The sequence below is a fragment of the Phyllostomus discolor genome, chromosome 5 (genome assembly GCF_004126475.2).
Source record: "Phyllostomus discolor isolate MPI-MPIP mPhyDis1 chromosome 5, mPhyDis1.pri.v3, whole genome shotgun sequence".
Classification (NCBI taxonomy): domain Eukaryota; kingdom Metazoa; phylum Chordata; class Mammalia; order Chiroptera; family Phyllostomidae; genus Phyllostomus; species Phyllostomus discolor.
The window spans coordinates 81,982,018-82,054,106 of NC_040907.2; the positions used below are offsets into that span (position 1 = coordinate 81,982,018).

At 43.8% G+C, this 72,089-nt stretch overlaps 1 protein-coding gene across 2 annotated transcripts; it reads right to left on the reverse strand.

The window, feature by feature from the left end:
* Positions 1-13,767: 13,767 nt before the first annotated feature.
* On the reverse strand, positions 13,768-32,764 carry CD83 (CD83 molecule). Of its 2 annotated transcripts, none has more exons than XM_028512866.2 (5): positions 32,515-32,764; positions 32,309-32,424; positions 19,170-19,389; positions 16,614-16,720; positions 13,768-15,311 (listed from the first exon to the last, which is right to left on the reverse strand). In XM_028512866.2, exons 1-5 carry the CDS (start codon positions 32,549-32,551, stop codon positions 15,186-15,188), a joined length of 606 nt encoding a protein of 201 aa, XP_028368667.1. In that variant the 5' UTR covers positions 32,552-32,764; the 3' UTR covers positions 13,768-15,185. The 2 variants fall into 2 exon arrangements, with proteins under 2 accessions (XP_028368667.1, XP_028368668.1); XM_028512867.2 differs by having other exon boundaries at positions 13,768-15,308; positions 32,515-32,719.
* Positions 32,765-72,089: the final 39,325 nt, after the last annotated feature.

Here is a 72,089-nt window from a genome sequence, read left to right on the forward strand (position 1 = left end):
ACAACAGTTACATACGTTCAGTTGTAATGGATTTCAGACTTCTGTGGTTTGTGTGTACTTAAATAAAAATTATGGCCCACTCTTGGAAAGCGTAATGAAAACTTGGTCTTTTTTAAGGGCTCTGAACTGTTTAATTGGTCCAGGAACATCTGCCCCTGAACCCAGTGCCATCACCCACTAAGTCACAGAGGGGACAGAGGTAATGTGGCTATTCCCACAGCCAGAGGGTGACCTCACTCACGCCTGTCTCGGTAGGTCCTTCAGCTTTTCCCCAGCACGAATCCCTGGGCGTTTCCTTTCACTAACTCTCTCATCCAACACATGATCAATGCACATTGTCATTGTCAGCCGATTAATCAAAAAAGTCTACTAAAATGGAAAGTTCCAAAAATGAGATTTATACATGCTTCATACACACCATCAACCTTTCACTTTAACCTAAAAACAGATACATGATGATGTGCTGGTTTATCCCCGAGCCATCATGCGTGATTTCCCTCTGGCCGCAGTCAGCTGCAGAATAAAGGGAAATGTTACACAACTCTTCTGTGGCCCCAGGCCCCTTGACCAATCATGGCTTAGCCGTCGCCTGAGGAATTATTAGCTCATTCAACCCCTTAACTGGAATTGAAAATGATGTGAAATTTTTATCATTTTACAGATAAGTAAAATGCAGTCAGTCCAAGGATGTTAGCAAGCCCGGGAAAGCTGTATCTTCAGGGCCTCCTGAAAGGGATGCCAGTGATAAGTAATGACCTGCTCTCTAGAACTCTGGAAAGATTCAGAAATTAGAGACCCCAGAGTCACTGAAGGTGGGAGGGAGGCAGGAGACTGAAAGGAGGAGAATTGATTGGAAGTTATCAGGAGCTCCCGCTGCTTCATCGGCTTGTCCAGCCCGGTAGTGGGTTCCCATCTCTACCTACCAGGAGAAAAAGGAGTTTTATTTGGGGGGTAAAATGAACTTAAGAGGCTCCAGAACTGAGACCACAAGGTATGTTGTGGGGCAGGGGAGTGCCACACTGCTGACATCAGGGCAGTGAGTTGAAGTCCACATGAATGTTGAGCCCCCATTGCCGCCTGGCCTCTTTGGCTATTCAGCTTCAAGAAGGCTGGCAGCCATGCAGCCACCCTCCCAGAGGACGCTGGAGTGTGACAGAGGAAGGATGTGTGCAAAGGCCCAGGGGCTGAGACAGTGCTGCAAGTGGCCTGGGAGAGAGCAGTGAGCCTTGAGTGCAGTGACATGGATAGAGCCAAAATAGGGACCTTAGCCTCACCTTCTAGGCTAGAAGGGATTGCAGAGGGCTGTAAACAGTACAGCAGCCCTGACCGGTGTGTCTCAGTGGGTTGGACATCCTCCCATAGACAAAAAGTTTGCCAGTTCAATTCCCGGTCAAGGCACATGCAGGCCAGGTTCCCAGCTGGGGGCCTGTGAGAGGCAATCGATGGATGTTTTTCTCACACATTGATGTTTCTCCTCCCTCCTTCCTCCTCCCTTCCCCTCTCTCCAAAAAAAGATTAAATAAATCTTTTTAAAAAATAAAATAAAAAGTACGATGACATGATCACATCAGCATTCTAACAAGACAACTCTGGCAGCAGGAAGGAATCTAAATAATTAAGGAGGTAAAATCAGGAACTTTTGGTGGGTATAGGTGATAATGCCAACCCTTGAAAGAGAGCACACTGGAGAAGGAAGAGCAGGTCTGAGATGGGAAAATACCCGGAAAAGTTGAAACTGAAAACCAGAGTGAGGCAGCCTCTCACTAACCTCTTTTTTAAAATATATATGTTATTGATTATGCTATTACAGTTGTCCCTTTTCCCCCCCTTTACTCCCCTCTGCCCTGCACCCTCCCTCCCACCCAAATTTCCCCCTCTTAGTTTATGTCCATGGGTTCTACATATAAGTTCTTTGGCTTCTACATTTCTTATACTATTCTTAACCTCCCCCTGTCTATTTTGTGCCTACCAATTATGCTTTCTATTCCCTGTACCTTTTCTCCCATTCAGCCCCTTCCCCTCCCTACTGATAACCCTCCATGTGATCTCCATTTCTCTGATTCTGTTCCTAATCTAGTTGTTTGCTTAGGTTTTTTGTCGTTGTTTTCTTTTCTTTTCTTTTAGGTTCAGTTGTTGATAGTTATGAACTTTGAGTCATTTCACTGTTCATATTTTTGATCTTCTTCTTTTTCTTAGATGAGCCCCTTTAACATTTCATATAATAATAGCTTGGTGATGATGAACTCCTTTAACTTGACCTTATCTGGGAAGCACTTTATCTGCCCTTCCATTCTAAATGATCGCTTTGCTGGGTAGAGTCATCTTGGATGTAGGTCCTTGCCTATCATGATTTTGAATACTTCTTTCCAGTTCCTTCTTGCCTGCAAGATTTCTTTTGAGAAATCACCTGATAGTCTTACGGGAACTCCTTTGTGGGTAACTGTCTCCTTTCCTCTTGCTGCTTTTAAGATTCTCTCCTTATCTTCAATCTTGGGTAATGTAATTGTGATGTGCCTTGGTGTGTTCCTTTTTGGGTCCAATTTCTTTAAGATTCTCTGGGCTTTCTGGAAGTCTCTTTCCTTTGCCAGATTAGGGAAGTTCTCCTTCATTATGTTTTCAAATAAGTTTTCAATTTATTGCTCTTCCTCTTCTCTTTCTGGCATCCCTATGATTCAGAGGTTGGAATGTTTAAAGTTGTCCCAAAGGTTCTTAAGCCTCTCCTCATTTTTTTGAATTCTTTTTTCTTCATTCTGTTCTGGTTAAATGTTTATTTCTTCCTTCTGCTCCAAATAGTTGATTTCAGTCCTAGTTGCCTTCCCACCACTGTTGGTTTCCTGTACATTTTCCTTTATTTCACTTTGCATAGTCTTCACTTTTTCCTCCATTTTTTGACCATACTCAACCATTTCTGTGAGCATCCTGATTACCAGTGTTTTGAACTCTGCATCTGATAGGTTGGCTGTCTCTTCATTGTTTAGTTCTATTTTGGAGCTTTGGTTGGTTCTTTCATTTGGGCCATATCTTTTTGTCTTAACGCAGCTGTTATGTTGTGAGGGGCAGAACCTTAGGTATCTGCTGAGTTGTGGTGCTGCATGTTGGGGGATGACAATGCTGCTTGCACAGCTCTCTGCTAGCTTTCAGTCACTTCCCCTACTACCCACAAATAAATTGGGCCCTTCTGGGGCTGATTCCATGGTGAGTGCTTTTGTGTACATTCTAAGACCCTGTGAGTCTCTCCAATGAGCTCTCCTGTGAGCTGAGAGTTCCTCATACCACCTCAACCCCCAGAGGTTTTTACAGTCAGAAGTTTTGAAGCTTTATTTCCCCATGCTGGAACACTGGGTTGCACGGTCTGTCTCGCTCCCCAGTTGTTCTTCCTGGTTATCCACATGCAAATGCAGGACCTCCAGGTCTGCCAGCCGCTGCCTTGTGTCACATCCTCTCCACTGCAGCCGCCCAGCTCCATCCCTCCTACTGGTCTGAATGAATGTTTGTTCTTTAACTCCTTGGTTGTCGGACTTCCATACAGTTCAGTTTTCTGGCAGTTCTGGTTATTTTTTGTTTTTAAATTTGTTATTGCCCTTCTTTTGGTTGTGCAAGGAGGCACAGTATATCTACCTATGTCTCCATCTTGGCCAGACGTCTCACCTCTTATTTAATTTTATTTTATTTTAAAGATTTTATTTATTTATTTTCAGAGAGGGAAGAGGGAGAGAGAGAGAGAGAGAAACATCAATGTGTGGTTGCTGGGGGTCAGGACCTGCAACCCAGGCATGTACACTGGCTGGGAATTGAACCTGCGACACTTTGGTTCGCAGCCCATGCTCAATCCACTGAGCTACGCCAGCCAGGGCTCACCTCTTATTTTAAACAGCCGGACCCCAAGCTCTCTATATCACCGTTTAACCTTGCTAGTTAATAAGCCCATGAAATACTTGGGAAATTGGATGTAAAGGAATATTATAAGTGGAGCAAAGTAGTTGCTGAGATATTTTCAACCACTTGCCTATGTCTTGCCAAGAAATGTCATTTAATTTTGGGTTAGGTGGCTTTGCCAGGAAACACTCCAGTGGGTAGTGGAGCTGGATCACAGAAGTCAATTTTACAATTATAAAATTGCTATCTCTTTCGGGAGCAACAGAAGTCATCAGGCCATACCCTTACAGGGCAGCTACTGAGATGACGCCTGCACAGCCAGTTGCCGCAAGTGGCAATGTCATGTGTGTAAGAAGTGCTTCTGGGCTCACAGCTGAGCACGAGCAATGAGCTGAGCAGCTTAGGAGAGGAGGTTGAGGCTCCTCTACAAACACTGTCAGCAAGGACTGGGCATCGTCATTCACCTTGAGCATCTACCAAGACCCTCATGGTATCTTCCCAGGGACTGGACTGTTTTTGAACCACCCATAGAATAGACAGAATTGATACTATCCTCAAGAAATGACACTATTCAGCCCTGGCTGGCGTAGCTCAGTGGATTGAGCACGGGCTGGGAACCAAAGTGTCCCAGGTTCGATTCCCAGCCAGGTTACATTCCTGGGTTGCAGGCCATAACCCCCAGCAACCGCACATTGATGTTTCTCTCCCTCTCTCTCTCTCTCTCTCCCTCCCTTCCCTCTATAAAAATAAATAAATAAATAAATCTTAAAAAAAAAAAGAAATGACACTATTCAACTCAACTTTGTGCCTGTGTGACACTCAAGATGATGTTAGCTATGACCAAGAGAATGACAAAATCTGAATGCCATTCTGTCTTAAACAGTTGTCACCTAAAGAAATAGTTCAACAATTTATTTTCCAGTTTGGAGGCTGAAAATAAATGTCAGCTGGACTCGTCAGCCTTTCTCAAAGCCAGCCCGATCCCTGACTCAGGCCGTGCCTGACCGGGGGTGGGGCCAAGAGTGGGGATTCACCTGTAAGGCCTAAGGCGACACCAGAAAACGCAGGAATCTAAATAAATAATATTTTATGCAATATTTTAAAAGTAAAATTAATGTAAACATCTATCATAAACAAAGTATCAAAAGTTTATAAAGCAATGAAACACCAAAACATACTGGAATCTGAGGCAAAAAACAAACAAACAACAAAAAAAAAACCCCAGCACTTCCAGATGTCATGTCAATTGTTTATTTAAAATTTTGATATTTTTGCCCTGGCTGCATTGCTCAGTTGGTTGGAGCATTGTCCCATACACCAAAACGTCAGGGGTTCAATTACCAGTCAGAGCACATGCCTGGACTGTGGGTTCTATCCCTGGTTGGGGCGCATGTGGGAGGTAACCGATCGATATTTCTCACACTGATCTCTCTCTCCACCCCCCCCCCCACTGTGTGTGTGTCTCTCTCCATTCCTCTCTCTAAAATCAATAAAAATATCCTTGGGTGGGGATTAAAATTTTGATATTTTGCTCATTGTTGATTTTTTGCATCAAAATATATGTCATTCAACATGTTATCTCGAGTACTCACTTTTTGGACTCACCTCCTTAAAGCTCGTTGTCAAAGGTAAGTGCCTTACTTGCCTAGCTCTCCTCCCAGCCATCCAGTTATTTGGGCAAGAACCTGGCAGTCTGACACATCCTCTCACAGCTTCAGACACCACAATCCCCATCCCACCTCACACACTCACTCTTTCACACACAACACCAACGGCATGGAGAAAGTAAAGGCTACTCCTTGGAAGTGGAAGCACACCTCCCACTCATTTGTAGAGGTTATAGAGGGCATTCTTAAAACAACTTTACTCATTTATCTTTTCAAGAGTGCTGCTGTTCCCCTCTAAATACACACCTGAGATCAGCGTTTGTAACAGAACTCTACCCTCGGGCTGTGCTCACACACGGAAAAAGGAAAATCAATTTCAATCCCCAAAGGATGGAATTACTGGTGCAGAAGGTCACACTAAATGCTAGCACTGTTCGATGGGCTTGGAACAAGATCCTTGTCCGCACTGCTTCGCTGCACATCCAGCGAAGAGAGGGGGGAAGCCTGGGGACTCTCACTCTGGCCACGGAAGAGAAAGGTGTCGGCTGTACAAGCCACAGGATAAATACATTAAACAGAGAAGGGGAAGAGGCAGACACGGGCATGTGCAACGTGGATCCACAGACTTATGTTTGCACCTCACACTCTAGAGAAATTGGGAGAGACTGGCTCAACCAACTGGAAGTAGGATTGCTGTAATTCTGTCAAGGTCACTAGCCAGATCAGTCACTACTCCCCAAGGACGTGCTGCACAGATCGGCCTTACCAACTGGACGTAACTCAGCGCTCAGTCTCTCAGGATCCTGCAGGCCTGGTTGCCTTTTTGCTCACACCCTTCTCTGCCCAGCTCTCTGATGCAGACCATCTGTGGTCTACAGGGGCTATAAGGGCTGAGCCTGGAGTCTGCACCGTGGTCACAACAGCCCTGAGCCCTTCCAGATGTCAGCAGAATGGTGCTGTTTCTGTCACCTCAGAGGTTATTAAGAATATTTTATTGGAAACCACATGAATGGTAGCAAGGTCTGAGCCACAGACGGGCAGTAAACCAGAGACAGCCAGACTTCTGTGGAAGGCGGGTGGGGACTACATAGCTGTTCGCAGGAGCACACACATTTCCCCCCACAGGAGGAATAGGGTCTCGTGGAAAGAGCCGGGGCATGGAAGTCAAAGAGATTTGCAGAACTAAGACTGAATCCTGGCTCTACTCATGAGCTACAAGAGCTGGGACATTACTTAACCTCCCTGAGGCTCCGTTACCTAATCTATAAAGTAAGGACAGAGTAAGGGACGTGAAGTGCCTGGCACAAAGCCTGTGCTCCTCCTGTGTCTACTCCAGCTCACGTTCCCCACGAAGAACTGCCCGCAAGTCCTCTTTCACACCATCTCTTAACTGGTCCTTTTATGTGTCCAGAATCCCCAGGCCACTTTTGCTTCCCATTACTGTGGTCAAGGTTTGGTCCGGCCCTCTCTTTACCAAGCATTAGCACTGGGGACAATGAGATTGGACTTTCATGAGGAAAAAACAGGCAGATTAGCACATCGTGTTCCCTGCCAGCATGATGTTAGGCAGGGAGGCAGTGAGGAGAGCAGAGAACAAAGGTGCTTCGCTTCCTCCCCTCTCCTCCAGAGCTCCCTCCTCGCTAGTCCCCAGGGCCTGGGAAACCACGAAAGCGGGCCTAGACAGCGGCATCCCCATCAGCCAGTCGTGACTCTTAGCTAAACTGTGGGGAGCGTCACGAAGGAGATGCAGACCCTGGGCGCTTGGCCTCACAGCCTCTAGGAAAGGCGGGATGAGGTGTCCGAGGGGAGGGCATGTGAACATCACCCACGGGTGATATAGGAGTTCTGGTATACCTGAGCAGAAAATATAGAAATGTTTTCTTTTATTTTTTCAAAAAATTCATGACTCACTTGCTAGCATTAAGAAAGATGATTTAAAATTACGAATGTTCTCCCAAATTTAAAATATATGGCTGCCAACCTCAATATGCCTCAGGGGAGAGATTATTGAGAGACTTTAAATCTAATGGGTAAGGGCCTTCCGGGATTATGAGTCTCAAAGATTCCAACCTGTGAGGCCCTGTGTGGGCAGGGCCAGGCACAGGGACAGCTGAAGTGTGGTAAAGAGAAAATTATTCATGAGACTTGTTAAAGACTAGACGGTAAGGTACATTTATTCAACGAGGGCCACTGCAAAGGGGTTTGCGGTGGGTGAGAGACTGGGCTTGACTCGGACTCCAACAAGGGCAGCGGGGTTACGTGCCTGACCCATGAACAATGCAGGGGTTAGGGGTGCCGAGTCCTATGCAGTCGAAAATCCACATATGGCTTTTGAATCCCCCAAACTTAACTCCTAATAGCCTACTGTTGACCAGAAACCTTACTGATAATATAATTGATGAACACACATTTTGTATGTTATATGTACTATCCACCATATGCTTACAATAAAGTAAGCCCCAGAAATAAAAGTGTTACTAACAAAATCACAGGAAGGAGGGGAAAGGTATTATTTGAGAAAATGCAAGTATAAGTGGACCGATGCAGGCCAACTACAGAGCAGGAGCAGGTGCGGCTCAGTGGATGGCAGTCACTAACAGAGATACCAGGAGTGAGAGGGATTCTTCTAGACAGACTCCACAGAATTCTTGCTGAAGGCAGGCCAGGGTGATAATATATAAAAGGTGGTCAGATACCAAGGGTGGGGAATTCTCCCTAAACTGACTCAGAAGAATTCTTGCTCAAGAGAAAGCCCAAGGTGGGGCCCAGTCCAGCAGAGGGCTCTGAGGATCCCAGTTAAAGCTTGGTCACAGAGTCTTTGGCAAGTGCCTGGGCCCTACTGTGTGTCTTGACTGATGGTAGAGGAACAAGATGTTTCCAAATGCAGCACTGTGGTGGTGGAATATGCCTTGATTCCAAGAACTGAAAGAAATGTTAAGAAGTTCGTCTTTTATTTAGGAAGCTTTTATAGGTAAGAGAGGCCCTTCCAACTTCTCAGGGCCCAGCAGCTTCTACAGAAATAGCAACAAATTTCAAGTACAGCCTCAGGAGACCTAAGCAGTGGGCATGCATGATGCAGTTGCTGAATCAGTCCACCAGGTGGCAGAGTGACAGCAGTACAGCCTTCCTAAGGGGAAAGCAGGAAGGTTGGTTGGCCTGGGGCAATCCGTGGTGAGTCACTCAGGACCCACAAGGCATCCGGCCTGCGTTTGGGAACCAGCCATATTTGGTAGTGGAACTCAACATTAAAGACACTTTTATTTTTATCAAGGCTTTTATTTATGCTCTTAGTTATATAGAGCCTGGGGAAAGAAGATGCTAAACCCAGAACTCCTTTGAAAAGATGGGGAGCCATTTGGCTAAGATTGCTTCTATTTAGGTAGAGTTACCATTTAACTGAGATTCAGAAATCACTGTCATAGAAGGTAAAGTCGCTGACTTCTTCTTTGGCCCAGTCTGATAAGAGCAACTCTACCTCCTTCCTTTGCACTGCTTGGTCCCCCAGCCTGTGGGAAAGGATTCCCGTGACAGCTGGACCTGCCTCCGGTGGCCCCCCTACTCCAGTTCCCTGGATGAGGGCCCAGCGTCAGAAAGCACAGGAGGAGGAGCAGCAGCGCCATTGCCTGTGGCAGGTCCACTCCCTAGACAAGACGGAAAGGAGAATCTTGAGAACAGGACAAACCTGAGGCAAAGTAGAAAAGAAAGCAACTTCTCAAACCACAGCTCAGTGGTAGACTCAGTTATATAGGATCAAGGTGTGAGCAGGGTTGCACTCCCTTCAAAGACTCTTTTGTTGCCCTTCCTAGTTTCCAGTCATCCCTTGGCTTGTAGACGCAGGACCCCAATGTCTGCCTCCATCTTCATGTGGCCTTCTCTTCTCTGTGTGTCTGTGTGCAAATTCCTCCTTTCTTCTCAAGGAGCCAGCCATTGGATTTAGGACCCACTCTAACTCACTATGACCCCATCTTAACTTGATTGCATCTCCAGAGAACCTATTTGTAACTAAGATCACAGGCACTGGGTGTTCAGATTTCAATGTGTCTTTTTGGAGGACACAATTCAATTCAAACCATCTTTCCTCACATGCAGGGCAGACATTAATGACCAATCGTGGGATTTTTCTATGAAGCGGACCAGACATCAGGACCCTTCCCCTCACAGCTGTCCTGGTCATGCTTCCGAGCTGTCCTGGCTATGCTTCCAAGCACACAGAGCCAGCACCTCAGGTGAGACCTGTTTGCCCTCACAAGTCCCACTAAAGGAATGAGTCTGTAATGATGGATCTGGCCCGTGGTGACGCGCTGATGGGAAAGATAGTGCCAGCACCCTTCCAGCCTGGTGCAGGTGGTCTTCTATTCCCTTTATGCTTAAGAGGGGTCCTGCTGGGGAGTTGTCCTGGACAACTCTATCACCAGACCGTCTCCCCTTGGCCCAGCAGGAACATGATCACAGCCTTGGATCACAGGGAAAAAGGTCCCGCTGCTTTTTCTGAGTGCACAATCCACAGGCATTGCAGCATGGCCTGGTTCCAACTTCAGCCATGCATACATTTCTCCTCCCTCCACCCCCTGCAAACTGGAAATAGTGATACACAGACATCTCACAGAGCTGTGGGGCAATTTAATTAATGTTTATAAAGCACTCTGAGGTCTTTGGACGAAAACTGCTGTGTAAGTGCAAAATTATTATTAGTTCCCAGCCTCCTGTCCCTTGGCTTCCGACATGGCTTTTGTTGTTCCTGAATGGGAGCCGCTTAGGGGCTGTCCAGCTGGCTCTTGTGGGGACCTAGGCATGTACATGCACATTGGCAGATTTCTTTCCCTTTGAAAAAAGCATTCCAACTCGGCGGGATGTCTTGAAGCATTTCAATGTCTGAATTTCTCTCCACTTGTCTACTAAGTACTGTAATCTATAAGAATAGATTGTAAACAGGCTACTTTGGAAAAAGAGTTGGGGGGGTGGAAATGGCCAATTTGAAGAAATGGCCCCTTATAATAAAGAATAATATAATATCTCCTCCTCATGGAGAATCTAAATGAACCACTAAGTGAGGTCTGTCTCCCTTGCCCTGAGGGATTCTGTACGTGTTATGCATCGAAAGGAGAATAGATTTGCTTTCAGTGCCCAAATTTCGCCACCCCCCTTCATCCTAACTTCTCAGGAGCCATGGAAACAAACACACCCCACCTAGATGGTGTTTTCCTGATAGTTCTTGGTTACCTGTGTGCTTGCCTGGGAATCCACGTGGAGAATGGAATGAAGTGAAAAGAGAAAAGATACATCTGCAGGTGAGATGGCTTCTCTTTGAAGGAGAGGATGGGGCACATGCCTAACTTCTGTCGCTGGGGCAACTAACGTTAGATGGCACCATTTTTCTTTCCTCTACAACAGATTCATACCCATCTCACGTTACCCACACACAACCCATTAGGCCCCCTTGAAAGTATCTTTTGATTTATCTTAATGTTTTGTTAGCAGGGTCTGTTTGTCAGCCAACTGCTGGAAGATTTCATTTTTAAAAATCGCTAAGGAGCAATTATGTAGCATGTAATCATTTGAACAAAAGTACATAGGCACAGAACCAACAAAAGAAGCAAATGTTAGCTATATGACTGTAAACACAGAAAAACAAACCTAAAGAGCTAGGGTGATGCACTCCATGTTTCCCAAATCAACCAATCAGTGATCGGGTATCAAATCGCAGAGCGGAACCCAGTAGTATTCTGCTGGGACAGGACAGTTGAGGCAGGAGTGGAAACAGATGGTGAAACCGGCTCTCACCCGGGGCCACCTGTGACTGAGGAGCCGGTGTCTTCTCTGTGGCTCTGACACCGGGGACTTCTGCCGTGTCGGATGATTAAGTCCTGCCTGTTATGTAGAGGTCAAGGCAGAAGGAATAGTTTTTCTTTCCATTCTGTTATTTTTAAAAAAGGAAAGAAAACCTAAGTAAAAAAATAAGATATATGCACAGCAGCTCAGATCATAAGGAAACCGAGGACGAAGGATTGGAAAGACATTGTGCGGGGGCCAGGTCGTTTCCAGTCTCCCCTTCTCCGCTGTCGATGTGCTGCCCCAGGCGTCCATCTGCCTCCTAGACGGTCCCCTGCTTCCCATTTCCTGTGGCCTTTTCGTTTCATCTTGCACTTTGTTTTTCTGGTTATTGTCCTAGAAATGAATCTAATTATATGGCTCCTTAACCCAGAACCCTTCAACACTGCCCCACTGTGCAAATTCTCTAAAACTTGTCTGTCTTCCCTTATTGCCTCCTTCCTACTTGGCCTGGACTGTGGGTGCCCTGTGTCTACAAAATTCTCATGTAATTCTCTGTTCACACATGCTTGCTACCTTTTTGCCTCAGAGGCGGCCCCAGCCATTCCCACGGCCCTTTCCCGTTACTACCATTCAAAATCCTGCTGATCTTTCAAGTCCAAGTTCAAATGGATCCAGGGATCCAGTTCTTTAAAGGCTTCTAAGTGCCCCCATGTGAATTTGGACCCACAGTGGCTTTTTGTGTGTTTGTTCCATTTTTGTGTACTTCCCTAATGCTAAGTAAAACAAGTAGCTGGACAGATGGCTCTGGTCCTCTTTGTCTTTCCACTAGATTGTCAGCTCCTTGACAGGAATGATGGTGTGTGTGTGTGTGTGTGTGTGTGTGTGTGTGTGTTTTGAGTGCTACGTAAAGTGCCTGCAACAGTATTCCCTTCTGAGTATATGTTCAGCAAATATATTTATGTTTCATTTTACCCACTCAACACATGTGCTCCAAAAAGGCAGGTGGTAGAATTTCAAAGGTGAAAATTCGAGAACAAACATATCTAGTCTCAAGAAGACAATAAATAGTAACAATAGACTCTGACCAAAGAACTGATTGATTGTATCTTACCAACCACTTAGAGAAAACCTGGCTCTGCAAATGAACAGTGACAAAATTATGAGGAATAACTGTTGTTGAACTAAGCAAACAGATTCCATCCTAAGATTTGTGGGCCTTGGGCTATTTTTACATGGGAAAGATGGAGAACTGAACAATAGTGAGGTAATGCAGCCAAATAAAGTTGCTGATGAGGAAGGAGCTGGGGAGTCAGACAGAATTACCCTGAGGTTCCCAGCTCGGCTGTGCCGGGGGTCACACATGAGCCTCATGCGCTTCTCTGCATCCACAGGCTGCTGTCACATCTCATCTGCGAACCAGCACATAGTCAGGCCCTGCTAGGTTCCGTGAGTGCAGCTCAGTGTTTTCTACGGTGGACCCAGTTCAGGGTTACTATGAAAAGAAACCACAGGCCTTCTTTTGGAAGAATGTGCAGCTGACGTTCATGTATTTATGTCTTAAAACATGACAAGGTTAAGTTATTATAACTGTAGTTCTAAGGACAAAGATTTCTCTGCCAGTGGAGACAAAAAATTAAATATGGTTTCATTTACCTTCCTATGAAATACCTCATAGGCCTTAATTGAAGTGGAAAACATTCTCTCCTTGATAAAGCTGGCCTTCCTCATCTCTCCCCCTCTCTCTCTCACGTACACATGCAAGCACACAGATATTTTTATACCAAATATTAGGAATAAAATGTTGAGTCCACCCAATCTCAAACTCCCAGCAAGTTTTCAGCCTCAGTCAGTCTGAACGGTTGAAGGGCTTCCCTCTCCCTAGTTTTTCAGGTGCATGATTCTAATGGCTGCGAAGCATTTAGATGAGTCCTCTGAAGGCAGTATGGCACCCTCTGCAAGCCTTCCAGCACTTTTGGTGAACAGAGTCCAATGAAAGGGAGTCTGTAACTTTTACAAACATTCTATGGACATTCATCTTTCTAAAGAGCCATTTTCCAAAGTGGACTCACCTATGATGCTTTTATAACTACTATAATCACTCACACTAGTTGTTCTGACCATTTGGGGGTAGTGGACCTGTCTGAGACTCTTGAGTGAAACCCCTTGAATCCCAGGTACAGAGCCCTGGACTTGCATGTCCTTCTGAAGTAGACACCCTCCTTCTCTCCATTCTTCCTACCTGCATCATGCACATGGTCAAGTTGATCATGTACTACCTGGGGGCAATGCAACGCCAGGCTGGATTTGGGGCACCTCTGGGAGGAAGAGGGTGCCATGTAACAGCAGTCTGCCTGGCATGACTGTCCTCCCCCTCAGAGGAAGGACTCAGCCAACCTTTCATTTCTAGAATTCCACCTGGGGTTTGGGTTCTCTAACCAGTTTACAGACTTCCTATCACACATGCCAAAGCCTTAGAAATAGTTTTAAATATAAAAAGAAAAATGTTCCCTAGTCACATGGATATACTTAATAACACGAAAGCTGAGACACAGAGGCAAAAACCCTAAATCAACTCGGCACCCCTTTTACTCTCTAACAGTGTGGGCAATGCACACACTACTAAAGGGACATAATCTCTTTGGAAAACACGGAGGGAAGGGGCCAAATCTGATAAGAAAAACACAGCTGCCAAAATAGCAATGTAACTTCAGTGAATTCCCTTCTCCCCAGTTACAGTGGCTCGTGGAGTGCTTTTGGCTGGTGCTTCGGAAACGGGCCACTGGACCAGCCCTTCAGGTCCCCAAAGGAAAGTCTCCTTTGCAGATTTTTTTGTTTGGAACGATGCAAAACATAAAAAGTGACACTCATTCTCCCCTGCCCAGAACAGTACTGCAATAGTAAGGATAATGACTCAACAAAGCTTCCAATTTGTATAGTGCTTTATACTTTTTCAGGGCATCTTCACACACATTATTTCAGTCAACTCATACAACGGCCTTCTGGCTTACAACCGAGAGAGCAGAAACCACAGGACCTGGCCCACGGTCATACAGGCAGTGGGGCCGCTGGGGCTCGCGCCCCACGGCATGGCTGCCCCTGACTTCCCCGGGTCAGGAAGCAGATCCCGTCCCACGGTCACCCTCCCTGGTGCCTCTCACTCGCCAGGATTGTGCTTCTCATCAGTCAGTAACAGTATCTGACTGCGGATACAGTTTCCAAAGGAGAAAAAACACAAGTCCTTCTTTGAAAAGCATATATGGAGATATAAAAATAAAAGTAGCATTCTTCTTTATTGCTTCTTTGTAGATGCCTTTCCCAGATGAAAAGGCCCTGTTGAGGAACAGGTCACTGACCTGTTATTGCTTCGCACACATAATACTCCTTAGTAATAGCAGAGCCTTCACAGCAGAAAATTATTTGCCAAATATTTCCCACTGTCTCCCAGCGTGGCCTGTCCATTTCTCCCAGACATAAAGCATCTGGGCTAGTCCAAGAAAACACAGAAAATTCAAAGAGATGTTTCCCAGATGTGCAGCTGTCCTGAGGAGTCTGTCACAGGGCCAGCTCTGGAGATTCGTACTTCCCAAGACCCTTTTCCAACTGCATCTCACCATAGCTTTCATATGACTGAAAAAAATGTCAAAGAAGTTGACCAGACAGCTGAGCAGAACGCTGAGCAGGTGGCAGTGAAGGAGCAGCACTGGAGAGCACCCCGCAGCACAGCCCCATGCTGTGCGGCCACGTGATGGTTTTCGACACCCTGGTCACAAAGAGTACAGTGGGATCCCCTTCAGATGTTTCAGTCAGGTGGGGGACTTCACAGGAAGGCTGCCGTCTTCGGTAAGGGCACACGCTTCCTGTGTCCTGTGTGACGTGAAGGCACACCACTGAGCCTTCGACTGTAGGGGAAACGACCTGCAGAAATCCTGCTCACACCAGCTCTGTCTTGGGAAGAGTCACCAGCTCCACAGGCTTGCTTGAGGAGACGACTGGGAGAAAAACTCGTTCCATGCCAGGTTTAGAAAACTCTGGAAAAACAGTCTGTCGTGCAAACTTCTGAAAAATAAGAGAGATAAATGAGAACTGAACAACTGGAAAAAGGCATCAGTTGTCACCTCAATTTAAACTCCATTCTGGGAGCCCCACTATGGCCTCTAATGGCCACCTCACTCACTCCACAGTGGACTTGGACTATTTCACTGCTACCTGTAAACTCTGGCCAGGACACTCACCGATCACGGATGGGGGTCATTTGAAGCCCCAGCTGTTAATCATCTGCATGGAAAAATCAGTGCCCATAGAAATAGGCATTTGCAGCAAGAAACTAAAGTCTTTTACTCTTTAAATTTGCTGTCTAGTAAGTCTAATTATCTTATGTGCAAATAACTCTAAGGACCAAATTACAAGCTCCTTGAGAGGAAGAACTATATCCTACACCTCTTTATATCCCCTGTAGTGCTTAGTTTAGTGCCTTGTACACAGTAGGTGCTCAAGGAGTCTTTTAATTAACTAATGGCTATAATAGCAACCAGAGTGATGAGCACATGGCCAGGGAGGCAGATAATAAGTGAATAAAGGGACTCAACCAGGGATAAAAAAAAGAAAGAAGCCCTGGCACAGCTCTGGGGTGAGATCTGTCCCCATCCGTAAGCAGCCAGCCCTTCCTGCTGGTATCGAGACATATGGGAAAGATCTCTTCCCGGTGGTTCAGGCCCAGAGCTGACCCTGCGCCCCTACAACTCCGGCAACACAGGTGAGCAGCTAGGCGGACAGGGGCTCGGGGTCTTTAAGCTGGAGGCTGCTGCCAATAGCTCAAAGCCATGTCGATGACGCCTACACACTGGCCAGCCACCCTCTAGCACAGGATGCTCTCTGTGCTCCCCACTGCTCTGGCTTCTCGGGGTTACTTCTCAAGAAGTGGGTGGAAGTAACAAAATACAAGGAGAGAACCCGAAAGAGGAGGCAGCTCGAGGGCAGGTGAAGGACACTGATCTGGCACTGCTGCTCACTTGCCCACAAGAACCCTGACTCTGTCCCGAGGGCGGGCGGGTGGTGTTTCATTCTCTGCCACTGTAACGACCAGGCCCTCTGGTGCCTTGGCGGGATCCTTTGGCGTTTCTCAAACTGCCGTCACGTATCTGACTTCGTGAGCCATCTCCGCGCTCTGTGCAGAGCCACGGGACAAGAAACGAGCAGGGCACTTCCTGTTAAGAGTCTCACAGTCTGGGGCCTCAATAAGCCCAGGGCACAGAGACGCTCTCTCCCTGTTGTTAAATGATTCACACTATCTACAAAACATTCGAATTGGTTCCCCACGTGATCTTGTAACAATAACCAGTCTTTTAAGAAAATACTTACACAAGTGAAAACGATGAGTGTTATGTAAAAAACCACCAAAGCCAACAGCAGTACAATCTCAGCTCTGTACTTCTGAAAAGTCTCTTCTTTGCGCTCCTTATGGCATCCTTAAAAGAAATAAGTGAAACATGAAGCTATTTAACAGGACTTTTCTGTTCTACCAGACTAAAAAGCAAAGATCCTTTGTTCCTGCTTTTTAAGTCCCTGTTGGCCATCCCTGCCCTCACATCTGTGCCATCGGAAGAACAGCAGCAACAGCAGCAGTGACAGTGGTGGCAGAAGCCAGCGCACACTCCCACCCTGCCTCCAGCTGTGTGCAAGGGGACCAGCGTACAGCATCTCACTGAGCTCCCTGAGGAGGTCTGAGGTTCCCCATTTCACAGAGGAAGGAGCTGAGGCTCAGACAGACTGAGGGATGAAGGCAGGTGGGAGGAACAGGAATCTGGCCCAGACTTGTCCTGCTGCCCATCTGCTTCCATTTCAAACGTGCAGTGTTTCCTGGCTTTTATTTTGACTAAATGGCAGAGAAACCACCGTTTGCTGATCTGAACATAATCTAAATTCACTGGCCTTGTGCAGACTGCCAGGTGTCCTGACATTGGGAGGAGTTCGGGGCTGGGAAACGAGGCAGGGGAGCCACCCAGCTATCACTTTTGCAGGATCATTACAGCTCCTCCACCAAGGCCGATGGCAAGGGCGGCCTACGGAGCAGCTGCCCAAGGGGCCGTTACAGGCTGTGGTGGCAGCGCTCCCGCTCCCGGAGGGCGGGTGAGGCGTTCAGCCCAGGAGGGGACGTGGTAGAGACCGGTCTCCCCACTCAGGCACGACACCTGGTGGATGGGCTGTTTGGAGACGCAAGGTTGCCTGGGGAGCCGACCTAAAGGCCAGGCAGGAGCAAGCGGAGTGCAGATGGTCAGGGTTCTACCCAGGGACCACGGATGGGCCTCAAGAAAACTGTCGGCCCCTGAGACTGGATTTAAAACTTAGTGCAATAGTCTAGGGATGGATACTCACAGGAATCTGAGACTTCAAGGTTGAGAGCCATTGTCCTAATGGTTCCTGACGTTTACTGAGCACTCAGTCTACCCCAGGCACTGTAGTGCAAAGTCTCATTTAACCTTTGTTCCGAGCCTATGCTGTAGAAGTTATCATCCCCATTTTAGAGATGAGCGAACTGAGGCTTAGAATTGAACAGAGATTTGCCCGAGATCACATGCTAAAGAACAACACAGCTAATATCTGTGGTCTACGAGACTCTAGAGTCTGGCCACTGAGCTGGGCAACTTGCAGGCCTTTGAAGAGGAAAGGAAAGGAAATCAGGTTTCTCTTTTATCTCTGCTCTTCCTGCCAAGTCGCTCTCATTTCTCATTCATGTAATAATATTCGTGGTAGCCCACTGTGCACCAGGACATGGCAGAAGACAAAGCAGAGAATGCAGCGTGACCTGACACGGTCAGGTTCTACAGAGGCAAACAAAACTGAGTAAAGGGCTGAGAAGCATTATGGGGGTGGGGGGGTGCATGTGCATGTGTGTGCAACAGTGAACCAAATCCAAACTCTGACCAATGAACAGTGATCGTATCCTTGGGAGCATCAGAGTATGATCTTAAATCGGACTCCCTTCAAGTACCCAACAGGAAAAACAGCTATTCTAAAACATCAGGGGCCTCAGCTAGTGCAGCTCAGCTGTTTGAGCATCATCTTGTCACCCTGCAAACTGAAAGGTTACTGGTTCGATTCATGTTAGGGGCACATGCCTAGGTTGCAGGTTCAGTCCCAGACTGGGGCATGTACAGAAGGCAAATGATCAATGTTTCTCTCCCTTTCTTTCTCCCTCCCTTCCCTCTCTCTAAAAAAAAACCCAAAAAACTAAATAAAATAAAAAAATTTAAAAATCTGGGGCTTTATGATAACATGTTTATCATTTCAAGCCTTAGCCACTAATAAGAATTGGGCAAAACTTGAATGCAAGGCATTTTTAAGCTACATAAAGAAGTTATGAAAAAAATCCAAAGAGACAACCCTTGCCTTGACAATCAATCCCTGGAGCTAAATGGTATGCTGTCACCGAACATCCTTTTGCTGTACTCTTTCTTTGGCCTGAGCTGAGGTACTGGGCAAGTCCACCACCATCAAGTGGGAGCAAAGTGCTGTTCTCATGTTATCAAGGTGGAAATATGAAGCAGCTACCTTAGGCCAGGTTATAAGGCCCCAAAGGAAAAGATTATTAGTTACCTAGTGTAGGGGACCACACAATTTCCCCATCTTCCAAAAATTAGACTTACACACTTTCTTTTTGCTCCAAAGGACTCTTCTTACAGTACTAAACAACAGCCAGGTGAATGGTCTGACCGCATCTGTCACCTACCCCAGTTAGGCTGGGTAGATGTGTGCTTATTTAAAGCAAAAAATGTCAGGACATTCCTGCAGTAGAATTTAGCTGTGAGCCACAGACATGATCCAAAGCTTCCAACTTAGGCTCTGACCGAGGGGCAATTTTAGGACGTACGGAAAGTGCACACGCATTCTGCAAGAAGCAAGCAAAGGTCACCTCACCTGTCACTCTCAAGGTCACTGTGCCACTTTGGTTTCTCTGCCCTCCTGGCCCCTCCAGAGTGCATCTGTATGTCCCCGAGCTGCAGCTGGTGGCATTTCGGATCTTCAGGGAATACGGCCCTTGGCTGGGGGCCTCAAGGGGGCCCTTCTGCTCCGTCTGGTGATAGGTCTGCAGGTCTTCCTGGGGCACCTCTATCATTTCTTCCCCACCTTCTGTAAGCTGTTAAAAAGAAGAATTCTATTGAATTGTGCTCCACTGACAGGCCTGCAAGCACTGAGCCGCCACGCCAAGGTGCCACCTCGTATTTTCACAAAACCCATCCCCACCTTGTTTTTCAAAACAAGATGTCGTGTGGATGTGTGACCTTGGAGGGAGGAGGAGAGAATCTCTGGCAATTCTTTAAGGCTCTATCTGTTTTGGGATTAGATCGGGACTGCATTTTATGATCCTTCCTTTCCCATCCCCTACCCAACACAAAAGAGGGTGTTGCCGCTGACGCCAGCGATGTCTTGGAGGTGATCTGATGAAGCCAGTGAGTCACTCTGAATCAAATGTTGTTGCTGGCTGTTCTGTATTGAATGTTCTCTCGTTTTCTTCAGCTACCAACTCACTCATTGACTGCTTCTTATTTCCGTATCCTAGCCTTTTATTTGGAAACATTTCTAAATCTGTTAAGATCATTGCCAGATAACTCAACGGAAAGCAGAGACACGGAAGGGCAGTGCCTCCCATGAGAAGCCACCTCGTCCCCCACAGGGTGTGTAGCTGTGTGGTCTTCCGTGATGTTGCAGGAGGAACCACACTTACTCCTCTCCTAAATTAGGAACACGGGACAGCAGTGCCATGCAGGGACTTGGTGCCAGATTGTTTGGTGGCCATACCCAGGGCAGTTACAGCTTAAATCACTAGGCCCAGAACAGACCAGCTTGACTGGGGTAGATGCCAAATTTAGCCAAACTAATCTGACTGGTTTTTTTTTCCCCGAACTATCTTTGCAATTAATTGCTGGGGTCTTTTCATCATCTTCCACTTCAAAGATTAGGCACATACTGCACTCACCATCAACTCTCTTTCCCCCCACATATGTCTTTAATTTGCTTAATTAATTTGCCCATCCATCTTCCAATGAAATGTTGTAAAGCTTCTAAAGTGGATTTAAACAAACAGTAAAGTCAATCACTGTTTTGGTGCTCATGGGCAGCCCCTAGCCCATGAGCAGCAGCAGGGAATCTGGGGTCCAGTGGCAGTTCTTCCCTGTAACAGCACCAGAGAGCCACCTTAGGGTAAGACAGCATGAGCAGGCTTCACTGCCACAGTCTGTGCCAGCACCTGCCAACATCTCATCTCCTATTCTGGGGGCACTTGCAATTCCTCTCCTTCTCAAAAGAGGATCAGGGAAATAAATCACGAGGGGTCAAGGAAACACCCAGTGAGGCAGCAAGAGCTCAGGAGAGAAAATCACAAACACACACACACACACACACCCTCAGTGGTTGGCTTCTGTCTAATTTATTAAGTAAGGGAACGCTAGGAGGTCACCAGAAAGCTCAGATTCCAGCTTCCACAGCCTTCAGGTACAGTTAGCATTCCTGTGGAGTGGGCTACAGAGACATCTGGTGGCAGATTTATCGCTCCTGCAAGGAGCCCTGCTCCATTCACTCCTAGCAAGGAGCTGCTAAGACTAATGACTTTTCTCAGGTTGAGTCTATGAACATAAATCCCATTTCTTGACAGTTCTCCTTGTGTTGGAAGGTTCCTTCCTAAATAATCGAGGATTTACAGACTGAGGCCTTTAGGTGTTCAAAATTAAAGGGGAAAAGAAGGAGGTGTGGCAAAGGGACCTTAGAAAAAATTAAGGCATCCAACAGATTCTAGAACACATACAATATAGCTCAATTTTTCGCTTTTCAAGACTAATTAAACCACAAACTAAAGCCTCATCGTGTGCTCACACCTGTCCCCACCTCGCTGCCTGCAGAGGTGCTTCCTCCTACCAGAGCTTCAGATGGGCCAGGTGCCCGGGACCATCCAGGGCCACCTGTTCCGAGACTCCCCACTCCCCACTTGCAGTTTGAACTAATCAACTCAGCCTAGTCTCTCCAATCTCCATGGTGATGTCTCTTCAAACTTAAACCTCCAGATGCATTCAACTCAGATCTCTTTCTAACAGACCTCACTGGAACTCTGTTTTGCTAGAAATCTCTGCATCTGAAGAGATGGAAACTCGCTGCAACAATCGCTTTGTGTTGACCTGCCTCTGGTTTTCTCCTGGGGGCCTCCTCTCCCATCCAGTGCCTCCCTCCCTCAGCTCAGAAAGACCCATCTGAAAGTCAAGATCAAACCTTCCAACCCCTCTAGAGCTGGTGGAAACACAAACTGCTGCGGTTATTTACATTAAGAGGACCATATTATTATGCTGGCTGCTGGGAGCCTCCCAAGTATGCCCAACTGATCATGGAACTGGCTGGCAATGGCCTTCTGCCTATATGCAGAAAAGGATTCATTTTGAACACCAGCAGTAACGACAAAAAAACTGGTCAGATTTCCATGAGCCTCCAGCAAAACTTCCAGCAGGCCTCTAAGTTATTTTGAAATAGTAAAACAAAGGCAGGGTGAGGTGATGAGAACAGAAAGAAGCCAGGGAAAGACAGAACACAAGACCCCAAGGCAACCTGCAGAATTTTGATGTCCTGAGCCACTCCAGCCATCAGGGGGATCACGGCAAAGTATCTCACTCTCATGGGGCCATCTTCCAATGGTCCCTTCCAGGGTCTTCCTGAAGGACCCAGACAACAAGACAAACTACAGGCTTCCCCTAGAACTCCGGCCACAGTAACAAACAACTCTCTTTGCCTGATAACTCACTCCAGCAAAAGGAACCTGTACATCCACACAATGTGCCTGGAAATATTTCATAACCCTCCCTCTAGCTTCAAGCTGTGAGGACAGACAATGCCTATTCTCTGTCTCTTTGTTAAGATCAACTTTTGTAGCTAAAAAAGGGGCCAAGTACTAAACCTGACAAGCTCAGGGGAGGCCTGCACGGCGGCCTCACAAACTCAAAAGCAACCACACAGGATGGTCTGAACAAAAAAATTCCTAACGAAAAGCCAGCAAAAAGCGGGTCATGGTGGGTAGTCACATCCTAGGCCGGTAGCTTCCTTGACAAAGGTCAGTCTTTACCTAAGTGAGCCCATCTAGTATTGCCTTTTTTGCATCTAAGATAACAGGCCTTTGAAATGTCAGAGCAATCTTCTTTGTCAGACCCTCAGGGCACAACCCATTGCACCAGAGCTGGAGACAACAGAATCCTTCATTCCTTGTTATCTGGTTCCCTTCATACCATCTCAATGTGCTGTAAGTGTTCCTTGTTAACTCTCCTGTGCCCAGCAATGTAAACGAAGTCTGTATTTTCGACCCCTGACTGGCGTAGCTCAGTGGACTGAGCCCGGGCTACAAGCCAAAGAAGTATGTATTTTCCCATATTGTCTTTTTATCCAATCCCAGATATTCCCCCACTTTGCTGTCTCTCACCCCCCTAATATACCACCAATGGATTTCATATAACCCTTCTTACTTTGATTATAATATATAAAATAAGCTGCAAAACTGCCATTCTCCAGAGCACTTTCTCGACCCGTTGAGATCTTACTCCCTAGCAATTGTCAGTTTGGCTCAAATAACCTCATAAAAATTCTCTACAGCTTTGGACATTTCTTGCATCACCACCTTCTCATGTGACCACCTGGGGAATCTGGGATCTGCCTAGTCACAAAAATAGTGGTAGTTTTTATGTTAATGGCTCATGCTGAAAACGAGAGTGGGCACTAGCAGCACCACGAGGCTGCGTGGAAAAGTTCCCCATGGCGGTGGCAGCAGTGTCTGAGAACCGAAGGGGAAGTTCAGGAGGAGGAAGGCAGAGTAACAGTAAATGGGCCATCCTCAATTTTGCTCTGTTTTTATGAGTTCTTATAAACATTTGAGCTGGCTCAAAATTAACTGGCAATAACAGCTCTTTAACATTCAAAATCTAAAAGCATTTCACTGCCTCTCTGCAAAAGCATTATAGGAAATAGTAATTTATAACAAAGGAACCCTCGGATCCATTCACAGCCCAGTATAATTGACAGGAATGGTTCGTGCATACTTCATAGCGCCGATGTTGTCGTGTGCTAAACCACAACATGATTTGGGCAAATTAACTCCTCAAAACACTCATCCCAATTATGTCTTAAAAATCCACACTCCCTGCATTAACTCTCATGCTGACCATTCTACTTTTTTGATTGGACTGGAAAAAAAATAACATATAGGACATCTCATTTTCAGAAAACCTATGGACTTCTGGCTCATCTCAAGGCAATGAGTTTGACTGGATAATTTAAATACTATATTCTTTCTCCAAAATTGCAGTTTGACCTTAAGGAAATCACAGCCCTAAATAAAATAAATTCTCTTTAATTTTCTGAATGCTAAACCAATGAAATGCAAGCACTAAGTTTAAAGGCACATGGATTAAGATTTTTTTAAATGATGGACAAATTTGAACTAGAATAAAAGAAATCAAATAAATAGTTAAATATGGCTGAAAATGAATGAATATTTTAGTCAAAACTCTACTGTATAAAGTGTTTTTCTAAGTTTACATCATTTTATCCAACTACATGCTAATCTCCTGTAATACTATATTTGACTATAAGAAGGCTACACTTCCAGTTCTATGACAAAGAAAGAATTTTGATCATAAACCTGAAATCTAGATCAATTACAATATAAATGAGATCTGTTAAGAAAGTGATAGGAAACTAACTACTAGAAAAGATTTTTTTGAGGGGCAATGTGTGTATACATACATATGCACATAAATATTTAATTCAAAAATTTGATTAAACATTTTTAAAGATATATGCTTGTAGTATTTAAAGGTGATATTGAGTTCTGATACATTCCAATAACATTGAACAGCTTTTTTTTATTGCATTTCTCAACCACTAACATTCACGTACCTTGGTTTCTAACTCAATTAAAGTGCCAATATAATCACCATCCATCATAAAAATAGCTCTTTATAACGTGCAAAACAGTTTGGCTTGGAGGCTGATGTCCTAATGAGGGTAGAATGTATGCACGTTAACATCATTTTTTTCTAAGTCTAGTTTTATTGGAGAAATGATTTTCCACTTTGAAATTTACTGGATCCAACAGACAGGGTTGGATTTATGGCTGTTCACAAAGCCATGAACGTGGCAGAGGCAACATCATTATGAACACAGACGCTGGACCTGGAACCAAACCCCCACCCCAGCGTGGCGAGTTCTGCTCTCGCCAACTGACCACCAACTGACCGAACAGCACTCGGGACTCGTCTGCTCCACAGAGATGGGGGTTCGGTGGTAAGTCTGTCTCACCTCGTTGGGGTCAAGATACCTGTGCTGATGGAGGTGGACATGTAGCATGGTGTCAGTCACACAGAAAGTCCTAAAAATGTTACTACTCCCTTTTCTTTTCATAGCCGAGGTTTCACTCAGCATTTGAAACATGTCCCAGCACATAGGAAATACTCAAAAGGTATTTGCTAAATAAATGAGTGAAGTTTCAGTACAATGAGAAAGTTATCAATACAAATGCACTGGCCTTGGAATCAGAAGGCCTGACGTCATGCCCCAGCTTTTCCGGTCAACTTTGGTAAATCCCTTTTCCTCTGAGTCTCATTTCCTCATCTGAAACTACCTTCCTTATCTCATGCGGTTATTTTAAGAATTAAGCTGGAAAGCACATAAAAGTGCTTTATAATTGATAATGTTGGTAATAGGAATTATCTCGGGTAGCTCTCCACTCCATCCACTTCATTCACTGACTCCTTATTGTTGATACTTCCAGTCTCCTCTCTGGCAAAGTTTCCTGAAAGGCTCAATCTCTGCTCTAGGAAGAAATTACTTTCCTACTCACAATGTTTCTAAAATATGCAAAACCCTCTGAATTTTCTAAAGCACCATCATAATGTGTCAAAAACCCTTTGAAGGTAACGTCAGACCACTCATTGTTCATGCCAACCATCCTTCTTCCATCTTGTGGGTCCTGTTGGGCCTGGGAGGCGCACCCTTGCAAACCCAGGTCATGCCCTTCACAGGGCACTACGTCTGGCTCTAGAGGAGGCACACCTCCCTCAAGCCTGACACCTGTGACCAGATAAACTGGTTGTGAAGGACACATGACCCAATGAAAGCCACTTAAGTATAATGAGACATTCACTGAAATATTAAAAGAAAAGCAAAATCTTTTGCTTTGCACTTGATCCTGGGAAGATATACAAGTGTCTGAGGTTATCAGCTCCTGTCTAACTGCCATGTGGAGGCTGAGAATAAAGCCAACATGAAGGAAGGAAGAGTGGAGAGTCTGAAAGACATAAAGCCCCTGAGGACACTCACAAACCTCTGAATGGGGCTGTGTTTGTTTCCTAGAGTTGCCATCACCAAGCACCACACACTGAGTAGGTTAAAACACCAGAAGTTGATTCTTTTGCAGTTTTGGAGGCCAAAAGTCAAAAATCAAGGTGTTGGCAGGGCCCTGCTGTGTCTGACGGCTCTCAGTGAGAATCTGTGGCGTGCCTTGCTCCTGGCTTCTGGTTTGCTGGAAATTCTGGGCATTCCTCGGTTTGTGGACAAATCACTCCAGTCTCTGCCTTCGTCTTGCATGGTGTTCTCCCTGTGTGTCTGTGTCTCTGTCTCTGTTTGCTCTTCTTTTAAGGGCACCAGTCACTGGACTAGGACCCAGCCTAATCGAGTATGACCTCACTTTAACTTGATTACATCTGGAAAAAACCCTACTTCCAAATAAGGTCCCATTCACACACACCAGGGATTAGGACTGAGACATATCTTTTTGTGGGACACCATTCAGTCCACAATACCACCTATAACTGAAACGTAAACCAAAACTTTGATTTTTAAATTTATTTCAATTCTAGAAACCAATATATTCCCTTTTCTTTAAGCTAGTTTTGATCGAATTGTAATCTTTCACAAATGAAAGCATCCTAACTGATAGGGATACCTTGCACCATGGCATAAATAAATGTGGCACATGGGGGCTATCCCACAGGGCTCCAGCCTCCAGGCCCATCCTGCTTTTTGCCTTGGACTCGCATGTCTCCCACTCCTCAAGGAATGGGACACCAGGGCCTGGTTTGATTTGGGACCTCTGCTCTCCAGAACTGTCCCAGTGAGTCTGGTCCAAGGTAAATATAAATTATTTATGACAACTAGCATCCTTATTTTCCCATAAATTTTCCCAGCTGGACCCATAATCCCAGACAACCACCAGCTCTTCTGGAATCGATCCTCTCCTGCAGAACTGGTACAAGAACGAGAGTAGGCTAGCTGATGCCCAGAAAACTACAAGTAATACTAACAAGCCTTATGCTCTTATGCCTGTATCAGCACCACGTGACACACAGGAATTTTACCCAAGTATCTCCAGTGTAAAAACAGAAATCAAAAATATGCTTACAGGTGTAAAAGAATCTTAGGGAAGTACTTTAGTCTAGGTCTGGTTTGAGCTAAGGACCACTGGTGGTAGAGAATGTGGCGTCACAGCAGGAGTAACCAAGAGGGATCCTGGAAACAGTTTTAAGTGGAGCAATGCTTATTTTTAGGTAAGCAAATCTTTTCTTGGTTCTTCCCTACATCAAACCTTCCCTTACATCATGGAGACTTTCTTTTCACTTCTTCTTTGTGTAGTGACAAAACCAAGTACAGAACAAAGAGAATCCAGTCCTCATGTGATTCAGGTTCCCCCTTTTATTCATGGAAAACAAGTGCTTAGGTTTGTTTTTTCTATTTAAGTCTCAGCTGCCTTCTTCCTCTCCAGCCTCTTCAAGCTAAAAGACTTCAGCAACTTTGCTCCGTTCCGACATGAGTCGGACATCAGTATCCAAAATTCTCAGTGAATCCACTATTCTTGGTCTGGCGTAGACTTCTTCTATTGCCCCCCTGAGGCAGCCACATTCTGCCTTGCCCACTCCTCCACGGAAGCACGTGGACAGGACCGGTGACCAAGAGGGAAGGAAAGATATCCCATGCGTGTGTTCAATCTTACTGGGTTAACCTGCTGGAAGTGTTACCATAGTGAAAGAATAAAGCCATCCTCTGAGATTCATCTTTCAGGATGAATCATATTCTGTCCTTCACAAGAAATACGGCATTTTTCACTATGTCATCCTCTTTCCTTAAAAACTTTAAATGGCTCCTTGCTGTCGAAAGGATAAAGTTCAAGGCCTTAAAGTTTGGTGTTCAAGGTTCTTTATAGTCTGTTCCCAGCCTACTTTTTAACATTATCTCTCAGCCTCTGCTGTATAATCCCCCTGCTCTGAACCACAGGTTGTCTATCGATTCCCCAAAATGCTTGCGGATTCCTACGTCCATGCCTTTGCTCCAGATGGTCCTCTGGCAAAAGGTCCATGCTGATCTTCAGATGGCCATTTCCAGGCCCAGGACTTAGTGCATATTTGGAACTTAGAAGTATTTACTAAATAATGGAAGTATAAATATGACAGACACCTGAAAACCAACTTTATGTCTTTCAGAATTCGAACTCATGTGGAACGCATAAAAGTGGTTCAACCAGATCAAGTAGTACAGGTGCCAATGGGGAAAGTATGATTTTTCTTTGATGGCAATACACACATTGTTTTCACCTTTCAATGTTTTAGTGCTACTATATTTAATGTACAAGTGTTTCCTTTTTCTCCTAAAGACTTGTTCTGAAATCTCTCTTACAGCAGATGGCATTCTAAAATCAAGGCAGTACAGTGAGTGGCATGCATTGGCTCCTTCATGGGTCCTTTGGGGTCCTTGGCTGCACCAATTACATCTGCCTGGGCTATTCATCAACTTCAGCCCTTCCCAAAACACTCTGCTCTCCTCAGTGCCTCCTTGCTGTGTGGCTCATTATTACACAAGATGGTGGAGACAAAAAACATAACTCCACTGAAGAGGAGGTTAGCAATGTCCATGGCAGACAGTTTCATAATGAAGAATAAGAAACTTCCGTGTGGTGAAGTAGCCTTATGCAAGCCATTAACCCACTCTCCCACAGATCCCATAGTCCATGGGACATCCCAGGATCTTCCACAGCTAAGGTTCTTCTAAATACTATAAATTTCAAGTTGGGTCAATTGTCTGAAACCAGAGTTTTACTTCCCCTTTCTCCCTTCCTTTGGAAATCATCTAAAAAGAGCACTTGTCTTGTGACGCATGTCTGTCCCCCACAATGTCACCCAGAAATGAACTATATATCCTCTTTCGTTATGCATCAAGATAGGCTGTCAGAGCTCCTGGCATGAGAAAAGATGGTACTGCACGTTCCTGACTAAGAAGCACTCATCGGTAGTAGCAGCAAACATCAACCAAGCCCAAACACTCCACCCAACATCATCCTCTCCTTCCAAACCCATGCAGCTTCATTAAAGAGAGCATGGACAAATGACGCTCGGTACGGAGCACAGATATAGCCCCTGAAGGGGTGTTCTTACTCCTGGCAGACAGAGACCTGTGCCAGGGTGTCAGCCAGTGGAGGAAGAGTGCTGGACCAAAGTTGATTCACAGATTTTCTCAAAATACCTCTCCAAACAACCACAATCTACTCACATTAGCTTTCAAAGCTAAATTTAATGGAGGTACTGTATTCACTTTTGTATTTCTTCTCAATCACACACGCAACCTTAAAAGGTACAATATAAGAAGGGATGAGAGGAGGACCCATTGTTGGATCCCAGAGAGGAACACACCCAGAGACAAGGAAAGTAAAGTTGAGTCAACAAGACCTGGGCTATCTCTACCTACCATTGGCTCCACCTTTGACCTCCCTGTGCATGTCTATATTAAGCCCCCTCTGGCCCCCTTTCACTGTTCCTTTGTAACAGAGAGAATAAAGTAGACACTGTTCTTTCCCCACTCACCCTAATGTTACAGGCACTACCCAGAAACCGTCTGCTTTGAGTCTTGGTAAAAGGCACATGAAGAGAACATGGTTTACAGAGGTCCTCTGTTAATCACAAGTGATCAGGCCAACTGGACAGTGGCAGGATGCTCTCTACTGCTGGAGAACCAGCAGTGGTACAAGGACTTTCTAATTGTGAGTCATTATAACCATAATTGTGATATGCAGAAGACCTGCAAGAATGTGATTCACTCTGGTGGACAGTGGAAATCCCATGCTCTAAGGGCCTCTCTGCTGCACGTGTCCAAGCGGGGCAACCCATGCCTGTGCAAGGAGGTGGCAGGAGCTAGGCTGGCCAGAACCACCAGGTTTAAAGTCCTCACTTTACAGCTATCTCTGCTTGACTGAAATGTTTTATAAGAAAGTTGGGAGGGGGCGGGGGGCAGGGGATAGAATGACAAGATACTTAATCCTCCGAAGTATTTGCACATTTTACCACTAGCCTTATTTCCAGAACACTATCTGCTTTTGTTGTACAAGAACAATCAATGCAAATGTATAATTACTGGGTTGGAAAAGAACAACTATCTACAGAATATTCTGAGACCTGTTAAAAAGTTCTTGAAGGAAAAACGCATATTATTTTTGAGGTGTCTGATTTAGTTTATTATTGGCAGAGCATGGCTTTCCTATCCACCAGTACTCAATCACAGTTTACTTCTAAAAAGAAAACAAAAACAAAAAACTATGGTATGGTTTTTCAATGATCCCCTCTATTCCATAGACCAATAGGAGAAAGAGAGTGCCAAGAGACTTTTGTTTTGTTGTTTTTTAAAACACAGTTTTGAGACACCTTCAGGGTAAATCATGCAAGAACCACGTTCAATAAACAAGCACATACATTTCAGAGTTACATCATCAGCTGACATCCAAGGGGAAGCCCAAAGTTAATTGATATGGTTTACTGTATATTCCAAGTGACCTCGTGCAAGAAGATTTAACCTGACAACTGTTTGAACTTTACAGTCTGAAATTTCATCTGCTTGTTTCATGAGTAGTTTTTCACTACTCTCCTGGGGATATTAACATTGTTTTCTTTTTTTAATTACTCTCTGGAAGGAATAGCGATTTCACATTTTCCTCCTTTTTAAAGATAATGAAAACCCTGCCTGGCTAGCCCAGGAACATTTCCACTTTCTTTACCATAAGTCAGCAATTTTCAACTTCTTCATCTCATGGCACACATAAACTAATTACTAAAGTTCTGCGACACACCAAAAATATATTTTTTGCTGATCTGACAAAAAGTAGGTATAATTTTGATTCATTCACAGTGGATGACTATTGTTGTGTTGGCTGTTGTCATTTTTTCCTCTGACAATGTAAGGGAAAAGAGGTCAGTGCCCCTGACTAAATAGTGAGGTATTGCATGTGTTAAAAGTTCTTGCAGCACACCAGTTAAAAATCACCACCTTAAGTAATTAAGGGAGAAAACAAACATCAAGACAGACCTTTAAGAACTCAGACTGTGGAGTCAGCCTGCTTGGTTCAGATCCCAACTCCATCAGTTAGCCAGTCACGTAACAGTGCTAAGGTTACTTCACTCCCTAAGGCTGTTTCCTCATCTCTAAGGAAAAAAAAGAAAAAGGACTGATCTCTTGGAAGATCTTTTGGAAGGAATGAAACAGCTACTATTTAAATAGTTACCTCAGAGCTTAGCAGATGATGAATACTCAAATAATACTGGTTTTCAACTACTTTTGTTGAAATAGTATTTTTTTTACAATGAGAACAATTTGGAAATGTGCAATATAGAAAGGGATGAGAGGAGGACCCACTATTGGATCCCAGAGAAAGACACCCAGAGACAAGGAAAGTAAAGTTGGGTTAATAGGACCTGGGCTATCTCTACCTACCATTAGCTCTGATCCCTATTCTTTGATCCCACAGAGAATGGGGTGGAAATGAAGTAGGAATAACAAACCTACTTTCACACACAACACAGTGCCCCAAGGCCAAGACTGCAGCACCATTTCCACTGTGCACAACTCACTGGGTGCCAGTCTGAACTCACTCAGCACCCACCTTCCCAACCAACAGAGCAAACTCTGAGTGCCATCCACAATGCACAAAGGCAGTTGCATGGCACTGTCTCCAAGGACACACACACAATATACATGTCCTACGCAGCCTTGTCAAATAGCCAGACACACACATTCAGGTTCTTATAGCATCTTTTATGCACAGCAGCAGAATCCTGCTCTGGCAGTGAGATACAAACGCACAGGGACTTGCTCCAAGGTAAGACGGCCTATGAGTGACAGCTGCAGAATAAGGTTGGGATTATCATAGTCATTTGGCTTAAACTGGAGGTGCTGTTGTGGCAGTAACCTCATTAAAGGAGGTGAGCAAAGAGCCAGTGACAGCAAACAGGGGCAGCTTGGTTTTGCAATGCCACCAGAACCGCACTCTTAGAATCTGAAAATGATCCAGTTCAAAGGAAACCTTTAAAAAAAAAAAAAAAGGCTCAGTGCGACTCAATCCTCTCACGAAAGGGACAATGACGCTTGTTCTTCCACGCGTGGACAGCACTCATCCACCCTCACAGACGCCCTCCTTGATGCTCCTCTCAGAACTGCCAGAGAATGGAGAAGCAAGGGATAAAAGAGGCGGCCAAGGGTATTCCAGAAAAGGGATGACTGACAGAAAACTACCACCTATGAAACAAACCTAAATCGGTCTCTCTCTCAGGCCTTCTAGTCCAATCGTCCACCCTGTGCCCCCAAACTGATGGGCATCACCATCACAAAACACCAGAAATCAGAAATCTTCCCGTGCAATGTCCAAGTCTGCCCTCGCTGTTTTCTCCCTGACCTACCGACCCAACCTCAGGCGGCCTTTCAGAATTGATCCAACCAGTTATCTGCCCTCCCCAAACGTCTTATGTGGGTCATTCATCTCGGGCCATTTTTAGGGGCAGGAAAAGGATTCAGGTCCTCAGGAACAAAATCTAAGAATGCCGCGTTCCTGGATGCCCAAAAGCGTTGGGACGAGGACAGGGAGGCGTGTCAAAGACTGGAGATATCTTTGGGAGATGCCCCCATCCCCAGCCTCAGGAGGTCGCCAGCCTTAGGGAGGTCGTTCCACTGCCTCCAGTGGAGCCGACCTAACCCCAGCCCGCGGGCCTCTCGGCTCTTACCTTAGTCCAGGACACCGTGTAGGGGACCCACGGGTTCCGCGGGGCGGTGCAAGGCAAGTCCACGTTCTCGGAACATGCCACCTTTAGTTCCTGCGCTGCTGCCGCCAGGCTGCAGGCTGCAAGAGGGAGAGAGACAGTGGCGTGAGCAAGCGAGGAAAGGGGGTGTCGAGGGGAGGACCGGGGAGACAGGCGGTCCCGGGACCTACCACAGCCCAGGAGCAGGAGCTGGAGGCCGCGCGACATGACTGGGAGATTGAGGGTCTGTGGCGCGCTGGTGCCGCGCGGCGCTCTTTTACCGGCGCCCAGAGGGACTTCCCCCGGCGCCAGCTCAGGGGGAATCCCCAACCAGTGGCGGAAGCGGCAGGCGTGCCCTTCCCCAGCCAGCAACCGCCGGGGCGCCCCCACGCCCGCCCCAGCGCCGGCGATCTGCGCGCGTTCCCGCCCCCGCGCGCCCCCAACTGGCGTCGCTGCTCCTGCGGCTCGGCAGCAGCTACAGCAATCCCCGCGTAACGCCCGGCGCTTGGGGCTTTGCAAACCGCTCTGCAACGCGTGACACCGTGCCGCTGACCCGCATAACGAAGCCAGGAGCGAGGCCGGCCGAGGCTCTCTGTCCTTTTTATGGAGTTGAAATCAGATTCAGAGAAGTGAAGCGGCTTCCCCAGTCGCCCAGCTTGTCTGTGGTGACGTCACTGACGAACCCAGATCCTCAGTCTTTGTAGATTCTGTGATATTCAGAAACTCAACAGACTTGCCAAGGAACCAGGCAAGTCTGTTGTTCTTGGCTCCCAGCCTTGCGGCGTGGTTATTAGTCAGTATCATTCAGCCTGTTTTAATTACAATATTTCAACAAAGGAGACTCCTATTAAAATAAGAATTACACAAAAAGAATTTGGGGGAAAGACAAGAAAAAATCTAGACGAAAATAGAAATCACGTATATATCCAAAAGTAACTATTGGTAACATTTTGTTTCTTTGCCTCAATTAATAAAAGATAGCTATTTTTAATGGTCTGTTTTACAAACTATTTTGTAACCTACTTGATTTTAGCTTAATATTTTGCAAGTGTTTCTACATCATTAAAGAGTTTCAACAGCATCAGTTTGGTGGCTGCATAATAGTCCATCCTACAGTTGTATCATAAGTTAGAATTGATTAGTATTAGACATTATTAACCTAGTGTTACTAGTGTAGATAGTGTTAAGTTGTCTGTTTAATTATTAGTATTACCAACAATGCTGCAGTTATTAAGATGAACTTTTATGTAAAGAAACCTTTGGTTTCATAGGGGTTATCATTTTTCTCAGAATAAGTACCCAGAGGAAAATTGTGCTAGGCCAGAGGGATTTTACAATTTTGTTAATGCCGAAATTAATAATAAAGCACACTGAGGTGTGCTCCCACTATATTCACACCTGCAGTGTGTGAGAGTGTCTGTTTCCCAGCACTCTTGTCAATATAATTGTTAACCAAACTTCCACCTTAGTCCATTCAAGCAATTGAAAAGAATGACGCTGCAGTCAAATTATCTCTTAGCCTTGAAAGTAGTTACACAGATAAGACAGTCACACTGGCTCTGTGCAAGTGCTTTTTCTCCGTAACCCTCACAGGGCTAATTTTTAGGCAGACAAAAATCAGTATAGAAAATAAAAGAAGCAAACACATCTGTATGCAATGTGTTTAATAAAACAACTGTTCCTTGCTAGATCCCATACCTTGATGTTTAAGCTTTCTTCCAACTTTTCATTGTCATAAACACTGCTGTGTGAAGCGAGGCAGGTGGTGCTCAAACCCTCTGGCCCTGAGATCTGGGTGCGTTACTAGATGTTGCCTCTGGTCCTCCAAAGGAGTGTTTTTTTACCCTTTGTCATATTTTTTTCACTTTTACCAGTGTAATGACTATGAAAGACCAGTTCCTCTTTGTTTCATTCATGTAAATGAAACAAAGAAGAACTGGTCGATTACCAGGAGGGAGGAACATGTTTTCTTTTATGTTTTGAGGCTGTTGGTGTCCTTTTGAGGATTCCACATTCTTGTCATTTGGCCTTTTACATTGAAGCTGTTTATAAATTCTGAGCCAAACCCTTTCTTGGCTGTGTGCATGTCAAATGTCTTCTCCATATCTAAGGCTTGTGTTTTTCACTTGTTTATAGTATCTATATGTCCAAAGGGTTTTTTAAACTATTATAATGTCACATTTATTAACATTTATTTATTTATTTATTTATTTATTTATTTCTGGTTTGTGCTTGTGGTGTGGTGTTTAAGAAATCTTTTCCTACCCTGGGATCACAAAAACATTCTGTTAATTTTCTTCCAAAACTTTTTAAGTCATACTTTGTCACATATTAAGTCTTTATTCCATTTAAATATAGTTTGATGTAGGAAATCTAACTTATTTTTTCCTTATGGATAAGCAATTTTTCCAACACAGTTTGCTAAAAGTTCTCATTTCCCCACTGATTTGAAATAGTATCTCTGCTATATACAAATTTCCATATGTATGTGGGCCTCTTTCTAAACTCTATTCTGTCTCACTCTGAGCTAATACCACATTTTATTATTATCTAAACTGTGGTTGAGTCTTGCTACAGTGGTGGAGTGAGTGAGCCCTCATAGGTTGATCTTCCTCTTCAAAACTGTCCTGGTATTCTTTGTTCTTTTCTCTACCTTCTACATATTTGAATCAACTTGTGAATCTCAAAAAAACACGTTTAAATTTTAATAGGAACACATTCAACTTATAAATGGCAGAAATGTAGCATTTTAGAAGTTGATTCTACAAATCCATCAATATAGGGTATTTTTTCATTTATTTAGATCTTCAAGAATCTTTCAAATTTTACACAAAAATGTTTTCTACATCTTTTAGTAAATTTATTCCTAGTTCCTTTACATTTTTATTGCTCTTTTCATAGATATTATATATTATCCAAACTATATTTTTCTACTTGCTCATTGCCAGTAAATAAAAATCTATACAGCCAGCGATCTCACTGGCCTCTCTTATTAGTGTCAATAATTTGCTCTTAGGCCCTCTGTTAAGAAACTTTCATAGTCATAAATTATATAGAGGGTTCCCCCCACCAAAAATTCCAAATATATGGTGTGGTTTTCATTGTTGTTTTTGTTGTGTTGCAATTGAGTATTCTCAAGAATGTGGTTTCTATGATTCGCTGCTGTTTCACACGAACTGCTTTGTGGCCTAATGAGATCTCTGGGTGGATGTGTCATGTGTTCCTGGAAGGAATGAGCATTCTCCACGTGTTGCTTTGACCCGGCTGGCCGGTTGCATCGTTCAGTTCTACATCTTCACTAACTTCGGTCTTTCTAAACTATCAGTTACTGAAAGAGAGGCGTCAGAATCTTCCTATGACTATGCAATTGTCTGTTCATCTTTGAAATTTTATCAACTTTTTGCCTCATTTCACTTGATGCTATGTTTTAGCTGCCTTCGAGTTATATAATCTCTTCTGAGTAAATTGTTTGTTTTTGTCTTTATTTAGTGACTTTTTTATTTCTTCAGAGACAACCTTGTCTACTCTAATTATAATCACATCACTTTAATGGGGCTAGTATTTTGCTTGTATTTTCTACACTTTTCTATTCAACAGTTTTTTTTTTGTCCTTAAGTTCTAACTCTGTCTTTTTTAAAGCTATAGTTGCATTTTTAATTCCAATACAACTGACAATATTTCCAGTTGAGAGTTTATTTTACTATTGTTCTGAGTCCTGCTATATTGGAATCTTTTAGTCACTTGTTTCATGCTTTATATTTAACCTGATTTTTTCTGATTCTTTTTTCCTTTCTTGCATTTAGTTACTATTGACCAAATTGTTTATATACAGTGATGTCCTCTCTACTGGCTTAAAAATTATACATACAGTTTCTCATCTTAAGTGATTACCTTTACATATCTTTTAATAAACATAACTGATTTAATAGTCTAAAGTTAAGCAACGTTGCCACCTTTCTCCCCAAAATGCCTGAATGCTGCACCTTTGCTAACCTCCCACCCACTTACAAACTACTGTGACCAGTACCTTCATTCCATCTTGTTTTTTCAACTCCCCAATTAGTCTTTTTTATGTATTAAAATATTTGCTTAACTCTATCTAATATCATACATCTCACTGCTTCTTAGGGTCAAATGCTTCTGAAGTACATTCTTGATTAATTCTTTCAGCAAAGATCTGTAAGTGGTAAACACGCTTCATTTTCATTTTCTTGGGGATGTTTGTTTTGTCCATATTCTTAAATGATGGTTCGATTAGAATGGGAGTCGATGGTTATTTTTTCTTAGGACTTTTAATATATCACCCCACTATCTCCTGGCTTCTGTTGTTGCCTTTGCAAGATTCTAGGCAATCTGATGTTCATTCCTCTGCAGGCAGTGGGTCTCCAACGTAGCAGTGCTTCTAGGCTCTTGCCTTTCTACTTGGTGTTGTTTCAACTACACTGTGTTGTGTCTAGTACAGAATTCAGTATTACTAACATGCTAAGGTTTGTACCTTTTATTACTTCTGGAAAATTCTCATTGATTATCTTGACATACGGCCTCACCTCCATTTTTCTGTTTCCTTCTGGTACACCTGATAGGTGTGTGTTGGACCCTCCAATTCCACACCCCCGTCTATCAGCCCCCCTCCCCATGCCGTCTCTCTCCATTTCTCTGTGCAGGTCCCTGCATGGTCCTCAGACCTCTCTTTCCAGTCACTAGTCATTTATTCAATGATATGTCATCTTCAGTTTAACACTGAAGTTTGTTTTCTATTGTAATTTTTATTAAGCTCTGAAGTTATGTTTGATTTCTTATCTAACTCAGCCTGGTCTCTCTTTTTTTTTTTTGATGGTGTCTTATTCTTTCATTGTGTCCTTTATTCTTTTATGGCTTTTACAACTTTAAAAATATTTATTTTATAATCTACATGATAAATATATTACCTAAAATTCTTGGGGTTTTAATATTGATTTTTTGTTTTGTTTGCTGGCTCTTGCTTTCTGTGGATTGTTTTCTGTGTTTTCTAATTTTTTATTGTAAATTAATCTTTAGTTGGGACTTCACATAGGGGAATCCTAGGGGGTGTGGCCTCCCAGAGAGTTTTTATGTTTGTTTTAACAAGGTACCCCAACGGTATTGCCAGTCTGTGACAGTATTTTGTATTAATTTCTTGGTAGGTTGGGTCCTAGACCACTTTAGTTATATAAATTTAATCATATCCATGTGAGGGCACCTCTATGAGTTTTAAGGAAAAGCTTCTTTTTTTTAAAGACAAACAGGCTCCTTTGTCATCTCACTGTGTGAGCAAGCAATTGTTTTTGGTTTGTCCTTACAATGGGGTACAAGGCCTCAGTTCCAACTTTCCATTTTCCTAGGTTGCTGGTCATTAGAACCTAATAAGCTCCTTCATTCTTTTTAATTTTTATTTCTTTAAACCTTTTTTAAAAGATTTTATTCATTTATTTTGAGACAGAGGGGAAGGGAGAAAGAGAGGGAGAGAAACATCAATGTGTGGTTGCCTCTCATACGCCCCTTACTGGGGATTTGGCCTGCAACCCAGGCACGTGCCCTGACTGGTAATTGAACTGGCAACCTTTTGGTTCATGGGCCCAAGCTCAATCCATAGAGCCACACCAGCCAGGGCTCCTTCATTCTTCAGGGGACTTCCAAGCCTGCACAGCTGCTCCTCCCCAGTCCCACCCTCCTCCGCCCCTCCCAGCAGCCTGAGGGTCAGCTAATGCAGGGTCATAACTCTTTTATTTTGACCTTCCAGATTGCCCTTACTCTCCTACAGGTACAGGTAGATATTAGTTAGGCTTTATTAATTATTTCTAGGAATTTGCAAAAAGTATTTTTTGTATTACACAGAAAACCATATTGAAAATAAAAGCATCCAGTCTATTATTTAATTACCTTAAAATGTGACATCACAGCAACTCCCTCTTTTAAAAAAAAGATTTTATTTGTTTTATTTAGAGGGAAGGGAATGGAAAAGAAAGGAAATGGAGACAAACATCGATCAGCTGCCTCTCACATACCTCCCAGGAGGAGACCCAGGCCCTCAACCCAGGCATATGCCCTGGCTGGGAATCAAACTGGCAACCTTTTACTTAGTAGTATGACACCCAACCTACTAAGCCACACCAGCCAGGGCACAGCAGCTCCCTCTTAACCTACTGAAATATCCAAGTATGTTTTCACACCATACTCTTCATCATCTTCTATACAGTCCCTCAAACTGAGGGACAAACATATTTTTAAAAGGCCATTCCTTACAAACATTCTCACTGGCCATATTACAATAGAAAAGAAAGAAAAGAAAAGAGAGAAGGGAAGGGAAAGGAAGGGAAGGGAAGGGAAGGGAAGGGAAGGGAAGGGGAGAGGGGAGGGGAGGGGAGGGGAGGGGAGGGGAGGGGAGGGGAGGGGAGGGGAGGAGAGGAGAGGAGAGGAGAGAAGAGAAGAGAAGAGAAGAGAAGAGAAGAGAAGAGAAGAGAAGAGAAGAGAAGAGAAGAGAAGAGAAGAGAAGAGAAGAGAAGAGAAGAGAAGAGAAGAGAAGAGAAGACTGAAGGCCAAGATGGAGGCATAGGTAGACACACTGTGCCTCCTCACAGAACCAAAATAAGGACAACAACAATTTGAAAACAAAAAAACAACCAGAATTGACAGAAAATAGAACTGTATGGAAGTCTGACAACCAAGGAGTTAAAGAAGAAACATTCACCCACACTGGTAGGAGGGGTGGAGATAGGCAGCCAGGGCTGAGAGTGCTTGTGTCAAAGCTGCAGCTGGCAGACCCCAGGCACACAAGGCAGTGGCTGGAGGACCCAGCAAGGCTGCAGATTGTGGAGCAGGGCCTGGCATGCAAGGCAGCTGGAGGACAGGGCAGTCCCACATTCGTGCACAGATAGACTAGGCGAAACTGGGGAGCAAGACAGACCGTGCAACCCAGGGTCCCAGCATGGGGAAATAAAGCCTCAAATCACTGATTAAAAACACCTGTGGGGGGTTGTGGTGCCGGGAGAAACTCCCAGCCTCACAGGAGAGTTCACTGGAGAGACCCACAGGGTCCTAGAATGTACACAACCCCCCCACCAACACACACAGGAATCAGCACCAGAAGGGCCCAATTTGACTATGGGACACAGGAGAAGTAACTGAAATCTGGCAGAGAGCAGAGCAAGCGCCATTGTTCCCTCTCGGACCCCTTCCCCACATACAGAGTCACAACCCAGTGACTGGGTTACCTTCCCTGGGTGAATACCTAAGGCTCTGCCCCTTACTGTGTAACAAGTACATCGAGACAAAAAAATGGCCCAAATGAAAGAACAGATCAAAGCTCCAGAAAAGAATACAACTATACAACAAAGAGCTAGCCAACCTATCAAATGCACAGTTCAAAACACTGGTGATCAGGATGATCACAGAACTGATTGAATTTGGTCACAAATTAGATGAAGAAAATGAAGGCTACACTAAGTGAAATAAAGGAAAATGTACAGGGAATCCATAGTGATGGGAAGGAAATTGGGACTCAAATCAACAGAGTGGACCAGAAAAGAATGAAGAAACAAGAATTCAAAAAAATGAGGAGAGGTTTAGGAACATCCAGGACATCTTTAAACATTCCAACATCCAAATTACAGGGGTACCAGAAGGAGAAGAGGAAGAGCAACAAGTGGAAAAGTTATTTGAACAAATAATAAAGTAGAACTTCCCTAATCTGGCAAAGGAAATAGACTTCTAGGAAGTCCAGGAAGCCCAGAGAGTTCCAAAGAAGTTGGACCTGAGGAGGAACACACCAAGGCACATCACAATTACATTACCCAAGATTAAAGATAAAGAGAGAATCTTAAAAGCAGCAAATCAAAAGGAGAGGGTTACCTACAAAGGAGTTCCCATAAGACTGTCGGCTGATTTCTCCAAAGAGACCTTGCAGGCAAGAAGGGTCTGGAAAGTAGTAGTCCAAGTCATGAAAGGCAAGGACCTACATCTAAGATTGCTCTGTCCAGCAAAGCTTTCATTTAGAATGGAAGGGCAGATAAAGTGCTTCTCAGATAAGGTCAAGTTAAAGGAGTTCATCATCACCAAGCCCTTATTATATGAAATGTTAAAGGGACTTATCTAAGAAAAAGAAGATAAAAACAGGTACAGTAAAATGACAGTAAACTCACAATTATTAACAACCAAACCTAAAACAAAAACAAACCAAGCAAACAGCTAGAACAGGAACAGAACCACAGAAATGGAGATCACATGGAGGGTTAGCAACAGGGAAGTGGGAGGAGGAGAGAGAGGGAAAAGGTACAGAGAATAAATAGCATAGATGGTAGGCAGAAAATAGACCAGGGGAGGGTAAGAATAGTGTGGGAAATGTAGAAGCCAAAGAACTTGTAAGTATGACATATGGACTTGAACTAAAGCAGGGGAATGTGTGTGGGAGGGGGTGTGCAGGATGGAGGGGAGTGAAGGGGGGAAAATGGGACAACTGTAATAGCATAATCAATAAGATATATAAAAAAGAAAAAGAAAAGAAAAAGAGAAGAACCTTCACAGCATGTATCTGAAGTGGTAGTAGTGTGGAGAAGCAGCAGCCCCAAATGCTAACTTGGGTTCTTTCTTCACAAGTGAGAATAGTGTACAGTGAGGTGGCTCTTCATTTTCCTTGGAAAGGGAAAAATTGATACAAATGAAGTGCTTATTGTCTTTCTGAAACCACTAGCTGTCACCTTCATGTACCGCACTGTTAATTTAAAAAAAGGAAATCCCTAACTCATTAGAAAACACTGTGGTTATACGTTCTCACTGCCATTGGCAGGCATTCATTAACCTTGGGTGTGAAACAAAGCTAGCTGGCACCAGCACCACTTCTGCTGACTCTCAGGCCCTGCCTTCTTGTTATTATTTATGGCAGGACTGTGGCTTTGTTCCTTTAGTTCTTCCTGAGAGCATGCCAGTAGAGCATGTCTATGTCTTAACATTTGGAACTCAGATATTTGAGAATCGGGTCAGAGTTTGGAGGTCAGGGAAGGAGAAAGCTCTTCTAATATGACCAGATATGACATTAGTTCTCCTCACCTATCCCTCTCAGCACAGGGGCATGTGGGGCATGGGCATGGATGACACACTGCATGTTATGCATTCACCAAGCAGCATATAAGTTGTGCATAGGAAGATTGTTCTCAAGAAGTGTACATGGGAAGACATTATTTCAAGAAGTGGACCTTGCTTTGTCTCTCGATTCTGTACCATTTCTTTCCTAAAGGTCTGAGGCGGGGTGACAGGAGTGGCATATAGGGGTAGAAGGCAATTCAACAAGGAGGAAAGGAATTAGTGAATTCAGGGAATGCAACGATTGGATGAGACAAAAAGGAAATGAGAGTAAGGCATGCCCTTTAAACAAAAGTCACACAGGAGGGGCCAGTGAACACATTTTGACACTGTCTTTAGACACATATCAAATGCTGAACATGTCACAGCTAGGCAAAAAATGCTTGCGCTTGACTGAGAACAGCTTCACTAGAGACTGCTGCTGGTCAATGGGAGGCAAACCCCCTGGTTACTGCCCTGTGCCCCCACCCAGCTCTTTACCCTGCTCTCTTGGGTTGACTGACCTGACAGATGAGGAAGTCCTACGAAAGGGGAAGGCGGGGTTCCCCTTTGCTCCAAAGGAGACTTTTGGACCTCCTCTCCAGAAAAGGGGTTTTTTAAAAGATTTTATTTATTTATGTATTTATTTTCAGAGAAGGGTTTTTGAGAGAAAGGAATACACTTTAACTACTTCTGACAACAAATCTACCACAGCAGCAACGAACTGTTGAGCCCCGGTCAAGAGTCAAACTTGGAGGTAAGCACCTTCTGATTCTCAGCCTCCAGAACAGCCCTACGTGGAGAGCTCTTAACTGGCCTACAGTCTTGGTCTCCCACCCCCACAGCTCTCCCCTCAAAGCTGTAGGATCTTCACATGCACCCTCCACCACTCCCCCTTCCCCCAGCATCCACGCCCACACACCCAGGGGCTTTGAGAACCACAGAAAGCCTGAGAGGGAAGCCCAGAGCATAGCTATGTAAATTCTGTTTTTCAATAAAATTTCCCCATTAGGTTTTTCCCTTCGGGCTACTCAGTAATCACCCTGTACTTTCCAGTTATGTGCTCATTTCTTCTCTCGATGAATAAAATAAATAGAAATAACTCTTGTTCCTGTACTTCTCTTCACTGCCCTTCACCCCAAAGAGAAACTAGAAGCATTTAGAGAAACAGATCATCCTCTGTGAGGGAGAAAAATGTACGTGAAATGATTCTCATGTTGGCTGTGAAAAAGAAACCATACAACCTCAGCAAGCTGCACAAAAACAAAGAACAAAGAAATTGGCCTCAGTCTCACCTCAAGGCATGTTGGAGAGAAGCCCTCACCTGCATTCTTCATAGGCACGCCACAGTCCCCAAGGACCATGTGAAGGGAATTTTCAGGGGATGAATTCTGTGTGTTATGGTTACTCCATGTGGGAGTGCCCTGTGCACCAGCTGCTCCTGTGTCTTTGATCTTGCTCATCCCTCTAGAATCTTTTTGCCCTGAATTATACCCCAATTTTCTCCTTCATTCAAGTCCATTCAAATGTCACTTTTCCAGAAGAGTTTTTCTTAACCACCCCATACGAAATAGCTAACTTCTACCACCAACTTGACTTGCTTTATTTTTCTCCATAGTACTTCTCATAGTCTGACACTATCTCACAGATTTGTTTGCTTTTTTGTATTTTGTGTCCTCCTCTAGAATTTTAGGCTATGTCTTATTTACTTCTTTTAGTCTCGGGTCCTATAGCATTGGACATATAGTAGGTACTCAATAAATGTTTGCTGAGTAGATGAATAAATGGATACAGGTGTACTTGAAAGGGATATTTTGGCAGTTTGTATTATTAGCTTCCATTTTCATCACGTTTTGTTTCCGTGCCGTGCGAGTTTAGGCCAACCGCAAAGTTAGGAAACTGTAGGGAACCATTTCACAAGAGGTGGAAATGTGGCCCAGCACCCATGTGGAAAACTGGTGGGGGGGCATGGCAGCACACAAGACCACGCCTGTGAAGAAGTTCTCCCGTGGGAAATCAGGCTTACATTATACCTAAGCTGCTTTGTGACTTGCGCTTGCTGCATTATCTTTAAAGTAACTTCCTGAAGTCTGTGCTAATTCTCCCAAGGACTGAAGTGTAACCAGACCTGTTACTCTTATCATTCCCTTGCATTTGCAACATTTTTTAATGGACTGAATTTATGAGTTTGGGTCATGGCAGCACCCCACCCCCCGCCGCCGGGTTCACCCTTGTCTTAATCCTTATTTGTTCTTTATGATGGATATGGAAGTTGTTTTCTCATGATTGCATTCAAAAACAGCAAATAGTAGGTTTCACAGCCTCAACAACTACAACTGATTTTACAAACAAAAAAGGGGGAGATGTTGGGAACTGCCCTGCCTGGTTTCAGAAGCTGTAACCCCCCCATGGCTAAGGCTGAGTGAATGACCTTTGGACCATAAGCCACTAAGGAGGCAAAGCTCATCTCCCTGGCAGAGGCACAGCTTCCGCTCTTTTTACTTCATCCATAACTGGCCCCCAATGCTTGATCAGTTAGCCAATGACAGGTAAGATTCCCCAAGGGGGGAACAATCTAAGACAGACACGACCATGGGGAGGCCCCAGGGAAGGACTTGGGGGGCTATAGCAAAAGGGGGTGATGGATCCTCGCCCCTAGGCTTTGACATAGCCTGAATCCTCATTCTTTCTGTGAGAAGTCTCCTAATCTCTTGGCTGCCTTACATCTACTGCCTGACTTAAGCCTGAAACAATGACAGAGGGTGGTGTAGCCTTGGGCTAGAAAGGCCGGGTTCCCATGGTGATCAGGCCTAAGAAAGAATACATACACTCCTGTGAAACCTGCTTTGCCAAGAATGCTCTCAATTAAATGATAAGGGTACAAGCAGGAAATGAGTTTGTTTCCCAAAGTTTTATAGCCCTTTAGCTAACAGACCCTGACTCAGAATAAGCCCTCCTAGTTCTTTGTATAGTATCTATTGTTTGATCCTTACTACCTGAAAATGATTAATGAGCTTTACCTGTATTCCTGTGCAAATTGAAAGCCAGTAAAAACCTGTCAAGGCAAGGGTCAGCTCACTCTCCCCTTGAGAGAGTAGCCGTGCCATCCCTTTTCCTCCACAGGACTCAGTAGTCTGTATGAATGTATCTTGTCTCATCCATAACACTGCAGACACTACAGGCTTGTGTCTGCATCAGGGAACAGCCCACACAAGACAGCTGCACTCACCTCTGACAGGGATTCAAGTCCAGGGGGTCACAAAACCACTTCAATTTTAGTAATTCATTAGAAGGACTCACAGAACTCCCTGGCAACTGTTATACTCACAGTTGTGCTTTATTACAGGGAAAGGATACAGATTACAATTAGCTAAGGAAGAGATGCATAGGGCAGAATCGGGAGGGGTCCCAGTGTGAACCTCCAGGCATCCTCTCCCTGGGAGTTAGGGACGACGTTACCTCCTCCCTGCCATGTTGTGTGACAAATGAATATTGCCACCCAGGGAAGCTCACTCGAGCCCTAGTGTCCAGAGATTCATTTAGGGCTCAATCACATACTACAGTCACATGGCTGATCATTAGTCTTCAGTCATACCAGAGGGAGAATTGATATCGCTGCCTCCACCAAGAGCCTCCATAATAAATCATGTTGTTAGACTGTCCAGTGGCCAGCCCCCAGGAAAACGAAGATACTCCTCAGGCTAGACATTCCAGGAGCTTAGCCATTGCTTCCTCGTAGCCAAGGACAAAGACCAGACCTCTCCTTGGGTAAGATTAACTCTTCAATATACACATGCCTTGAAACTTTGCTATGCCCTTGAGTTGTGGGCCGGAATAGTACTCTACCTCTCAACCTGGGTTTGGTCAAGTGACTGGTGGGCCAAGAGAACTAGACAGAATCAAGGAGTGCCAATTCCACTTTCTTGCTCCTTCTCCGTCACCATGAAAACGTGACCAGGCTAGCCCACAATTCCCATGAGGAAGGTGAGAAACGTGTGGAGCAGATCCATTCCCCACTTCCCCTCCAGCTGAGCCCAGCCTGGAACAGCTGACCTTCATCAAATGGGAGACTACTTGAAGTAAATGGTTTCTTTTATATACCTGCAAAGATGTTTTGAATTCACTTTTAAGCAGCATTGTCATAGCCATAATTAACTGATAAAAATACCAAGTTATTAAGAATCATCAATGTTTTTCTGTGCATTTGCTGATCCAAGTAGAAGAGCTCCTTTGGTTGTTATTAAAAACAGGATTGCTTGTGGAGATGGACCCAAGGTGACAAGGTTTGGATAGAAGCAGAGAGGAGGGAGGAAGCTTGGAAGGTCTAAAGCAGAGACTGTGAACACAGGTATCTACAGGGCCAGGAAGGTAACATGAGTGAATACGAAGAGCCAATTGCCAGAAAATAATTTTGACCTATGTGGGAAGGGACAATAGGGAGTAGCGGGGACGATGGCAAACTGGACAACAGCTTTTCTAAAAGAAGCAGCTCCTGCCAAATATCGCTAATGTGATAGTGTCGACCCAGTGTTGCCAAAATTTTCAGGGTTTTTTTTTTAGAGAATCTGAGAATTTAAATATTTATGTGAAATCTCCTAAATGCTGAAAGTGATTGATTTTGTTTGCTTAAAACATGGTGCAAGACAAACCAAACACGTTTATGGTTGTCACTGTGCAACCTCTCATTTATGTCATGGTATGCAACATCTGGTGGCAGCAGGCTTGTCTGGGACCTTACAAAAATGATCCTTGATAAACTGCATCAGCATGGGGTGACCAGATGCCTCACATGGGGCTGGGTGATTGATTCCAGTTGAGGGAGGAAATCGTGCTAAGAGAAGATGTGACAAGTGAACTTCAAAGACAAATTCTCCATCACCATTTGGCCCAGAGCATTCCCATCACAGCTTAATTGGAGTCACTTAAGTGTTACAGAATGATTCATTAACATTTTTCTTCTTTGGGGGTATAATACCCATAATAATCAGGCAAGGCATAAAGCCTCTTCATTAGTCACTTACATATGTAATTATATGATGCCTGAGGACATCTCAGGAATTCCCAAGTCCCCAGCAGCAGAACACAACAGGGGCAGTCTTGGCCAGGAGCAAGGCAGGAGACACTCCCAGGGCCTGAACAAATTCACCCTCCACCAGGCTCTGCCCCACACTGACCCACTGTTGTTCTTATCTGCTTGCAGAACTCCGCTTTGAAAAACAGAGAACACGAGGTGGGCTTTCTGTGTGGTGTGACTAAAAGCTATGAACATCATCACCTGCTCTTTTCTCCAAAGTGGAATGTAGCTGTAGACATAGGGAAGCTGTCAGGAAGCCTTTCAGGTGTTTATTCTCTAGTATAGGGTCCTGGTGTTGACTTCCCTCCACTCTACATATGCAAGTATCATTATCCCAGAGACAAGTCATTTGCAAGATGATGGTATTTGTTTAGCACCAGATGTTGCTTCCTTTCCCTAATTTTCTTGCTGTTCATAGCCCTCGGGATGCTGCACAAATGATGGTTTTGAGGAAGGCCAGGAAGTTCTCTCCCACCCAGCAGACCTGGGAGCAGCTGCTGGAGGAAGAGCCGAGAAAGCAGAGCATTATCTCTAAATGCAACGTGCACAAAAGCATGTAAGGGTTCTTAAGGGATTTATTTTCAAAGATATATATCAACACATTCCACTAAGACAAGAAAAAGAAAAGAAAGTAACATCTACTGACTGGTAGTCACCACACATACACATCACACTGTTTAATCCTTATGATAATTCCAGTGTGTGGTATTAGAATGTCTACTTTTATACCAGAGAAAACTGATGACCAGCTAGACCTAATCCACATGGCCACTGTTAAACATAGTAATTATATGTCTAGAACGTTCCAGAGTTTTAACACTCTAGTCCACAGTTAAACCTTCTTCCCTGGCTGGGACTTCAGAATCCATGCTCACTCTGTTGTTCGACCAGACAGGAGCCCAGTAGCCCTGCTGTTCTTTAGAGCCCTATAAAAATTATCCTGTACTAGCTATCAGAGGGATGCAAATTAAAACTACAATGCAATATCACCTCACACTGGTCAGAATGGCCATCATTAACAAATCAACAAACAAGTGCTGGTGAAGATGCAGAGAAAAGGGAATCTTAGTGCACTGTTGGTGGGAATGCAGACTGGTGCAGGCACTGTGGAAAACAATATGGAATTCCCTCAGAAAACTAAAAATGGAACTACCTTTTGACCCAGCAATTCCACTGCTGGGATTATATCCTAAGAACCCTGAAACACCAATCCAAAAGAACTTATGCACCCCAATGTTCATAGCAGCACAATTTATAATAACCATGTGCTGGAAACAATCCAAGTGCCCATCAGTAAATGAGTGGGTCAAAAAACTGTGGTATACTTACACAATGGAATTCTATGCAGCAGAAAGAAGGAAGGAACTCCAACCATTCACAACAGCATGGATGGAACTGGAGGGTATTATACTAAGTGAAGTAAGCCAGGCAGCAAAAGACAAACACCATATGATCTCACCAATAAGAGGAACCTAATCAATAAAACAAACAAATGAGCAAAATAGAACCAGAGGCATGGACGCACAGAAAAAACTGACAGAGACCAGAGAGGAGGGGTGTGGGGCATAAGAGGGGAAAGAAGGGGAAGGGTCTAGTTAAACAAGTATAAATGACCCATGGACAACTGTGTGGAGATTGACTGTGGGAGTGGGGAGTCGGGGGCAGGGGAGAGCGATCAGGAAAAACTGAGACAACTGTAATAGAACAACAATAAAATAAAAATTTATTCTATATGTGCCCTCTAGGTAACACAAGTAAGGATCAAACTCAAAGAATAGAGATAATTCAAATGTGTCTGTAGTCACTGACATAATAGAAAGCAAACAAGCTAAAGAGAGCCCCTCAAGAAAACATAAACAGTAGCTTACATGATAACAAAATACTGTGATATTACTAAATGAAAGACCGTCTTTATTATGTCTCATAGGTAATAGAACTGACCTTATCCTAAAGATCTAAACATGATAGTGCAGTCAACTGTCTGCTATTCCAAAGAGTCCAGTGTGGGGACAGGGGTCCAGAAGGTACATCTGTACAAGGAGGCCAGCCTGCCAGGAACTCCTCAGACATTACATGGAACAGAGATGGGTGTTCTTACCTGTTCTCCCAGGTCCATGTGAATATGAGTCAGTGGCCCCAAGTCCACTATGTACTTTTCTTCTACCTCCACACCAGCTTCAAAATTACCATATAGCTACAACTGAAAAAAAATTAATCTGAATTTTATTTCTGACAACTGGTCAGAAACCATGGTCTTTAATTCTTAACAAAGACCGAGATTTTACATTCACTTGTCCCATTTGTCACTTCACGTACAGACCCTATCCTAAGTCTGTTAATTATTCCCACTCCCTCAAGTTAATGGCCCTATGAAGATCTCCCCTCATGGAGATCTGAGACCCTTCCTGTTGACAGGCCTCAGGAATGATCAGCTTCAGCTGCCTGGCCAAAGCCACGCTGGGATCACTGGTTCAGCCAGGGCTCATGACAGCACTGGTCTCCTGAAAGGAGTGGCCCAGGTCCAGTTCACCTGACTGGGACACCTCATTTTGCAGGATCTAACTTCAGATGGGGATTCTCAGGAAGTCTGGATGGGAAAGAAAGCTTGAAGCAGGAGGGTGTTTTTCAACACTTGGGAGCCCTTGAAGGAAGAGCTAAACCTTTGATTTTGGAGCCTGGGAAGGCTATCCTAAGTGTACAGTGCCTCCTCAAGTAGGCAGAGCTCCCAGGGATTTTAATAGGATTTTGGCTAATTGACATTTTGAGGGGTTGAGTTCACCCCCGAGTCCCTGTATCACAAGTAGACTTTACAGTCACCTGGTCTACACTGTAAAGGAATCCCAGGATATTTCCTATGGTGTAACTCACACCAGTCCTTAAGAACCTGTCCCACTTGCCTCTCCATACTCTGTCTCAAGGCTTTCTGATATAGTCTCTGAGTTTTAAACAATGTCAGTCTCCAAAAAACTTAAGGATAAATCTCTTAGGCAAGCCTCTTAGACTTGGACTTCACAGCTAAATTCAACTTTGGAAGATTACCAGGAGAACAAAGTAGAGGGGCGTGAGGAGATTTCTAGAGGTGACGGAGAATGGCACATCCTAGTGCTGCAATTATACAAGACCTCAGGAAAGGAGTCATTGAGATGCCACCTGCTAACCCCTCCTACTGCAGTCATCTACCACCTCCCAGCCACTGCCCCAAATTCATTTAGATTTTAGGATCTAGCTCATGGTCTCTCTGTCACTACCATCACAACCACAAAGACCACCCACGCTACATTCTGGCCTTTCAGTTTTTCCATATCCAAATTGACATCTTTTCTTCTATCGCACCTTATCTACTCGCTCTCAAGATCACACCATAAATCATCACCCAGGATCATTACTTCCTCTTCCAGGATTTCTTAGATCCTTCCAGGATCTCTAGTCATTGACACTACCCTACCATCTTCCTTACGTCCATCCCTCGCACCCACTGTCTTCATTTTCCATCCTTACACAACTTAGATCCCTGGCCCATCATTCTGCTCCCTTGCATTCATTCTTCCTCTACTACTTAAATGTCAATTCTGTTTGGCTAAATATCAGTTCTGTTTAAACTCAACTTTTTTGTTTGGCTAAATATCAATGATGTTTAAACTCAACTTCTTGCTCACTCAGCTCACCCAGCCCATTGTATAAGACTAGAGAAAAACACATAACTCTGCTGATGAGTCTTGCTTTGTATTCAAGACCACACACTGCAAGGGAGCCCTCAGCGTTGTCTGAGTCATTCCCCACTTTCTCTGCAATCCTCTGCAAAATGGCTCCATCTCTTTTCCCTTTTTCTCAAACTCAGCTGATTTCACTGAAGACAACATTAGAAGAGAATTCTTCCTTTAACCAACAAGTCGACCAACTTCCTGAATCGCTATCCTCTGGCGCCTTGTAGACTTCTCTCATTTGCCTATTCAAGGACAACACAATTTTCCCCTTTCTCCCCTGACTCATCATCTCGTCATGAAAAGGGTGTGATCCTACAATATATTACTGATAATACACACTATCAAGCCTCCATAATCAAAACAGGGTAATGCCAACACCTAAAAGACGAGCTGACTAATGGAATAAAATAGAAATTCAGGAAATAAGCCCAACTACTTATAGAAACATAGATCATGACAAAGAAGATATCTCAAAATCACTGGGGCTGATACTGGGATAACTGGATAACCATTTTTAAAACATAAAATTAGATTTATTTCTTGCACTATAGAAAAAAATAATTACCAAATGAATTAGAGACCTAGATGCAAAATGAAATTGCACAAGAGCTAGAAAAAAACATGGATAAATGTCTACATAATCTAACTAGGAAACAGTTTTTTAATATGACTAAAATCCAGATGCTACAATGAGGAGATTGGTAATCTGACACAAATAATTTTTGAAAAAAGCTTTGGCATAATCAAAACACAAAAGAAAACTGACAGAAAAATATTTGCAGCATAGATTACAAAGAACCAATATCTAATATTTTTTAAACTTCTAAAAATAAAAAGACCAAACTCCAATTGAAAAATAAACAATAATGTAAATAAATCATCAGAAGAGGTATAAAACTGGTCTTTAAACATATGAAAATATGATCAATTTTTCTCATAATAAAAATGCAAATTAAATCCACATTGAATGGCTTTATATTTTGTTTACTCATCAGATTGGCAAAAAACAAAATTCAAAAGTTTAACAATACTCTCTGTTGTTGAGGCTAAAGAAACAGGACTCATGTACATTGCTGATGGGATAAAACATGGCACCATCCCTGTGAAGGGGAACTCAGCAACATCTAACAAAACTACATTTGCATCTGCCCTTCTACCCAGCAATTCCACTCCTAGGAAATTACACCAAATATATACCTCTAACAATATAAAAACACAAATACTCAAGGTTATTCACTGAAGCAATACTTATAATTACAAAGTATTAGAAATACTTAAATGCCTACATACAGGAGACCGGTTGCATAAAATGTGGTATATGCACACAATGACATATTGAGATATAAAAAAAATAGGAGGAAGAGCTCTATGACTTGATATGGAATGATTTCCAGGAAGTACTGTTAGGTGAGAAAACAAAGTACAAAAGAGCATAAAGAGCCTGCTGTCTTTTGTATCAGGAAGAAAGGAAAAAATACAGACTCGGTGCAGTAGATGGACTTCACCCCAGGCTCACCTGAAGGAGAAACTGGGGAAGAGGTTACATCAAAGGTAGAAGGGGAGGCAAGAGGAAGAAAGCTCAGTTTTCTCCTTCCAGGGCCTAATGTGCCCTGAACCTCCTTAAACAGTGCAAGCCAACCTGCCCCTAACTGCTTACAGGCAGTGGATTTGATCAGGGGCCACCATACAGCTTCAAGTGGAGACAGATGTTCTGAAGCCACCATCCGTGGCTCAGCGACTCAAGGTTCCAGCTGTGGAATGAGCCTCATTGGAGAGCACTAACACTTAGCCCTGAAGGAATTTGGGGGTCTAGTAGCTCATGAGAGTAGAATGAATTGTCTGTTATCCCACATGTGAGCACATCAGGATATGTATTGAGAAAACTTAGCAACTGGGAAATCAGTCACTGTGGCAGCAAAACCCATGGGCTTGGAGCTGGAAAATGTGGGTTCCGATCCTGGCTTTTCCACACTCATGTGGATGTGTGGGCTTCTGCATATAAAAGGAAGGAAAGAAAGATAATACTAACTTCCCAAGGAGACAAATAACTTGCACTAAGGAGAGGCAGCCCTAAACCAGAGTCCTCCAACCAGTACACACAGGCCTGAACACAGCGCACAGGCTGTTTAATTGGGCCTTGTAGAATTTTATAAATAAGCTAACTAGTGTTGAAACATTAGGATTTTTCATATAAAAATCTCAATTTTGCTTTCTCTTGAAAATAAATAAATAAGACTTGGGGACAATGGCCAAAAAATGCAACATATATGCCTCTTATTGTCCAGGCCTTCCAATTCCCCATTACCCACACCCACCTACTGCAACTGAACATTTGGGTGAGTTTCAGTAGCTACTTAGCATCTCGCACTGTTATTTATCTCATAGCAGAAATCAATGGCTCTACATATATATGGGGAAGCAAAGGTTAGCTGGGAGGTCATGTTTTTCCACCCCCACTTCCCATGCCACTAGTGTCACTCATGACATGATCTGCTTCCTGCTGGAAGGCATCTGAGTTTATAGGCCCACTGTAATGAAAATTGCTACATAAAGTTCATGGATTAAAGAGAGGAAAAGAGAATTAGGACCTAAGTTCAAGTTCTGTTGATTGAGATACCAAATCTAGGATATCTAATACCTAGACAGGGGGAAAGCAAGTGATCAGGAGGTAGACTAGTGGTAGGCATGGGAGGTCAGGGCAGGAGCAGGATAAATGACAGAGGGAAGCAAGTTCAGAGGCAAGAAACCCAGTCTCTGGGTACTTGGCAGAAGTAGCAACACTGATGGCTTAAATCCAGGTCAAGGCCCAGTTTCCTGATAGTGTGAACAGGTACAGCTGGCAGAGGGACAGAAAACCAGACAGAACTTTTAAAAGGCTGGGTGAGATTACTCCCAGTCAAGATGGCAGCATAGGTAAATGCAGTACTTGCATCTCCCACAACCACTCAACTTCTTACAACCAAAATTGGAACTGAATTACAGAACAGCCATCATTCAGAACTACCTGAAATCTGGCCCAATCGAAGTTCTACAACTAAGGATTTAAAAGAGGTACTTCCGGGCAAGATGGAGGCATAGGTACATACACTTTGTCTCCTTGCACAACCAAAAGAAAGACAATGACAAATTTAAAAACAAAAAATAACCAAAACTACCAGAAAATCAAACCATATGGAAGTCCAACAACTAAGGAGTTAAAAAAGAAATATTCACCCAGACAGTAGAAGGGGTGGAGACTGGCAGGTGATGCAGAGAGGACTCACAGAAAGGCCTCAAAACCCCTGGCTGAAAAAACCTATGGGGGTTGAGGTGGCAGGAGAAACTCGAAGCCTCACAGAAGAGTTCACTGGAGAGACCCACTGGATCCTAGAATGTACAGAAGCCCACCCACCAGGGAATCAGCACCAGAAGGGCCCAATTTGCTTGTGGGTAGCAGAGGAAGGGACTAAAAGCTGGCTGAGAGCTGATCAAACAGCATTGTTCCCTCTTGGACCCCTCCCCCACATATAGCATCACAATGCAGCCACATGGGTTGCCCTGCCCTGTCAAATACCTAAGGGGCTTCCCCTTACTATGCAACAGGTACAATGAGACAAAAAAATATGACCCAAATGAAAGAACAGGTCAAAGCTCCAGAAAAAATAGAAGTGATGAAGAGATAGCCAACCTATCAGATGCAGAGTTCAAAACACTGGTAATCAGGATGCTCACAGAAATGGTTGAGTGTGGTTGCAAAATGGAAAAAATGAAAGCTATGAAAAGTGAAATATATACAGGGAACCAACAATGAAGAGAAGGAAACTGGGACTCAAATCAATGATTTGGATCAGAAGGAAGAAATAAACATTCAACAAGAACAGAATGAAGAAACAAGAATTCAAAAAAAGGAGGAAAGGCTGAAGAACCTCCAGGACAACTTCAAATATTTCAACATCTGAATCATAGGGGTGCCAAAAGGAGAAGAGGAAGAGCAAGAAATTGAAAACATAGTGGAAAACGTGATGAAGAACTTCTCTAATCTGGAAAAGGAAATAGGCTTCCAGGAAGTCCAGGAAGCTCAGAGTCCCAAGGAAATTGGACCCAAGGAAGCACGCACCAAGGTGCATCATAATTAAGTTACCCAAGATTAAATGTAAGAAGAGAATCTTAAAAGCAGCAAGAGAAAAGGAGACAGTTACCTACAAAGGAGTTCCCATAAGACTATCAGGTGATTTCTCAAAAGAAATCTTACAGGCAAGAAGGGGCTGGAAAGAAGTATTCCAAGCCATGAAAGGCAAGGACTTAACATCCCAGAGTACTCTATCCAGCAAAGCTATCATCTAGAAAGAAAGGGCAGATAAAGTGCTTCCCAGACAAGGTCAAGTTAAAGGAATTCATCATCACCAAGCTCTAATTATATGAAATGTTAAAGGGGATTATCTAAGAAAAAGAAGATAAAAAATATGAACAGTAAAATTACTACAAACTCACAACTATCAACAACCAAACCTAAAACAAAAACAAAAACAAACTAAGGAAACAACTAGAACAGGAACAGAATCAGAGAAATGGAGATCACATGGAGGGTTATCAATGGGGAGGAGGAAGGGGAGAATGGAAGAAAGGGTACAGGAAATAAGAAGCATAAATAGTATATACAAGATAGACAGGGGGAGGTTAAGAATAGCATAAGGAAATGGAAAAGCCAAAGAACTTGTATGTACAACCCATGGACATGAACTAAGGGTGGGGGAATGCTGGTGGGGGGCAGGGTACAGGACAGAGGGTAATAAAGGGGAGAAAAAAATGTGACAACTGTAACAGTATAATCAATAAAATACATTTAAAAATAAAAGAAAAAATAAGTGGAAAATTGAAATAAGTAAATAAATAAATAATAAAAAGGAACCCCATTGAGACTGGTGGGAGGAACAGAACTGCAGAATGGGCTGGTCTCACGCGCACATGTGGTAGAGAAAAATCGGTATGGATATCTTGGCTACAGTGGTCCCCCCTGAGGAGTGAGTGGTCCCAGCCCCAGACCAGGACCCCCCAGCCCAGGGATCCAGTGCCAGGAAGGGAAGTCCCCATAACTTCTAGCTGTAAAAACCAGTGAGGACTGTGGTTGAGGAGACAAAGGGCTTCTCAAGTCCCAGGCAGCTTTCTCTTAAAGTCCCTCGCATGGATTTACTCTGACTCACCACCTCTGAGCTGCGCACTGGGGAAGCAACTTGAAAGGCACCAAGGACATACAGGGAGAAACTGAATTGTCTAGCTTCAGGACTAGAGCTGGGGGGCAGCTTTCTCCCACTCATAAGTGCTGCTCCCAGACGTAAGAGGTCACTGTTCCTTTTCTGAGACACTTCCATCCCCACAGAGTCAGCAGGCAGGAACCGTATCTGAGTCTCCAACAACCTGGCTCACACTGTTCACCCTACCCTGGCGATTCCCTGAGACCTCACCCAAACCAGCTTGCAGGCCACCCAAGCTGTTTTCAGTGGCATTTTTATATGAATGGTCTGTCCTGGCTCGTGCTTCAGACTTCGCTAAAATCTCTCAGACAAGTAGCATCTGGACTCAGTGTGCCCTATACCTCTTACTAAGTGGCTGGAGCTCTGACACGAGCAGTAGACAGCCTTGGGCAGTGTGGCCTTGCCTGGGCACCTCCAAGACCAGCACAAGTAACAGCCATAGACAAGATGACTTTGAAGTTCATGAGGGGTGGCCCTAGGCAGAACACAGGCAGCAGCTGACTTTGGCCTCCTCTTCCTGGGGAAGTCCCAGAGCCAGTGCAACAGGTGGACAGCTTCAGACCACATCAAAGCATCACCTCCCAACCTCCTCCACAAGAAACACACTCAAGTGGCAGACTCAGAGAGCACCAGAGCCCTGCTGAAGTAAATGCTGCTCTGTGGGGTAGGCGCCTACGCAGCTGATCCTCCAGGGTGGTTGAAGGTCAGTGGTCAGTGGTTGCAGCCAGTCCTTTCGGCTGTTCAGCCTGAGGGTAAATCCCTCCCATTAACCTGCCAACAGAAAATAAGGCTCAACTACAACACGAGGTATACACAGCCCACATGAGGGAACGAACCTGGAATGTACAGTTCGGGTGATGGGGAGGCTGCACCACTGGGCCCTACAGAACACCTACTACATTAGGCCACTCTACCAAGCAGCTGTACCTAATACATGGAAGCTGCAAAAATGAGGAGACAAATAAACATGGCCCACATGAAAGAACAGAACAAAACTCCAGAAAAAGAGCTAAACAAAATGAAGACTAGCAATCTGCTAGATGCAGAGTTCAGAACACTGGTTATAGGGATGCTTCATGAACTTAGTGAGAACTTCAACAGCATAAAAAAGGACATGGAAACCATAAAAAAGAACCAGTTGAAAACAAAGGATACACTAACTAAGATGGAGAATAATTTACAGGGAATTATCAGAGTAGATGAAGCTGAGAATCAAATCAATGATTTAGAATATAAAGAAACAAACAAACAAAAAACACCCAATCAGAAAAGCAAAAAGAACAATGAATTTTAAAGAAATGAAGATAGTATAAGGAGCTTCTGGGACAACTTCAAGCATACCAACATTTGCATCATGGGAGAAAAAAAATTAAGAAGTACAAATTGGTTGTTACAGAACAGTCAAGGGGATGTAGAGTACAGCATAGGGAATATAGTCAATAATATTCTAGTAACTATGTATGGTGTCAGATGGGTACTAGATTTATCAGGATGACCACTGAAGTTATGTAATGTCTAATCTCTGGGGTGTGTGCCTGAAACTAATATAATGTTGTATGTCAACTGTAATTGAAAAATAAAAAATGATTTAAAAATGACAAAAATAAAAATAAAAGAAGGGTGACATCCTAGTGGGTTCTCATGTGGAACGCACAAAAGACACACTTCTGGAGAAGTTCCCCTATATCTAGTTTTATGCTTTAACAGAGGAAATAGAAATTCCCAGTAAATTTGGTCAAAGATCTACCAAAGCTTAATTAAACTTCAACCAGAGTCCCCTGGCAGGTGAGCCAGCCACCTGTTGTTTATTACACAGCTCATTCAACACAAAATCCAGGTTCTCAAACTCAGCTGATAAGAAGTTCTCATAAGATGGAACATCTCCCATACTGTAGGTATATTCATCTATCTTGTACCCATTATCTAAAAATCAATGAGACACCTGAGCTGGTGTGGGAGGTAGATATGTACTGAGGATATAGGTTGATTCTGGATGTATTTATTTATTCAGCAAACATTTATGAACTGAGTACATAGAGCTTATAATTCATCATGCTTAACACTATGGAGCCCAGAACAGTGGATAAGTCACGGCCTTTGCCCTGGAGCAAGTTCTGGTCCATTTTGGTCAAGGGTGTGTCTGGGGACCTGAAAACCAAAGGGGACAGGGGAGGCCTGCAAAAACTACCTACTACAATCTGCAGTGGGGTCCACAGTCAGATAATATTGCCTATCAATAAACATTTCTTTGTAAGGGTTTTTAAACCATCTTCCCTAGCTGGGAGCATCTGAGGAACTTCTTACAAGGGCCTCAACCTGCAGTAGGCAGCACTGCCTGAGGCTAGCCATGTCAATATAACCACGTACTGAATTCTTACAAGAAAAAAAATCGTCTGATTTTTTCTACATTGTAGGATGTTTGGGGCATTGTAGGCTTTTTTTAAAGCTACCATTTATTAAATACTTACTATGTGCTGGATACTGTGCTGGAACATTTACACACATTTTCTTGTTTAATCTGCATGACAATCCTGTAAAGAAGCTGGCACCGTCCCCATTGCATAGTGAAGACTCTGAGGCAGAGAGAGGTTCAATAACTCTTTAGTTCCACCCAGATTACTTCTGAGCATCCTATGATCTGTATGAAGGCTTTGAAAGTAGAATCTGGCCACACACATCAGGCGTCTGTTACTCCCAACACACATTGCTCTTCAGCACAGGGGTTCTGCCCAGGGGAGGTGACCAGACTTCCAAGCACGGGGTCTTGGTATCAATTAGCCATCCCAAAATCACAAGCCAAAAGCAGATCTCCAGGTTCTCACTCCTCCTCCGTCAACCTCCTACCAAAGAAACAAAAAGAAGAACTCACCAAGACCGTCATGGGTCTTGTCATGTGGCGTTCTGACACTGGGCAGCTGCTGGGGGTTTCGGGAGGGGAAGTAACTCTGACATCACAGAAACAGAACTGAAAAAGACTGGAAGGGTTCATCTTGTCCATTCACCTCTAGGAGACAAGGCACTGCTCTCTCTCCCTGAAAAGCCAGAAACAGATACTCCACCTCTTTCAGGCACTTCTGCCAGTGTTTTTGTTCCCAAATAAAGGAAATTTTCTTCCAACTGAAGTTCTTATTCAGCTCTGGTGAATCCAGGAAGATGAACTAGTCAGCATTATCTCATTACGAACTTCCCAAATCTTAAAGGTAGTGTGACTGTTAGTATTTTCATTTCAGGCCCACCAAGCACAATGGTCTCATACCTGTGTTCTTCACTTAGGTCCACTATGGTGAATGGTTCTTATCTGTGCTGTTGGCAATCTTTCCACTATTTTTTCAAATATGTGACTGTAGTAGATTGAATTACTGCTTTCCATTCTTCACTCTGTCCCAGTTATAGAATAATTTATCTGTGACCTTGGCCATGTAACTTTGCAGTAGCCCTCAGTAGAATTCCTGTACTGTATTTATTCACCTTATTGATACTTAGCGTGTCCACACGACTTGCTTTTGTGAACAGAATGTTAGTGAAAGTAGTATAACAGAGGTTTTAAATGTGCTTCCATGGTTTGAGTTGGCCTTTAGTTTTTTTACCACCACCATGAACAGACCATGCCCCAGGTAGTGCCCATCCTCAAATGAGACATAGGGAGCAGGCCCAAAGTAGACTGGCAATGTGGAGCCATGCCCACCTTAGTCTAGCGATGATCAGCTGCATCTCAGCCAATCCACAGACTTGTGAGCAAGAAAAATAAATGCCATTGATGTAAACCATGGAGATTTGAAGGGTTTTCTGTTTATGGCATTATCACTAAAATAAAGTCTAACCTCTGATTACCACCGATCCTCGCATGGTATACCCTTCAAGTCCGCCCCTCTCACGGAAACTTCCCTGGTTATTTCAGCCCCTTACCACTTGACCACTCTAAACACTTCTTTTTTGTATCTTATATTTTGGCACCTATTGATATGCAATATAACACTTTCTAAAAGTCAGCCTAACATATTATTTAATAATTGAATATTTTAAACTTTACCAATAAGATTATTAAGTCATTGAAAACAGGGACTATATGAGTATAGTATGGGCAATAAAGCCCTCTTAATTACAAATATTCTGTACCACACACACCCCACCCCCCACCATCCTTTTCAGGTCGAGGTTTCCCACCTTCAGTGGGAAACACACATTGCCATTATATTCACGGGGCCTGGCCTGAGTTTATTCACATAGTGGCTACAGGGGGCATCCAAATACCTATGAAATAGCCACTGCAAAGACTAATATAATTGAGCTTTTGTCAATCAGATAAGTATTTCTGATCTACTCACATTTAATTTCATATGCTTTGTCATTTATTTTTGGTAATGTTCAATGATCAATTCCACAAGATGTTAAATACAAAAAATTCCCTTTTCCATCTAAAATATATCAATAAAAATAAAAATGAGCTAGAGAAGTCACCTATTTACTTATGAAGTAAAATCTGTCAAAAGTAAATATTCACTCCCAATTTTACAGCTCTTTATGTTTCACTTTTATTAATAAAATACACTTTTGTGTATGAGAGCCAATAATCTTTGATTTGTATATTCTATATTTGAAAGCAGAGGTAATTCTTCAGAATCACATTTTTTTCACAATTTAGTTTCAAAGGCAGTGTAGTTCCTCTTTCTCTTATGTAAGCAGAAAGGCTTGCTTTATATTACAGCATTCAATGAACTGTTGTTTTTTTTTTAATACCTATTTAGCTTTCATATACGGGAACTTTCCAGATGACTGGTTGAATTACGACATTCACACGGTACATAGATATGAAATTATTTTTAAATGTGAATAATAGAATAAGCTAGCATTTCCTCCTATCTGTGGACAAAACTATCAAAGTTCCCGGACAAATTTTGTGCTGTGCCAAAAATTATACAACAGAATGAATGTTGTTTCTTCAAATCAGTCACCTTATCCACTTATTCCAAAGAATTGCTAGTGTTCAAAACTGTGCTGAAAATCCTTTTGATATGTGTGATTTCCTTCAAAGCCTGTTGCACATTTTAAAAATATTATTAAAGGCAGAAAATCTGTCCTTTGAGAAAGAATGTGACTTTGGACATAGCAAAAAAGCCATTTGGAAGCAAGTTTCATGAAAAAGAGGAGAACTCAAGCTAAGTGATATAAAGAAGAAATTCAAACTTTCCCACAACCTCACAACCCAGAGAGAACCACCTTCAACACATGGTCATGTTTTTACCCAGCAAGTTTTTAACGTATATGTGTGTGTGTGTGTGTGTGTGTGTGTGTATATATATATTAACACTAATGGGATATGCCACATATGCTTGGCTCCCCTCTTTTGATCCCCAGTCAATATTCCTATTACTCCCATTTTATGAGGTTCAGAGAAGCTAAGGAACAGGCCAACAGTCATACTTCAGGGAGTCTCCTAACTTCTGACCTCTTTCAAAATGTGTAGAGGCTGAAAAAGGTAAACAGTTACACACAATTTCCTATTCCTCTTTCTTGGTGGTAATATCCTACAAGAATAACATTTGGGCCTACTCCACAATGCATGACTAGTGAGAGAGAAACCAAGAGTGAGAGAGAAGGCTATTATGTGGTTCTAACAGAGACTGAAGAGAATGGGAGGTGTCGCCCAAGTAAGTCATTTGTGTCGACTGTGTGTGTGTGTGTGTGAACGTGGCTTTCATTACAAGTAACAAAAGTTTGTTTCCCGGTGCTCAGCAATAGAGGAAAAACTCTTGACATGGAGGAAGCAGCACTTGGGCAGAGATCAGAAGAGGTGGAATGACAGTTTACATTTTCAGGTCTTTTCTAAAAGTGAGAGGAACCATGCTATGTGTAAGTACTGCTCTCTTGACAAACAGACTACAGCCTGCTTTCCAACCCCAACCCCAACCCCGAGCAATCGGTGAGGTCAGTGTGGCCCACCTTTATCCCAGACCCTGGTGGATCCAGTTCTAGTGTAAGGGACAGTTTGCCTCAGACTCTCTCCATTGGGACTGTGTTCTGCAGACTTAGGAATAAGAGCTAAAAATGCTCTATCTCCACTTTGTCTCAACAACAGAGGCCATCTCCCCATCACCCAACAGAAGATCCCGGTCAAATGTTGTTTGATTGGGTCCCATACAAGTCATTGCAATCTTCCTACTGGGGCTGAGATGACAGGAGATCCCCATTTTGCTCTTTTTTGCTTAAAAAGATATGTTTGTTTGCTTGTTTGCTTCTTCCCAGAGCTAGTCTAGCCCAGTGGAGGGAGTACCAGCTTTGGAATCAGACAAACTCTCTGTTCCCCACTTGCTAACTTAGTCACCTGTGGCAAGTGACCTCATCTACCTCAAAATCAACTTCTCTACTTGTGATGAAGGTGAAGAAAAATTATAAAGAACATAGAATTATACCCTAAACAATACATTTGGGAAGATTCTCTGAAGCTGAGTGAGCCCAACTGAACCTAGATGAAACCCCATAGGTTGAAGGAAGAGAGAAACTGATAAGAGTAATGAGCTGGCCACTGCAGAGTGGTTCCATAGACAGCCCTGTCTCTGCCCCAGCCCACCCAGAGAAGTTAAGATCAGCAACAGAAAGACCAACTAGCTTTAAAGACCCAAGAACACATGTTAAATCTCCAAACTCCACAAGACCTCATAGTCCCTTGAGCTCAGCATGGTAGAAAGCAGTAGGGCAGAAACTGCAAGGTGAGTATCAAGGAAGAAAGGGGATGTGCCAATACAACTGGATATTTCCCATGCTCCCAAGAAAGGCAGAGGAGAGGTGGAGAAGAAGCCAGACCCCAAGGGCCTCTCAGGATGAAGTGGATGATGCTGAATGCTATACACATCAGTGGAGGCCAGGCAGGAATGAGGACACGTGGGTGTATGCCGGAGCTGACAGGCGATGATAACACACCCCGCTCTGCCAGCCCCATCCCGAAGTGACTGAGATTAGGTTTCTGCAACTCTTTGAAATGAGGATACTAAACAGAAACTGAAATAGAAATTAAGTAAGGTCATAAAAAGTTGCATTGTTTGCAAAGCCTGAAATGAGTAGTCACTATATAAACAGATAAAGGGCCTGTGCATGTAGTAGTTGCACAATAAATCTTAAGTGTTAACCATGAGTACTGTTGACTAGTTACAGTTAAGCTTATCTTCTTTCTCCAGAAAAGTTGAGGCAATAACCCAGAGCAGTGGAAATAAGGGCAGAATCTCCCTAGTATAATTAAAATTGGACAGCTATTTGATTTTTTTTATAAAAAATGATTGAGAAATTCTTGCTCTCCACCCTCCCTCACACAGAGTATATTATTCTTCAGTCAGTATTCATGATCCTTGCCCAGGCCCAGGATGGAATATACTTCTTCATCCCCTTGACTTTGTGCTTGGCTATATGGCATGCTTGGACCAATGGAATGTGCTATGCATCATAGCATGCTAGTACTACAAAGATTCTAGAAGGCATTGTGTCTTTTTACTTCCTGTCTTGTACTCCTGCCATACTCTGTGAAAACAGGATGCTCCAGGTAGTCAGTCAGTGATCCTCCAGCCTGGGTCTCCAAATGAAAAACCCATGGAGCAGATTTGAACCTGACCTGTAGCTTAGATCCAAGGTGAGTCAAGTCCAGGGGAGTCTGGCCAAGTTCAGGTGAGACACAGCTGAGGTCTGGCTGACCTACAGTCCCATGACTGAGAAATTAAGGTTTATTTTTATAAACTATTAAAATTTGGTGTCATTTGTCACCACAGAAAACTCTAACACGCTACCAACTAAGACCACTCTACGGCATTATCCAAGTAAAGAGAGGGAAGATGAATAGGTGAAACAAGGGAAGAAAGCAACGTTAAGAAATGAGGGAAAGCCCTGGCTGGCATAGCTCAGTGGATTGAGCGTGGGCTGTGAACCAAAGTGTCGCAGGTTCGATTCCCAGCCAGGGTACATGCCTGGGTTGCAGGCTATAACCCCCAGCAACCGCACATTGATGTTTCTCTCTCTCTCTATCTCCCTCCCTTCCCACTCTAAAAATAAATAAATAAAATATACATGAAAAAAATAAAAAGAAATTAGGGAAATGTTATTTCACTTATATGTGGAATATAATGAATAAAACAAACAAACAAAATAGAAACACACTAATACACACAGAGAACAGGCTGACAGCTGTCAGAGGGGAAGGGAGTTAGGGGCTGGGTGAAAAAGGTGAAGGGATTAAGTGAAGAAAAAAACCCTCATAGACACAGACAACAGTATAGTGATCACCGGAGGGAAAGGGCATGGGGGGAGGTAGAAGAGAGTAAAGGGGTATAGATGGTGATGGAAGGAGACTTGACTTCAGGTGGTGAACATACAATGTGCTATACAGATGATGAATTATAGAATTGTACATCTGAAACCTATAAAATTTTATTAACCAGTCACCCCAATAAATTCAATAAAATAAAATAAAGAAATGAGGGGAGCCCTGGCCAGTGTGGCTCAGTTGATTGGGTATTGTCCTCCGAACCTCAGAGTAACTGGTTGGATTCCCAGTCAGAGCACGTACCTGAGTTGCAGGTTCAGTCGCCAGTTGGGCACTCGAGCGAGAGGCAAACCGATTGATGTTTCTCTCTCACTTCAATGTTTCTCTCCTTCTCTTTCTTCCTCCCTTCCCCTCTGTCTAGAGTCACTGTAAGAAAAAAATTTAAACAATAAAGAAATGAGGGGAAATTACCTTTTCCGAAATTTGTGCAGCAGTGGTAGTATGAGATGGAGTAAGAGCACAGGTAGGAAAGCAGGGCTGTGTGGAGGTGGAAAAGAACAGAGTCCCCAAAAATGTTTGAAAGCCTTAGAGACCCTGAGGAGAAGGAAGAGTTTGTGGAAATATGTTTCTTCCCTCTCAGATTCTCTCTTCCCTTAATTCTCACCATTATGTACCATTCTTTCCATTGTAAGGAATTTATCTTCCTTCTGAGCAGTAAGCTTGGTAAATAATCTTTAATGACTTGCAGTGAATTCTCCAGTGCTAGTTCTCCTATTTCTATGTAAAATGCAACAGGACGTCCATTCGATATTGATTTGGCTTGTGATTTGAATTGTTCTTATGTAGGTATTTGTCAAAGAACAGATGTTTTCCTCATGTGTCATTTGAGATGGGTTAGTATGCCGAGAGGGTATAGTTATATAGAGGTCTCTCCCTGAGCAGACAGGTTAGTTATAAATTTCTCTGTGTTTTTCCCTAACTCTATAGTGGCTGGGGGGTGGGAGGGACCTAGCAGCTAAACAGTTAAGCCATTTTTAATTTTTATTTTGATTTTTCATTAAGCTCTTGCGATCATTTAAGTAGGTTCTTAAATTCCAAATTGAAATGTGAAGTATTTGGCATACAAAGTGATTAAGAACCAAAATATGAATCAAATGAAAACCATTTTTCAAATCTCCAGACCTGTCTAATAAATCACTTGGGAAACCTGAACAGAATTACTCCTTAAGTGATTTTGAGCATCAATATTACATCTGTGTTTCATAAAACATGAGCTTCAAGTAACTGCTTCTTTCCTGGGGCAGACTTCAAAACTTCACAATTAAAGCCTAAAGCTCCTTAAGGTGTAAACCCCAGTCTTCTCTAGAAAGTTCCAGAATCTATGCTCCAGAATCCTCTCACACCAGATCCCCCTTAGGGGGGACTTTGTCTGTAACAGCTCCATTTCACCCCTACTCCAGAGGCAGCCCTGGACTGGCTGCCCCATTCTCTGCGCTGATCTCTCTCAAGGGTACATGTGAGCACCTGCTTGTTGCAGCATTGTTCCCATCTAACCCAACCACACCGCAGGCTGCCTTTCCCACTGCCAGTCCTCCCTTCCTGCACACACTGAAGCAGGAAATACACTGAATAGCACACCACTTTCTACCTCCCTGTCCTTTTTAAATTCAGCCCTGTTTTTCCTTGGAGGCAGAACTAAGTCCTGGTTAAGACCAAGTATCTGAAATTAGGAGGCCCTGGCTTTAAAAACTGGATGGCTCAATGGATTGGGCACCAGACTGTGGACCGAGGGGTCACTGGTTTGATTCCCAGTCAGAGCACATGCTTGGGTTAGGATCCAGGTCCTCAGTGTCGGTGGGGGCAGTTTGAGAGTCACCCACACATTGGTGTTTCTTGCCCTCTGTCCCTCCCTTCCTCTCTCTAAAAACAGGTAAATAAAATAAAATAACTTAAAAAAAATTGGTTCTCCCAGTCACTGGCAGTGAGACCTTGGGCCTATCATATTACCATCATCTGTAAAATAAGGATGATAATACTATCGACCTCCGAGTGTTGTTTTAAGAGAACACAAAAGCTGGTACTCCATAAGCCTCAATTGCTTATCATGGCTAATGCTCTTTCTCATTCAGATGACAGAGGTTTACTGAGTGTTGCCCGTGTGCCATGCCCATGCCCGATACTGAGACTACAGTGGGGAAAAGATGCAGTCCTCATCTTTGAGGGTTTTTCAGGCCAGTAGGGAGAGCCACAAATACTAAAGGCTGTGAAGCACTGCCCCAGAATTAACCTAAGGGTGCACTGGAGGCGGTCAAACCAAGCACGGTTTCTCCTGAGACTTGGAGGTTGGGTTTGTATTAGGAGAAGAGCAGCCCAGCCGAGGGGCCAGCACATGCCAAGGCCCAGAGATAGGAGGTGCAGATCTAGGGGCTGGAGCTAACTTAAGTCGACTCATGTGAAATGTACAAGAGGAGAGAGAATGGAGGGCAAAGAAGGAAGGAAGGGATCTGTTAGTAAAGAAGTTCAAACCAAAAACAATGAGTTCGAATTTTCTCAAAGCAAATAAGCAGTGATAGAGTCATGTCTCCCTTTTCCAGAGCTCTCTGTCTATGGTAGGGACACAGGACTAATGATAAGACCAGAGGCTGTCAGATATTTGTGCAAGGTGCGCCCTGCACGACTGTGCCAGACCAGGATGATGAATGGGGTGGAAACCAGCTCGGCTGTGCTCACCAAGCTGGGTGCTCTGGTGAGGAAGAAGACTGTAGGGGCCATCAGCTGTAGCAGAGAGACTTAAAATAAAAATAGGTCTATTTATTGCACCGTACACAAGAATAGTTGCCAAATGAGTATGAGATCTAGATGCAAAATTAAATTGCATAAGTACTAGAAAAAACCATAGATAAAAATAATTTTGTAAAAAATGCCTGTGAAAGGTGAAATGACTGGAACTGGGGTGGTGGCTGTGGAGACAGTGAGAGTTGAGTAGATTCTATTTATTTAAAAAGGTAGAAGCAATGGAATTTAATGGTTGGTTGGATGTGGGTGGTGAGAAAGAAGGAGGGATCAAGTATGAGACCCACCCTCTGGTTTGTGCAACTGAGTGGATGATGGTGTGATGTGTTAGAAAAAACAAAATTCAGCTGAGTAAATTTTAAAGATGTTATTGGCTTTATTCAATACTTCAGGAATTGGGCAGTATCCAATCTGACAGTTCGAAAGGAGTTCTGAGAAGCTGTACGAAATGGAAGACTTATAGGCAGAAGGGGAGGAAAAAGAAAGTTAAACACTAGGCAAAAAAAGTGGGTTGGTTCTTACAAGGTCACTCTCCTTTAGGGGACTGCCGTGATCTGTGAGGCAATGAGCTAACCAGTGCTGACCAGGAGGTTCCTGGTCAACTGATTTAAGATTCCATTTCTGGGGGAGCCCAAACTGTAATTAAGTCTGGATTTGGTGATGTGGGGCTTGGCAAAATTGTTTCCATTAGGGACCTGTTGTCTTGTTTTCAACAGATGTAAAACCTTAAATTATGTGCTGACTGACATCTGATAAATTCAGGAGGGCCTCAAATGTTCTAAATGCAAGTCTCCCCCCAACTCTACTCCTATGACTAAATTCCCCTAGCCAGGGGCATCCAACCTGGGGCCCGCAGGCCACATGTAGCCCAGGATGGCTGTGAATGCGGCCCAACACAACATTGTAAATTTATTTAAAACAGTATGAGATTTTTGTATGATGACATGTGGCAATGTATTTAATGTGTGGCCTAAGACAACTCTTCTTCTTCCAGTGTGGCCCAGAGATGCCAATAGCTTACCCAACAATCTCCTTTTCAAGGGGAATAGGTACATCTCTTTGAGTAGAGGGCTCCAGTTCTCTGGAAGCTGTGGAAGTATTCAAACAAGCCAATCTCACCCTCCCCTGGGATCCAGGGGCACCCTGCCCTCTTGCCACTCTGGAGCCTGTTCCCACAGTCCCTGCTTGTTCACTCTGTCTGTGAGCAGCCCCATGTGGCCCGAGATGATGCACAGGGCCCTCACCCAGCCTCTGAGTGTATGTGATGAATAAACTACCATCAGTCCCATCTACTCAGTCTTCAAGGCTGTAGGTTCCACCACACCTGTAATCTAGGGCAGGTGTTGCTCCTCCACCAACACAATGAAGAAGACATGATTTACACAGAGGAGATTTTCTATTAATCAGAGAACACAAAGGGAGGAGCAGATGTTAAAGAGGAAATATTTATAGTTTCCATTCCAGACGGGTCCAGCCCTTCCCACCTCCCTGTCCCACTCATCTCTGGTAAAATCCAGAGGCTCTTCCTCAGCTCCCCGAGGCAGTGAGGTTCTGTCTTTGTTCAAACCTTATCTGCACCTCCGTGACAGAGTTTGGCCTGGTTCCAATTATAAAGTGTGGTTTCTCCCCTTCTCAACTGAAATTCTCTCGGGTAGGAGCTTCAGGGATTTTAGGAACAAGGATGTGAAGAAAATCGTGGCTATTGTGAGCAGAAGATAAGACAGGATGAGTTGCTCTGACTCACTGTCAGGAAACCAGGGCAAGGTCATGGGCACCAGGTGAGTGGGGACATACTCTTGTCCTGTGCTGAGCTGAGAGACAAGCTAGGGTGTGCTGGATGTGCTGAGCCCAAGAGAGAAACTGTTGGGGCAGCGTGGCTAGCAGTGTCTCACGGTGGCCATTCTGTGGGTTGAGGTTAGTGTGATGGAAAACACCCAGTCTGGAACTAGGTCATCTCCTAGCTGCCGAGAAAATAGCCCTTGACATCACATCTGGGGCCTTAAGCCAGGCCCTGCCATGAAGCAGTATGTGGATTTTTGAAAGGATAATTTGCATAAATGGAACATTTTTAAAAATTTACTCTGATACCCAGAAGTCTATAAAAATTGTTGTTAGTATGTCAATGATAATAATAACAGTAGTAATAATAATAGCACAAGCATTTACTGAAGGCACATTAAGTAACTTTTTCATGTATTTGTTCATTTGTTCCTCACAACACCTCTAGAAGGGAGATTCTGTTAAATTCCTCAATTCATCAGTAAGAAAAATGATGCACAGAGACATGAAGTAGCATGACCAAGGTCACACAGCAGCCTGATTCTGGGGCTCACATGCTTAAACACAGTGCCTTGTTGCCTCTCAGAGCTTGGAGCCCTGTTCTTTTTGTCTCAGCATCCTCAGTGTCTACGTCAGAATACACTAACAGAGGTGTGTGCAAAGTTTTATTTTACTGAACAAATAAGTGAGTGAATAGGACCTCATTTGCTAAAGCACCCACAGCCTCCAAATAGCCCTTAGCTCCCCTCACACTAAGATGTGGTTTAAGAGGGTAGTAAAGGGCCTTGATGCCGAAATATCGTGGCCCGTCTCCTATGACTGTGCCATTATATATGGGGCTTGTTTTTGTTTGTGTCTGTCCTCGAGGCTTTGCCTTCTGTAGGAACCACTTACTAGAATGAGGGGACAGTTTGCAGGGCCATGAAAGGGTGAGGACTGATTCATCTACTCCCATCCCTCCCACCTTGGGCTAGAGCAGCAATTTCCAACCTTTTTCACCTTATGGCACATACAAACTATTTACTAAAATTCTGTAGCACGCCAAAAAAATATATTTTTTGCCCATCTGACAAAAAAAAATAGGTATACTTTGTATTCGTCCACACCAGACGGCTGTTGTTGTATTGATTGTCATTTTTTTATTTGATAGTCTAGGGGCGAAGAAGTCAGTGGCCCTGACTAAATAGTTAGGTATTGCATGTTTTAAAAATTCATGTGGAACACTGGTTGAAATTGCTGGGCTGGAGCATTAGAGGGCAAAGAGCGCCCCCTGTGGTCAGCAGCCAGTGGCAGCTGGGGCCATCCAGGGCTTTCCCTTCCGGCTCATGGCTCTGTGCAGGCCCAGCGACTGTGAAGGAAAAGAGAGACCTCCAGGTCTCATTGCTCCCCCACCTAGAAAGTTCTCCATCTAGCATCCACTTTGGAGACCTGAGAGTCGTGTTTTTTCTTCTAAAGGAAAAGGTCATTTCCTTTGGGGCTAAGGGCTCTTTAAGAAGAATGTCAATTTCAAAGTTTGCTTGGTAGTGTCAATCAATGTCCATCTACATCCTCTGACCTCCATTATCAGGTCTTCCCCGCAGACTGTGCTGATAGGAAGCACTAGTCAGAGCCATCTCAAGGGCCAGGGAACAAGGGTACCCACCAGAGAAGATGAATTTCGAATGGAGGAAAAGAGAGGGCATTCATATGCAGACAACCAGCACCCAAAGCAAAATGGATGGCTTGTTGTCCCCACCCCACACTCGGCTGCAGTGTGATTTCTTTGCCCAGGGGGCTGCCCATACTGCTCGTCCTGACTCGCTCTCACCCACGTGCACCAGAAGGTGTGTGGGGTCGGCTGCATTATATGAGGAATTCATCCAAACCCCTGTCTTCCCACCACCATCATGGCCCTGGACAGCATGTGTCCATCCAGGCTGCGCCATCCTGGTGTCTCTCACAACCCGTTTATTCAAGCCCCTGGTGGACAGCCTCCCTGCTGCCACTGTCATATGCCCACAATCCCTTGAAGGTCCTTGCCAGGCAGCCCAAGCCTTTACTGGTGATTTCAAAAGAAGGCTGAAAAATCCCTTTAAGACGTTCTAGTCAGTGACGCAGTAATGGTTTTATAACTCCTAGGGGATTGTAGAAAATTCTAATCTCTGTCTACTGTCAGGTCTTAATCTCATTTGCTTCCTTTAAGACTTTTGTCTGGTGATCAGCAACTATAATTATCACAATAGTAATACTTAACATTTTTAAAAGCCTTTTTGTTACTTCAAGCAACCCTCGAAATAACTTTATGAGATAGTATTTTTTTCCTGTGAGGAGCCAGGCTTGGAAAAGTTAAGTGAGCTACCTAAGGTCACACAGCTAGTACACTGTAGAATTGAGACTCAATTGGGACCTCCAAGGCCAGGTGCTCTTCTCAATACCAACCTCCAGGATAAAATGAAGAGCAGAAATGTTAGCCAGAATGTGTTCCCTTTTTTCTTAGTTATGGACAATTCCAGGTATGAAAATAGAGAGAATGGAATAGTGGTATGCTGGAGCCAGTTCCTACTACCAGCTTCCAAGACCTGAGTATTAAGTAGTCTGAAATTTTGCAAGCTGCCTATTAAACCACTGGTAGGCTGGGCTCAGTCATGGTGGGAACAGCACAGAAATCGGCAAATGCTTGGAGTTAGGGCTTCCCGCTTCCTAGCCAGTCTGTCAGCACATTGCTACCACCAACTGGGTTCAGGCTGGCCATCAACTGACCTGCTTGTTTTATCTACCCATGTATCCACTCATTTCTCTTGCTCCTGATGGCTTGTTTCATTGTTCTATTTATAAATACTTCAATATACATCTCGAAATAATGAGTCTTTTAAACCATATCTAAAATAACATTACTACACCTTTAAAAAACCCTATAATTTCTTATAATCAAATATCCAACAGTATTTTCATACAGTTGGTTTCTTTGAATCAGTGTCCAAATAACACTCACATGGTACTTTTTGTTAACATATCTTTAGCTCCTTTAATCAGTGGGTTCCTGCTTTAGAATGCTACAGGTGCCATACCAAAATATCACCGTGTGAGTGCCTTAAAACGGTGAAATTTACTGTCCCACAGTTCTGGAGGCTGGAAGTCCAAGATCAAGGGGTCAGCAGGGTTGGACTGGTTTCTTCAGAGGCTGTGAGGGAGAATCTGTTCCATGCCTCTCTCCTAGTTTCTGGGGTTTCAATCTTTGGCAATATCTTAGCATGTAGAACCATCACGCCAATCTCTGCCTTCATCTTCACATTGCATCCTCCCTGTGTGCATGTCTGACTCCAAATTTCCCGCATAAGGACACCAGTCATATTGGATTAGGACCTCACTCTAACAATCTTACTTAAACCTAATTATCTCTATAAAGACCCTGTCTCCAAACAAGGTCCATTCTGAAGTACAGGGGATTAGGATTTCAACATACGGGTTTTGAAGGGGACAAATTCCAACTCATAATTGTTTCCTTCTCTCCTCTTTTGTTTCTCCCCCCCTTGTGATTTATTTAAGAATCTAAAACTGCACAGTTTCTTCTGGATTTTCTGATTTCTTCCTCATGACCCTATTTAATGTGTTTCTCTGCACCCCAGTATTTCTTGTAAACCAGTAGGCACACCCAAACCCATGACCAGATTCAGGTATGGTTATTTTAGCAAAAATTCAACAGGAGCCCTTAATGTCCATCTCTCCTTTTGTGATGTTGTGACAGGCTCAAGGACTGGCAGCTCGGTCCAGCCATGGCAAGTTCTCCAGCAGCCTTTCCATTAATGACTTTAACAGTGATTTGTGGCCATTGCTTAGAACCATTGTTTTCTTACAGGTTAAATATGTAATTTTTAATTCTCTTAGTTCT

Coding starts and splice junctions, on each gene's coding strand:
- CD83 (XM_028512866.2), bottom strand. CDS start 32,551: ATGTCGCGCGGCCTCCAGCTCCTGCTCCTGGGCTGTG. Junction 32,425..32,514: donor GCTCCTGCTCCTGGGCTGTG/GTAGGTCCCGGG, acceptor TCCCTCTTGCAG/CCTGCAGCCTGGCGGCAGCA. Junction 16,721..19,169: donor AGTGACCTTGAGAGTGACAG/GTGAGGTGACCT, acceptor ATTTCTTTTAAG/GATGCCATAAGGAGCGCAAA.